Raw genomic sequence first — 72,089 nt, forward strand, 5'->3', positions numbered from 1 at the left:
ATCACGAAACCGAACTGTGGAAAGGAGGCAAAACTTAGAGTTTATTAATTGTAAGTAAAACGCGTCAAACGTGAGAAAACAAACTGTGTCAGAGGTCTGAGCAATCTAATATTTATCTGACACTTTATTCATATTAGTGTTTGAAATTATTTTTTGTCCAATGACATTTCAGTACTTTTCATTTTTTTGGGAAATTTAGTATAAGTTAGTGTTTATTAATGTGTATTTACAGAGTTTAATCAGCTACGAGCGGCCCAAACCTACTTAGTGTTTGAATTTTTGTTTTGTTTCCATATAGATCTAATGTCAGAGTGAATAAAAACAATAACACACCTCTTGTCCCTTCTATACACATGACTAACGTCCGCGTATTGCCAGGGAGAACGTTCCTTAGATAAAGTCTCAGTTGTTCCGTCTGATGAACAGAAAGGCCGGAAGCGAAGCTGATTTTAACGTTAAACGCAACAAAATATATGCAGTTTATAATATAACATTGTTTACAAATGAAAAGGAAATACAATGTAAATATAAGAAATGATTTTTTTCCGAATCTCATTTGGCATGAACTCCGAAAAAAAGCTTCATTTCTTAACTGAACTCTAAAATAATTACATTGTATGTTTAAGTCTTGAGGAACATATTTTAGAAATGTTTATATCCAAACATTATAGTTTCGTCCAAATAAAAGTTAGTACCATTATAGTTATTTATTTATATATTTACATCATTTTTATTAATTTTAAACAACCAACATTGGTAAATTTCGTTTCAAATAAGCTACCCATATCATAACTGTTTTTGTAGCGATAATAGCTATTACTACATTTAGAAATTAAATAGCTCTTTTTCGGCTTAAAAATACAACATCAACATAAAAAATTATAATATTGTCATAAAAATTAAATAAAAAATTCGATAGCATCTTTCTGTAAAGCATGTTATGTAATTCACTATGCACTATTCTACATAAAAATATAAAATAACGGAGAATATACTATTACCTCTTGAGATACCTTAAATAAGATTTTCAAATGATCTATCAAAGTATTAAGTAACTTATATAACATTTTTTCTCAAAGACAGTCAGTTCGAAAACAAAGTAGTTTTTTATTTTTTCAGGCAGAAATATTTTTTTAATCATAGTCAGTTTTTCCGGAACATAAGCGCATTTCCTCAAAAATCTTTCACTGCTAAATAAGTTAGATATTTCCATCAGAATCAGTCCTTTACATTCGTTTCCGACGACCTGGTCCTAATGAACCAAATAAATTGTCCATGGCGACAATATCTTTAGCTATTTGACTTCCGGCTTGTATTCTAGATCCATACCCACTATCAGCTTCAATCTCCCCACTACGAATGTTACGATCTTGCTCAGAACGTTTTCCAGGTCCGTACACTCCAAATACCTTTCCTTTAGCCAATGATTTGGCCAGATTTTCGGCGACTTGTTCTCTGGACCCGTAGCCGAAATCTGAGGAAAAGCGCTTGCCTGGTCCGTATACTCCAAATACTTTTCCTTTTGAAGATGACTTGGCCAAATTTTCGGCGGCTTGTTCTCTAGACCCATAACCGAAATCACTGGAAAACCGCTTACGAAGATATTCCAGTTCCGGCAATCCACTTTCCAGGTAATCAGTTCTGATAATGCTTCTTTTTCCGGGACCGTGAACACCAAATAATCCTCCATGAGACGCAGACTGTGCAACATTTTCAGCGGCCTGCATTCTCGACCCATATCCGTAATCAGAGGTTAAGCGTTTTGAAATGTCATTCTCTGGCACTGCTTTAAGCACAATCAGTTCAGAATTCCGTTTTCCAGGTCCGTATAAACCGTAAAGACCACCGTGTGACAATGAAATTGCGGCATTTTCTGCAGCTTGAGCCCTTGAGCCATATCCAAAGTCAGACGCAATTCGTTTTGCTGTTACAAGATTTGGAATGTAATCAAATTCACTTCTTTTACCTGGTTCCATTACACCAAAAAGTCCATTACGACCCCAGTCCATTGCAACATTCTCGGCAGCTTGAAGACGAGAGCCGTAACCGTAATCAGTATTTATACGTTTATCTTTTATTGTATCTTCAAAATTTGTCATTTCATCACTTCTCTTACCAGGTCCTGCGATACCGAAAAGACCTTGGCGTTCATAGGAATTTGCCATATTTTCCCCGGCTTGTAATCTCGAGCCATAACCGTAGTCCGAGTAAAGCCGTTTCATCCTGTTTTCCATAGTCGAACCTTTCGCAATCCGGAAGCCATATCCATGGTCGGAAAACACTGATCGCTTCGGGCGAATATGATCTCTCAATACGGGTGCATGCTTTTTCTCTGATCTGCGTCCATGAGAATGTTTATATCCATGATGTTTGTCAGTAAATTTTCTTTGATCGCTTTCTTGCTTCTTCTTAATGTCCGTTTCATTGATGATTCTTGTAGCATGTTTTTCAGTTTGCGCAGTCTTCGAGGAGAAAATTTGTTTTTCAGTAATATTAAGATGTGTAGTCCCATTTCCAACAGCAGCCAATGATAAAATAAAAACGGAAATCAACAGGGATGCTATATTAACCGTCCGCATTTTGCTTGAGCTCCCTGTCATCTGATTTGCGTCAGGGACACTCGTATATTTATACAGATGAAAGTGTTGGAAATGTAAAGTGACAATGATATACGTCTGGGCACATTGTAGCTGATGAATGGAGTTGTAAATTTATACGGCAGCGACAGATGATTAGCAGCCCAATCATTAGTTTAATAGACATTCAATATGCTTGCAGATAATGGCACTCCCGGGAAACAAAGCAATAGACAGCATCATCATTGGCTCCTGTGGGAGTTCACTTACTATATTCAATTAAGCAAAGAACTTTGTCTTCATGACCATTCTTGCTCTCTATATAAATTAACCTTGTTTCTGATTTCTATAACATGCAAATGAGCAAGCATTGCTTTGGGTTTTAGAATAAACATTTTTTGTCATGCATTTCTTTTTTAAAACGAATTATTACAGCACAGATATAATGATACCAATTTATTGCAAAATATCTCATTTGCAAAAATATATAAGGGAAGAATAGACGAATGAATAATGAAATATATGGAATGATAATTTATTCAAAGAATATTGTTTTGTCAGACAAGCTGCCCATTTAGGATGGGGTAAAATTACCAGCACTAACAGAATCAGCAAGATGTCTCTGCCGATGAAATTAATTTGCATAAATTGTATGATATCAGGATATGATTAGAAAGGCAGATATTCCATTGCTTGAGAAACCGACATTGTTCAAATGGCAATTAACGTTTATGTTTACATAAAGCATTATTTATAGCTGACGACAGTGCTGAAACCGCGAAGAGTAAAGGAATGAAGATTTTGTTACAAACTATCTTATAAATTCTGAGTTAAAAAGTTAAAATCTGATAATAATTTCCCTATGAATGAATAATTCATTGTATAAATCACGAACTCAATAAATCATGAAAACAGATTGACAGGGACAATGTAAATGCTCTCTTTCAGTATCGAACGCGCGGTCAGATTGCACAAAAAACTATGCAGAAAAACAGTATTAAACACTCATTCAGATATACAAGTACTTTATACAGGAAATACAGTATAGTAAACATTTAATAGAATATACCAGAAATTAATGCAGGAAATCAAAATATTGAACATGCAGGAAGATATACAAGAAGTTTATGCAGGAAAAACATTACCGGATATTTAATAAGATATACTAGTAGTTTACTGAAGAAAGACAATAACGAACACGCTATTAGGCATCGATAAAAGTAATTATCAGAAATACAGGCAAGTTATGTAGCAAAAGCAGTATCGAACACTATCAGGTATACAAGAAAGTTATGCAGCAAAAATAGTTTCGAACACTAGCAGATATACAAGCAAGTTATGAAGCAAAAGCGGTATCGAACACTATTAGACATACAGGCAAGTTATGCAGCGAAAGCAGTATCGAAAACTATTAGACATACAGGCAAGTTATGCAGCCAAATCAGTATCGAACACTATTAGGTATACAGGCAAGTTATGCAGCCAAAGCATTATCGAACACTATTAGGTATACAGGCAAGTAATGCAGCCAAAGCAGTATCGAACACTATCAGGTATACAAGCAAGTTATGCTGCGAAAATAGTATCGACAACTAGCAAATATATAAGCAAGTTTTGCAGCAAAAGCAGTATCGAACACTATCAGAAATATAGGCAAGTTATGCAGCATAAATAGTATCGAACACTATCAGATATACAAGAAAGTTATGCAGCAAAATAGTTTCGTACACTATCAGATATACACGCAAGTTATGCAGCAAAACTTTTATCAAACACTATCAGATATACAAGAAAGTTATGCAGCAAAAGCAGTATCGAACACTATTAGATATACAGGCAAGTTATGCAGCAATAAAAGTATCGAACACTATCAGATATACAGGCAAGTTATGCAGCAAAAATAGTATCGAACACTAGCAGATATACAAGCAAGTTATGTAGCAAAAGCAGTATTGTACACTATCAGATATACAAGTAAGTTATGCAGCAAAAAGAGTATTGAACACTATCAGATTTACAAGCAAGTTATGCAGAAAAAGCAGTATTGTACACTATCAGATATACAAGTAAGTTATGCAGCAAAAAGAGTACTGAACACTATCAGATATAAAAGCAAGTTATGCAGAACAAGCAGTATCGAAAACTATCAGATATACAAGAAGTTAACGCAGGAAAAGAGTATTGAACACGCGATCAGATATACAAGAACGTAATCACGCAGGAAAAATAGTAAAGAATACAAGAAGTTTATACAAGAATCCTAACCGTGACAGTTATCTTACAACTTTGAAAAGAGATAAAAATGGGGGATAACTATAAAGCAATTTCTGTTGCCATCGCTTATGTATGGAAGCCCTGGAGGGACAATTGATTTCCGTACTTCCCACATCTCACTTCTAACTTTTGCACTTCTCACTTCCAACTTCTTGACTTCCTACTTCCTACTTCCTACTTCTAACTTCCGCACTTCTGACTTCCAACTTCCTGACTTTCGACTTCTGATTTCCAACTTCCACACTTCTTACTTCCGACTTCTTGACTTCTTACTTCCTTCTTCTAACTTCCACACTTCTGACTTCTAACTTCCTGACTTTCGACTTCTGATTTCCAACTTCCACAATTCTTACTTCCGACTTTTTTTACTTCTTACTTCCCTCTTCTAACTTTCGCACTTCTGACATCTAACTTCCGCACTTTTGACTTCTAACTTCCTGAATTTCGACTTCTGATTTCCAACTTACACACTTCTTACTTCCGACTTCTTGACTTCTTTCTTCCCTCTTCTAACTTCTGCTCTTCTGACTTCTAACTTCCACACTTCTGACTTCTAACTTCCACACTTCTGACCTCTAACTTCCTGACTTCCGACTTTCGCACTTCTGACTTCCAACTTTCCCTTTTTGGAAGTCGGAAGTAAGAAGTGTGGAAGTTGGAAGTCGGAAGTAAGAAGTCAGGAAGTTGGAAGTCAGAAGTGCGGAAGTTAGAAGTCAGAAGTGCGAATGTTAGAAGAAGGAAGTGTCACAAATTGACATACGGGCCTTATTTTATCTGTAGTGTAAATGCAGGTATTGTATCATCTTTTTGTAAATTTTTGAGTTATTGAGGTAAATGTCAGATTTCACGCATAAAATACCTCTCATGTTTTTCTGTATTTAATAACTTAAAATTTCCATGTAAATTTCATTAAATTCGCTTCAGTAATAAGAAAGTTGATATTTTATAAACTTCAGTAATTTATGTTTTTATCCCCAAAACCACTATAATGGGCCTCAAATTGTCAATTTCAATCCGCGCCAAAGTAGTTAGATTCCCCGGCTATATCGTGAATCCCGTGGAAATACAAATAGTCAAGAGTTTACGCATAGGCCGTGAATCCCATGAAATTTAGTATTTGGCGGGACATTACCCTTTAAATAGACTGGACTAGATATGCCTTGCGCACACCACCTTCCGACATTATAGACGAATCTATGTCTGATTAATTTTTCTTGCTAGAAATTTATGCTCGATCGAGGTAAGAAATTTATTTGTTAGATTTTTGTATGATTTTTGCATTACGATTTTTATTTGGTAAATTTTTGTGCATTCTACAGAACTCTGTAACATTTACTTTTCGGCACATGATTTTGGCTAGTTTCGGTATGTCAGGATAATTTATTAAATTTTTCAGACTTTTGTAAATTATTTAGAAAGAGGAATCTAAAACGTTTCGTTTATATAAGATGTTAGATTTATACTGAAATTTGTATCGTGATAATTGTAAAGCACTGTTTTAAAAAACTTATGTCAAACATTTTGTTAATTATGGAACGCCATTACTGCATTGTATTGTTATGTATAAATCTATATGGCAAGTCTAGCACCATGTATGTAATATATTATTGTAATTTGTAATTGTGTGCCAGTCTATAGCACATCTAATTAATGTCCGTTGTAGTGTATGGCATTAGATATTATATCGATACCAACTATGATATAACGTTTGATTTACATTGAATTTTGTTAATTTGTAGTTGTAAATAATAGCTGCAGTTTATCATTTCCGTATCTATAATGTTTCATCATAAAAGTTTCATATCTTTTTCATACTTCAATTTTAGTCTTTTAAGTAAGTAATTTTTGTAATAATGGAAGTAATTAGTGACGTATTTTAATCACGTGATGTATGAACTTAGTAGCACATATGTTTTGTATATGTAGCACGTATTATTTATGGGAGCCTACGGAGGTATGGTGTACCCAAAGGAGCAGTTTTATGCCCTGACTTATTTGTTTTGCTATGGTGCTTACCATATGTTATATATTTTAGCTCTTTCCGCCAGGCCAGACGATTTTCCTGGTGATGTCATAACCCGGAGGTACAATGCCCGAGGTTCACTTGTCTTCACTCGCCTGGATGTGATATTCCCAGCGCAGAGCTTTCGTCCCATGGTTGTGCCGTAAACCGCAAAGACGCTGATTTTTGTTATCCTCTGAAGTCAGCTCAGGGATGCAATCACCTACCACCATAGGGAGCCAAAACGGAATCAACGTATTCACGGTTTAAAGGGACTTGATTAACAGATACGTTTATATATTGTTTGTGCTACTTAAAGTTCGCAAATTAAATTAAAGACCTGTGTCACGTCACTTTAAAATGGAACTGCAAGAACTTTGTATCTGGTGATACTGAACTTTGATGTTATTTTTCTTTCTTTCTTATAATCAGTTTTTTTTCATATCATCTATTCATTGTTAATAATCATCTTATGTAAATAAATTTGTAAATATTGTAAAGGGTGTTGATTTGTTTTGATGGTTACTGTCGCCGGTACGGCCATTCCTGTCACAATGGTGTCAGAAGTGGGATTGGCCGACCAGACACAGTAGCTATTCGAACATTATTAACACCCATTTAACTGAAGCAATAATTTGTAAAGATTCCTCTTGTTTTGTTCTATTGGTACACATGTAACAATCTTATTCATTTTTCAGAGTGACGTCTTACCTCAGACAAGACAAGACAAGACAGATCCATAGCTTCAGCTAACCAGCTTTAGTGGTCACAGACTGATAGACAGTTGCAAACGACACTTGGATTCTGGGGTGAGTTCGTTCCTTTTATTTTTCTTTTGGGTTTATTTTGTGTCACTCTATGATTAAGCCACCATATATTTGTGCTGAGAGTGACCGCCCTTGACAAGGAGAGTTATCCTACTCACTCTTAATTGTGCGTCGCCCTACTTCTCCCAGTAATCCTATTCTGTATTAGTGTACTGTATACATACCAGATACAGTATTTTTTTTTTAATTTGTGTGTGTTAGCAAGCTTGTTTACTTGCATATACTTTTACCAATTTTTAAGTTTTAGTGCTACACAGTTGTGTTATACCTATACTTTATCTTAGGATAAAGCACTTTGATTTATATTTGTCTTATTTGTTACACTAAAGTGTTAACACCAGTTACAGTTGATTGATATTTGATAAGGCTAGGGTACTGTTACAGCCTACTGTCACTGTACATTGTTGATTGTTGCCTATGCAACATTGATTGACACATAGTACTGTTGCGCAACTTAGTGTATTATTATCTTAGTGAGGACGTTTTGTATAGTATATACTTAGAGTATAGTATTTTGTTTGGCTTCAGTGGTAACTGTAGAGCTTTAGTGTAAACTAGTGTAGTCTAGTATTCCCTCACGATTGTTTAACTAGTGTCTCAGGTTGTTATAGTAGCTGTTGTAATGTAGTGTTATATAGTGTTAACGTAGTGTACTCATTTAAACATGACTAGTGTAGTAGAGTTAACGAAGGTAGGACAGGAGTTAGGTTATGAAGGAGAGGAGTTACGTAATTTTGTTAAGAAAGAGCAGGCTAGGGAACGTGAGGAAAGACATAGTAGATTAGAAGCAGAGAAAGATAGATTAGAAGCAGAGAAATTACGAGTAGAAGCAGGGAAGGAAAGGTTAGAGTTAAAAGCTAGATTGCAGAAAGAAAAAATAGAATATGAAAAACAAAGTAGTTTAGAAGCAGAGAGATTAAGAGTAGAAGCAGAAAAGAATAGATTAGAAGCAGATAGGGAAAGATTAGAGTTAGAAGTTAGGTTGCAGAAGGAAAAGATAGAATAGGAACGACGTAGTAGCTTAGAGGTGAGAAGGAAAGTTAGAGTTAGAACGTAAGTTAGAACTAGATAAGTTAGAATGGAAAAGGAGAAGTTAATGTTAGCTGGAAGTTGGAAACAGAGAAGGAGGAAGCAGAAAGTAGGAAATTAGAAACAGAGCATAAGTTTAAGACAGACTTAGAAAAGATGAGTAAGAAAAAGGTAAAGGTTAAGATGTCTCCCTTTGATGAGAAAATTGATTCCATGGATGCGTACTTGAATGTGTGCGAAACGTACGCTGTTGCGCAGGATTGGGATAAAGAGATATGGTCACTTAACTTACCGTTCCTTCTAAAGGGTACGGCAAGAGAGGTTTTTGATAGGCTTCCGTTGGAAGATAGGAAGGATTATAATAAACTGAAAGCCGCTTTGCTACGTCAGTTCGAACTCACTGACGATGGCTATAAGAAAAAGCTTAGAACTGAAAGGCTTCGGGATAATGAGACCTTTGTGATGTTTCTAGCCAGAATAAGTAGATATTTAGATGGTTGGCTTAGATTGAGTAAGGTAGAGAAAACGTACGAAGGATTATTAGATTTTATACTTAAGGACCAATTCTTAGATGTATGTAATAGAGAAATATACCAGAATTTGAGTAGTAAGAGGTTAGTTAAAGTTAGGGATGTAGCAGAAGATGCAGATTTGTTTGCAAAGACTCGTGGAGGTCCCAAGTATGTCGTGAATCGAACCAATAATGACCGGAGCAATAAACCATATGAAATACCTCAGAGACAGTATCCTAGTAGACGAAATGTAGGCACTAGTAATAGAGGTAGTAGCAATGTTGCTAATAGAGGTAGAGGTTATCAACCCTTTGGTGTACTGAAGTGTACTAATTGTGGTCGTATAGGACATAGCTCATATTACTGTAGGAGTGGAAAGTACGGTAATAGTGCTAATGCAGCAGCAGAGGTAGAGTTAAAGCAGCAGCAGGAAAGTAGTAAAGGGGAGAATAGAAATAGTAAGGAAAATAGAAATAGAGGTAGAGGCCGTGACCGATCTAGGAGCAGAGGTAGAGGAAGAAATAGAGATAGAGATAGGAGTAAGTCAAGTAGGTCAGAGAGTGGAAATAGTATTATAGAACTCAGTGATGTTGAGGAGTTAGGTATGCTTAGTGTAAGTACATGTCCTACAAAACCAGGTACTTGTAATGGTAGGGATGTAATCGCTATGCGAGATACAGGTTGTACATGTGTAATAGTGAAACGGGACTTAGTAGAAGCAAGTCAGTTTTTAGAGAAAACCCGTAGATGTAAGTACATAGATGGGAGTGAACATAGGCTAGATGTAGCTAGAATAGATATTGATTGTCCGTATTTCAAGGGTACAGTAGAGGCGTTGGTTGTAGATAATCCTACCAATGATGTTATATTGGTAATGTAGAGGGAGCTGTAGAACTCAGTTAGTAGTTTAGCGTCAGCAGTAGAAACTAGGGCGCAAGCCAAAGTTAAGAAGCAAGTAAAGCTTAAAGTTCCGTCTCAGATTTTAGATATATCTAGAGAGGAATTCTTAGAAAAGCAACAGAAAGATAGCACTTTAGATTTGTGTAGGAAAGAAGGCTGAGGAAGGTACGATTTAAGCAGTGTAGAGGTAAAGGTTCAGTTAGGTTTGAGATAAGGAATAGATTGTTATATAGAGAGTATATCGCCCAGAATTTAGACAAAAGTAGACAGTTGACTGTACCTAAATGTTTTAGAGAAACTGTGATGAAAGTTGCACATGATTCGTTACTGTCAGGCCATTTAGGTGTAAGGAAAATTAGTGATAGGGTATTAGGCGAATTTTACTGGCCAGGAGTAATGACAGAGGTTAGAAGGTACTGTCAGTCATGTAGTATTTGTCAACGTACTATAGCTAAGGGTAGAGTAAGTAAAGTTCCGTTAGGAAAAATGCCTTTGATTGATACTCCGTTTAAGAGAGTTGCTGTCGACCATTGTTGGTCCGATCGAACCTATGACTGATAGGAAAAACAGATACATTTTTGACTATGGTAGATTATGCTACTAGATATCCAGAAGCTATAGCACTACCTAGTATTGAACTGAGAAGTAGCAGAGGCATTAGTAGATATGTACAGTAGATTAGGAGTGCCAGAGGAAATGCTTACCGATTGTGGATCGCAGTTTACGTCAGACCTTATGGCAGAAGTTAGTAGGTTATTGTCATTAAGGCAGTTAACTACAACACCGTATCACCCTATGTGTAATGGTTTAGTAGAGAAGTTTAACGGTAGTTTGAAGCAAATGTTGAAGCGTATGTGTAGTGAGAGACCTAGAGATTGGGATAGGTATTTGAATGCTATGTCGTTTGCTTACCGTGAAGTTCCGCAAGAAAGTTTGGGATTTTCTCCCTTTAAGTTACTTTACGGTAGAACAATCCGTGGACCGATAACTGTGCTAAGGGTGGGCTGGTAAGACGGAGAATGATGAGGTTAAAACCACTTACCAGTATGTTATGGATTTGCAAGAAAAGTTGGAGGATACATGTAAGATAACTCAGCAACAGTTAGCAAAAAGTAGTGCTAGATACAAGAAGTATTACAATAGGAAGGCTAGAGATAGGAGGTTTAAGGCAGGTAGTAAGGTACCTGTATTGTTACCTACGAAACATAATAAGTTGTTGTTACATTGGAAGGGTCCTTACGTAGTAGTAGAGGTAGTAAATAGACTAGATTACAGAATAGATGTAGACGGAAAGTTGAAAACTTTTCACGCAAACATGCTAAAACGGTACTGTGAAAGGAAGGATGATAGTAAGTCTATACCAGATAAGGGTATATTAAGTAAGGTTGGAGCAGCTATTGTAGAGGATGATCAGAGAGATTATGACAGATTAGATCCGAATGAAAGTAGTGATGAGTTTTCAAGTAGAGTAGAAAAGGATATAGTTTTGTGTCCTATGAAGCAGGGTACAGAAGAAACGTATAAAGATGTAGAGATAAATCCAGAGTTACCAGTAGACTGTAAACAGGAAGTAGTAGACTTGTTAGACAATTTCTCAAATGTATTGACAGATATTTATTTTGTATGTGCATTTTTATTGATATTTTTTAAGTTTATCTCAAATTTCGGCGCCATTGCAGTTCCACTCATAGATTTGACGAAAAAGGGTCAGCCAAATCTTGTAGAGTGGGGTGAAAGTCAAGAAAAGGCTTTCCAGACTTTGAAGGCTAGCTTAATGGGTCCGCCTATTTTGAAGTGGCCAGATTTAGATCAGACTTTTATACTGAGAGTAGATGCTTCAGATGTAGGTTTAGGCTCAGTATTGCTTCAGGAAAGTGATGGAGAGAAATTACCTGTAGCGTATGCTAGTAGGAAATTGCTACCTAGGGAACAAAAGTACTCAGTGATAGAGAAGGAGTGTTTAGCGACAGTATGGGCAGTAGCTAAGTTTCACAGGTATTTGTTCGGTAAAGACTTTGTATTAGAGACAGATCATCAGCCGCTCACTTATTTGAATAAAGCGAAAATTAGCAATTCCAGGCTGATGAGATGGGCATTGGCATTACAGTCATATAGGATCAGTATTAGAGCAATTCCTGGTAGAGAAAATGTAGGCGCAGATTATTAGTGTGGACAGGTGGCTATATTATATGGTGTACTGATAGTGAAATTGTTTTTTTCTTTTTTGTGTTTGTGTGTGTTTGTTATTTTCAGTATGTCATTTTGTTTCATCTAAGAAAATTATAAATTTTCTTTTTAAGGGGGAACGTGTGTCACAAATTGACATACGGGCCTTATTTTATCTGTAGTGTAAATGCAGGTATTGCATCATCTTTTTGTTAATTTTTGAGTTATTGAGGTAAATGTCAGATTTCACGCATAAAATACCTTCATGTTTTTCTGTATTTCATAACTTAAATCTTCCATGTAAGTTCATAAATTCGGTTCAGTAATGAAGAAAAGTTGAATTTTATAAACTTCAGTAATTTTGTTTTTATCCCAAAACCACTATAATGGGCCTCCAAATTGTCAATTTCAATCCGCGCCAAAGTAGTTAGATTCCCCGGCTATATCGTGAATCCGTGGAAATACAAATAGTCAAGAGTTTACGCATAGGCCGTGAATCTCATGAAATTTAGTATTTGGCGGGACATTACCCTTTAAATAGACTGGACTAGATATGCCTTGCGCACACCACCTTCCGACATTATAGATGAATCTATGAATCTATGTCTGATTAATTTTTCTTGCTAGAAATTTATGCTCGATCGAGGTAAGAAATTTATTTGTTAGATTTTTGTATGATTTTTGCATTACGATTTTTATTTGGTAAATTTTTGTGCATTCTACAGAACTCTGTAACATTTACTTTTCGGCACATGATTTTGGCTAGTTTCGGTATGTCAGGATAATTTATTAAATTTTTCAGACTTTTGTAAATTATTTAGAAAGAGGAATCTAAAACGTTTCGTTTATATAAGATGTTAGATTTATACTGAAATTTGTATCGTGAAAATTGTAAAGCACTGTTTCAAAAAACTTACGTCAAACATTTTGTTAATTATGGAACGCCATTACTGCATTGTATTGTTATGTATAAATCTATATGGCAAGTCTAGCACCGTGTATGTAATATATTATTGTAATTTGTAATTGTGTGCTAGTCTATAGCACATCTAATTAATGTCCGTTGTAGTGTATGGCATTAGATATTATATCGATACCAACTATGATATAACGTTTGATTTACATTGAATTTTGTTAATTTGTAGTTGTAAATAATAGCTGCAGTTTATCATTTCCGTATCTATAATGTTTCATCATAAAAGTTTCATATCATTTTCATACTTCAATTTTAGTCTTTTAAGTAAGTAATTTTTGTAATAATGGAAGTAATTAGTGACGTATTTTAATCACGTGACGTATGAACTTAGTAGCACATATGTTTTGTATAAGTAGCACGTATTATTTATGGGAGCCTACGGAGATCTGGTGTACCCAAAGGAGCAGTTTTATGCCCTGACTTATTTGTTTTGCTATGGTGCTTACCATATGTTATATATTTTAGCTTCTTCCGCCAGGCCAGACGATTTTCCTGGTGATGTCATAACCCGGAAGTACAATGCCCGAGGTTCACTTGTCTTCACTCGCCTGGATGTGATATTCCCAGCGCAGAGCTTTCGTCCCATGGTTGTGCCGTAAACCGCAAAGACGCTGATTTTTGTTATCCTCTGAAGTCAGCTCAGGGATGCAATCACCTACCACCATAGGGAGCCAAAACGGAATCAACGTATTCACGGTTTAAAGGGACTTGATTAACAGATACGTTTATATATTGTTTGTGCTACTTAAAGTTCGCAAATTAAATTAAAGACCTGTGTCACGTCACTTTAAAATGGAACTGCAAGAACTTTGTATCTGGTGATACTGAACTTTGAATTTTTTTTCTTTCTTTCTTATAATCAGTTTTTTTTTCATATCATCTATTCATTGTTTATAATCATCTATGTAAATAAATTTGTAAATATTGTTTTGATGGTTACTGTCGCCGGTACGGCCATTCCTGTCACAGGAAGTAAGAAGTCAAGAAGCTGGAAGTAAGAAGTGTGGAAGTTGGGAATCTGAAGTCGAAAGTCAGGAAGCTGGAAGTCAGAGGTGCGGAAGTTAGAAGTCAGAAGTGTGGAAGTTAGAAGTAGGAAGTAGGAAGTCAAGAAGTTGGAAGTGAGAAGTGCAAAAGTTAGAAGTCAGATGTGGGAAGTACGGAATCAATTGTCCATCCAGGGCTTCCATACTTATGTATGTATATGGTGACATTGAAAAAATTTAATCTTCTGTGAATGGGCAGCAATGTAAAACTGCTTTTGTAACCGATTTGAATAATTGATTGAATGGACAAAAGCGCGACCAAGTTGTCTTGTCGTACGATGACTGTTAACGATAATTTTAACCCTTAGCATGCTAGCGGCAAGTAATTCTGCCTTTTCGACCCGTGCAGACCAAGATCAATCTGATCATGGTCCGCACTGTTCGCCATTCAGTCAATAACTTTTTGTTACGCACCCCTTTTAAAAGTTAATGGTACTGTCCTAATTAAAAGACGGACAAGTTCAATATAGAAATTTAGCAGGTTTAAGGCTTAAACACTTCCATTCTGAGAACCAAACGTTTGTATTTAAATGATTTATATGGTAGTATCTTGTGAGTTAATTTTTAAAAATATCTATAATGCATAGATCTATTATTGTTAGTTTTATAAAATGTCATGGCTACTCATTTAATGTCATCATTTCCAATATATGCACTGTGATATATCTTAATAGTATTCTTTGCAAATGTGATATAAATCCGAAATTGTGTTGTTGTTTTTCATTGTTGTGTATTTTATAGGAAAAGTTTATTAGGTACACTGCTCGTTAATAATTCATTCAATTCTTGTATGTCGGTGTATTAAAGATCTGTAATTAGTGTCCTAAGTTGCTGTAGCCATGGTATCATTTTCCTTTTATGATCTTTTAATGATTCCATAAAATGTTTTACAGAAAGACACACAAAACAACGGATATTAATTCACTGTCTTGTCGCATGCAAGTTTGGTACAGGAAATTTTCTGCGAAAATACATGACATACGGAAGTTCATGTAATGATTGGATTGAATATTCTCCTGGAATCTGTGCACGCAACACAATTTTCTGCAAATGCGTTTGGTTTTTTCATTTCATTTTATATGATTATTAATATTTGTGTTTCTAAAAAGTTAGGAATACTTCGATAAGAAGAGTGCAGTTTTTTCCGGATTTTTTTCGGATTTATTTTGATTATGATATAGATTAACAAATGGCTACACAAAATGAGTGTGTCCCTTGGGCTTGTCTGCATATTGAAGAACTAGTCCGTATTTTGGACATTCATAATTCAGAAAGTAAAGAAAGGCGGGAAAAGTTTCAAGAAAAACTTGATTCATTAAAGGAACGCCAGGAAGAGCTACAACAAAGAAGTGTGTCTCGTCTTAGAAATGAGGGTATTCATATTGACTTTGAGTCCGTGAAAAGACGAGCAAAAGCTCCCAGAGGCTCTAAATGGTTCGACAGTGACGTAGCAGGTGAAATTCGAAGAAAAATTATGAAAGACAAATTGAAAGAACTTTTAAAGCCAAGAGATGCAGTAGCCGAAGATGAAACTGACTTTGATTATGAGTCCGAATCAGAATATGACATTGATGCTGAATACGGCGACAGAGTTTCTAGAAGAAAATCACTTTCAAGGGGTCCGTCGAGAGAACCAACAAAATTAGATAAGATAAGTGAAGAAGAGACACTAGCAGTATCTGATGCGGAAAAATCAACGCATGGAAAGGTAAAAACGGTCCAAGTACGAGTCAAAAAGCTTGGATCAAAACGCACAGTTAAAGCTGTCGGACATATTGTTTCGACGACGAAGTTTTTGAGCAAGGTGTCACGTAAAAACGCAAAATCAAATTCGATAGATAACACTAAAAGTGAAGAAAGGATATCATTCGCTAAGAAGAAATCAGTAGACACAGCTTCGACAAGTTCTTTGAAAAATAAATCTGAAATAACAACTCCAAGATATGGTGCCAAGTAACTTTTGTGTAATGATTAAATACCAATTTTTCATTTTCTTCGGATAATGGGGAAAGAAAAACAATGAGCTACATCTGGTTTTCAAGAATTTTAATGGATATTAAATGCATTTGTGTAATCTGTAGCATTATGTAATATATAATGTTCGTTAGCAATACAATATGTTTAAACTAGATTTGCCTTATCATCTCAAAAGATTTTTATCAGGGACACTTACCTATAGCTGAAACACTGGTCTATCTTCTGCCCTAATAAGTTTATAATAGCTATGATGGAAAGAAAAGCGTGTTTTCAGACATAATATCGATTTGTAAAACTATGAAATATCATTTAAAATTTTTCTTCTCCTTACAAATTAAACGTCATTGAGATTAAAGTGACGGAGGGAGTTTAAGGGATAATACAGCCCAGTGTTTTTCCGTTGAATACAATCATTGTCTGGAGTTCAGATGAGATGGAATTATATCACGAGGGTGCAGCCCAAGTGATTTAATAATGCGCATCTAAACGACAAACAATGATTTTATTCACGAGGAAATTACCGTTTGAGATATATTATTTCGATTGTTGGGGTAGGTTTACCCACTACCAGAGTTATAAGTCTACTTCTGATAATCATAGAATCTCTATTTTATTCCATGTCAGATCAAAAAGATGTTCATGCGCTACACAAAATAGTTCCATTCATGAACAGGTCGCGGATGAATTATCAATGACCAAGCAGTCTTAATTTACAACTTGTCTCCATTCACACTGACAATTTAGATTATATAAGATCCATAGATGATAAGTTATTCAAGCCCATCGTTACCTAACTGCATTCTAGTTCACCGTTTAGATAACGTTAATTCCTGTTTCATGTGAGGTCACGTGGAGCTCATCTTAGATCTGAGGCACATTTGCGTTTGTTTCACATACATGTATTTTAATAGATAGCATTATAGAGTGTTGCAAATAGATCAGAACTATATCAATATCGGTTTAAAGTCATATCTGCGCCGGATAAAAAATATATGTCATTTACAATTTACTGTTAGGGATATTCAAATTATGCCTGATAAAGCTAATTGGGCATCTCTGGTAAATGTTTTGTGTAATTTAGGATTTTGCTCAAGGTGTTGCACAGTTAATACTCGTATACCAAAATATAGATATGAATTCACTAGGTTAAGATTGTCTTTTCATAAACTACAAGTGGAAATTACTATGTTGATTTTCTCATGGCGCGGTTCATATCTATAAAGCAAAGGTAGAGAATGTTAACAGTTCATAGTGAATTTCGTTTTCGCTTTGCATGCAAACTTTTTTTAGAATAAAGTTACTAACTGTACAGTGAAATGACAGTTTAATAGGCAAAATGTAAATTCAGGATTTTTTTTCTTTATCTTGTAGGGATAACGCATGTTTGTTTCCGTGTTATAACGTCTGCAGAATCCCGAGGGATTGGTTGGTGCCCGAGCCCGTCAGGGCGAGGGTACCAACGTATCCCGAGGGATTCTGAAGACGTTATAACACGAAATGAGCATGCTTTAACGCTCTTCTAGCATAAAACGTGGAAAAACTAATAAATAGAGGATAATTGTTGGTTTCGGTGTAATATCACGTTATAATTTCACCGAGTGGGCACCAAAAGTGATATTTTCACGAGTGGCGCAGCCACGAGTGAAAATAACAACTTTTGGTGTTCACGAGTGAAATTACCGTGATATTACATCGATACCAACAATTTTTCTGTTTATTTTATGTCTAAAACTCTACTTTTGTTGTGTTTATTTCAATAAAATGTCGAAATTTGCGGGAAATTTTATCAGGAAGCATCGCAAAGATGACGTCATTTTAACGACGTCATCGTCATATTGTTTCCGGCTTTCAGTACGCTCGGTAAACTTTTTGACGTTAATCCGGGTATCAGATTTGATAATTTTCACTGAGTGGCCAGTGAGTTTATCAGGATATAATTCACCGTTATATTTCGATAAACCACCGAAAAACATAAAATAAATGAATATATTCTACCTCAACGTCATAAAATTTCCATGAAATGCGCGGTAAAGTCTACGTTGTTTAGTCACGTCGACGTCATTTCATTTTGAATTATCCGTTTTGAGGCCGTAATGCGTTTACGCTTTGCCACGGAACGCTCATATATAAAAAGGTGTTATAACAGCACGTGAGCGCGAGAATCTCTCTGTTAACACACGTTTTCTCTCCTGTTAAAACACCCCCGAAAAGTGACACTAACAGCAGTTTTATGCTAGAATTAACAAATAATCAAGGCCTTCGCGTTGTTTATCGTCTGATTTACCACGGTTCAGAGTTTAGATGCGTAAGAATTGAACCACGAGGGCGTTAGCCCGAGTGGTTAAATACTGAAGCATCTGAACAATGAACCGTGGTAAATTAGACGATAAATCACAAGAAGGCCTTGATTGTTTTCATTCTGACATGCTCATTGATATATTTTAATACGGGAAAACCGAAGGTTTTTCCGTCTATAGATAATGTGTACGTGTATATATGTCAAAGTAAACCTATATACCGTTCAACTTGGGAATATGTTCTATACCTTCACCGGTTTTGTTGTTGTTGTTCTCCCATAATTCTACCGGACCTGCTGCCGTGCTTGCGCAATAAATAATTTTCAGGACGACATTTGATAAAATAAAATTTCTTATGAACGATCGGGCGCCGCATTATTAAAACAAATTATTCTATCCAGTTGAAAATTCGCGGTATCAACAGAAATCGGTGTTATTCGGGTTTCTTCATGAAACGAGTTTATGGATGATTCAAGCGGCCCGCTTTTTGTTTCCAATAATGAATTATGGTGTAAGCTACATTACTGCACTGTTTGAATAACAAAACCATTGTTTATTTATTTCTTTGAATGTAGGAAAGCCAATAATTTCAAAAATGTCAATGTAAAACGAATATAGACACGCTGTCCTAATAAAATTTATTTATATACATAATTTTATCACATATTTATGTCACAAGTCACTGTGGTCCAGTGGTTAGTGCACATATTTTCCATGCGCGAGGTCCGAGTTCGAATCTCGTAAGGTGCTTGAATTTTTTTTTTTGTTTAGCTTAGGCCCAATTTATTTTTTTTTTCTTTATATTCATCACACTTTTTTCAATTACTGGAACACAAATCAATAATAAGTATAGTAACCAATGTTCTGTCTGTAAATTTTGAACAAAATATTCGAAGGCATGGAAAAGCATATATCGATATTGCTTATCTCCCCTCCCTTCCACAATCTTTCACATACATTGCAACTACTTTCTAAAAGTCAATTCATTGACTAGAGTTTTAGTAAAATTACACTTGGAAAAAAAATGTTGGCTATAAACTTGAGAGGCTCACTACGATCACTATCAAGCTAAGAAATTAACCTTAATCATATTCAGAAAAAGGTACCAGACTGTTAGCAGTTAGGTAAATTAAATTGAATTTCGACCAAGAGTGTTTGTGTTATATATAAAATTCTGGTCAAGAACTTTTTACAATGAATTTGAAATAAGAATTTCACAAGTAAATGGTTGTTTGTCATTCTCACATACACGAGTTTTACCATAGCTGTATTAGTGGAACACAATTTGTCCTAAAAGAGTGTCATTTGACAATAATGGCATTTAAAAGAATTAAAATAGTCCGTGTTTAGGATAGCAGGATTATGTAAGTTCCGGTATCTGTACTACAAAAGAATATCAGAACAAGATGATATTGAATGTGATGTTACGCAGGCATAATGTGTAAATTGTTGTGTTTTATTTTTTGGATTGTTTTGTCGTTTTTAGAAACTATTTGTTTGTAACAAATGAACTGAAAAGAATATGTGCATTTCCGGATTCAGAAATTTGTATTAGAGAAACAAATTGATAGCAAAGGCATGATCGTTGTAAACAGAAACAAAATTGGTAATATTATGTATAAATAAAGGACTTGCATTTATCTGTATATAATAAAATATTTATCCAAAACTACTGAGTAAGAGTGTGTTTTACTCATGCTCACTGACAGCACATAAAGGCCTGATATTGGGTCACTTTTGAATGACTGTTGCACCATATATAATACTATGAGGAAAATTTTGTAAATGACAAAGTGTTCGAATTTATCAATTTTCGTACAGCCCCTTTTACATACCCCTTTCCGGCGCTCACTTCGTGTGAGTTAAAATTTGCTTACTAGATATAAATTTGAATTATGTAAAGTTTTCAGCAAAAGCATTATTTTGATACCAATAAATGATAACAATTTGCAGAAATAAAAAAGTGACATGTCAAAAATCCCCCGTTATCTGTCCGGGTTTATGCAACAGTTTCGTTTTTGTCGTGTTGAGCGACATGTGAAGTTTCCACTTTTCTCTATTTTATCATCAGTACAACTAATGGTGCATTTTGGGACTAGATTCTGTGCACCCAAATATCACTATTATCTTAAACTCATGAACACTATTTTCCATTGTCTGTCTAGTCTTGATACATTTGAAGAAATGATTAGATCTATGTTCATTTAAACAAAACTTTTTAAAACATTTCCCCTTCTTATTTTTATAACAATAGCAAAACCATCAGGCTTACTGTCAAAACTGAAAGCCAAACAGAAAATATCAGAAAGAACAATTTAATGCAGAAAAAAAGAAAGAATCCGTATCACTATCACTAGGTTTTCCCGTCAGATAGGCAGCGCCTAATTTCATATTAAATATTATACTGGACTTCATTTACGCGAGGAGTCATATATCGGACGTCTTGCGGCAATTTGACGTCATAATTGACGTCATAATGCTCTCTTACCGGTCCGTGCGTCAACCGTTGTTTATCGCAGAATATATAGAGCTTGATTTTCTTCTTTGTTTAACTGGAAATCAAATCGAGTCATGTTAGAATAGCTGTTAATGAATGACAGATATTGGAACGGGACTCTGACTCTTAAGTGCAGTTCGATTAGTCTTCGAAGTACGTTCAGACAGCATTTGATTACTTTGAAAATATTTTCATTTTGATATTTCTCAGGTGTTTTCACCTTCCTGTTTAATAAAAATCTGCTTTATAGGACCATATTTTGCCCAAATCACATTTTCAACACCTAATCGAATGCTTTGATCTCGACAATATCCGTTTTGAGGTCACTGTAATTCGTAATGGAATTATACTGATGTATTTTTAATTTCGTTGCAGAAAACAATATAAAAGTAAATATTGTGAAATATTCAATTTTCGTGGAGTTTGTGGTTGCAATATCCCAACGAACAATCAAACATTGATCATTTTATCTTGAAAAGTTGAAATCCAATTCAAGTCCCCATAGAATAACCGTTTTTGACCAAAAACCACAAAATTTCATACCCACAAAAATTAATTGATTTCACAATATTTTAATGTAGCCACTATGGAATATTCTAATTTTGCTAGTCAGAAAATCCAGGCATGGAATACATATATGGGATGCATTCTTTTCTGTTCAATATCATATTACAAAAAAATGTAATTGATACTTTCACTGTAGTTTTTTTTATGTAGAAGATACTTTAATCAATCGTTAATCATACAGGTGTTTTCTCTATATCTGTTTACATGCATAATTAGCAGATATTGGAGCCATATTACCGTAGGATGTGTCGTTGAAGTATCTAATCAGCTGATAGTTGTTTAGATGACTAGTAAATGTGATATTAAAGAGTGATAATATTTGGTAGATTGGGTCGTTGACATTTGATGCATGTTTGTCCGAAATGAAATACCTTATGGTTAGAAGGTACTAAATAACCCTGCTACTATTTTCTTTGTAAAAATAACAATGCATAACATGTTTTATCAGGATTTAAATGCAGGATTTCACTTTTTGCAAAACTACCCTTCTATTGAAGATCTGTCCTTAGGCAATCAAAAAAAGCTCGCCCGCTTAGTTCAATAGGGAGAGCGTTGGCGTACGGATCGCGGGGTCGTGAGTTCGATTCCTTGGCGGGGCGTATGTTCTCCTGGACAATTTGATGTAAGACATTGTGTCTGAAATCATTTGTCTTCCACCTCTGATTCATGTGGGGAAGTTGGCAGTTACTTGTGGAGAACAGGTTTGTACTGGTACAGAATCCAGGAACACTGGTTAGGTTAACTGCCCGCCGTTACATAACTGAAATGCTATTGAAAAAACGGCGTTAAACCCAAAACAAACAAACAAACAAACACAGCAAAAACATGAGGCTAACGATAAGGCATTGAAAGCATGATTACATGAATCAAAATAGCTTGTATTTATTGGGCGGGAAAATGACACTATATACTGATATGGACTACATTCGAGTTGACCACGAAGGTATATCCGGTGAATACTATCTTCATACCTTATCAGTTTCTGACTTGGATCTTTATACCAACTGGTGTTTAGTCAAATGGTGTTGATATCTATTTTCCATTTTATGCTTCAGTAAAATAGTGCCCACTTGTGATGAAATAAGGCACGAAGGGCACCTGGGGTCTTTCTCCACCATCAGAGCTGGAAAGTCGCCATATGACCTATAATGTATCGGTGCGACGTTAAACCCAACAAAATAAATAAATTAAATCTTACAATTATCATTATTCCTGTTGCTGATAATGCCTTTCAGCTTTTGAAGCTTTTTGGAAAACTTGTGATCTCTTTTTTACGTTTGATCCTTTATCAATACAATAAGCCTCTTAGTCGATGCAAACTGATTTTTTCCCTCACTTGTGCCCACCTGCGATGTATGACATAATTCTGCAAGTATTTTAACACCTGTGTTCACATTCCACACATTGCATATCATGCAAACCTGTGTCCACATGCTGTATATTGCCTAACATGCAAGTACATTACACACCTGTCTTTTGTATATTGCATATCATGCAAGCACATTACACGCTTGCGTCCACATGCTATATATTGCATATCATGCAGTTACTTTATATGTCATAAATAAACTCATTCAGGCTGAATGAACATTTCCATTTCATTAGCTCGACCATTTAAAGAATAGGTAGCGCTATTGGATTCACTCATGCGTCGGCGTCGGCGTCTGCGTCGGCATCGGCGTCCAGATTTGGTTAAGTTTTACCGTCCATGAACAGGCTCAATCAAATCGAGCCTGCAACATTTTCGTTTTTGTCGTGTTGAACGACCTGTGAAGTTTCCACTTTTTTCTATTTGTATGTAAGCTGGTATCTCAGTAACTACTAATGGGAATGGATTGAAACTTCACACAGTTATTCACTGTGATAAATTGACTAACATTGCATAGGTTCCATAACTCTATTTCGCTTCTTTTTTTTTCTTACAAAATTATGCCCTTTTTTCGACATAGAATTTTTGGTTAAGGTGTTATATGTAAGCTGGTATCTCAGTACCCACTAATAGGAATGGATTTGAAACATCACACACTTGATCACTGTCATAATCTGATATGCATTGCACAGGCTCCATAACTCAACTTTGCATTTTTACAAAATTATGCCCCTTTTTCTACTTTTTAGGTTAAGTTTTTGTATGTAAGCTGGTATCTCAGTACGCACTAATGGGAATGAATTGAAACTTCATACAATTTGCCATTGTTATGAACTGATGTGCATTTTACAGATTCCATAACCCTGCTTTGCAATTTACAAAATTATTCCCCTTTTTCAACTTTTTTTCATTCAACTGACAAGGCTGTTGAATAGTCGAGCGTTGCTGTCAGCCGACATCTCTTGTTTTGTTAATGTAATGTTTCGTGTACGTGCACAGATCTTTATGGATTTATTTTGAATTTGTCTTCGATATCATATTCAGATATAATATAAAATGAGTCATCATGTCATTTTATACGCTATAATCATTGATTTTTAATGTTGAAAATTAGATTTTATGAATAAATGTTTAGAAATGGAGCTGCTGTTTTAACATTATATATAGAGTACTTTAAAGTTTACGTTTATGCGTCTGTGTGACACAGCCTGTAGATGTATTTATGATTTTAAGTCGTGTTAACGTCGTTGTCTGAGAGGCATGTGATTTGGACACATATCTTGACTCAATTGTATGGCATCACTATTGATAAAGAATCCATTTAAAATATCTATCATTTCTCATTGTAAACTTATCGCTGTTGAAATCTGCCAAAATCTATTACGAAATGTAACGAGATACGATATATCTGTAACATATTAAGAAACACAATTGTATATTTTAGCAAATGAGAAAAAAAAAGTTGACAGATACCAAAGTTGTTTTTGATAAAGCATGATACAATGCAGATACGTCATGTTTTACGCCAAAAGAAAGACTGAAGTTGATGAATGGATTTGAGAATTTATATAGCAGAGACAAACGATAGCAACATTATCATAAGAAGAACAGACTTTTGATATGCATGTACAGAAAATGGCAGTTCTGTCAAACAAAACAATGGACAGCATCATTATAATGCGGGATTCAATAAAACAAACAATCAATACATCACTTCCTTTATAAGCGTTTCTGACGACAGGTATACAATGTTTCAAAGGAAGGTACCTATTTCAAATTCTAATGTGTAAATGAGCAAGCAATGATTCGGTTTTTAGAAGCAATCCCTCTGAAATAAACAAGGTAACAATGGCACAATGCCATTCTAATTACTTACGTATTCCAAATTGTCTCATTTTCAAGAAACAAATACAAAAAGAAGAACAATATAATGCGATTTTAAGTACTTACGTTTCCGAAAAGTGTGTCATTTGCAAAAATAAGTATAGAAAACAGACGAATGAATAATGAAATAAATGGAATTGTAATTCATTGAAATAACTGACCAGCAAACTGTCCATTTTGGATGGGATAAAGTTATCTGCATGATCAGTTTCAAGATTCGCAGTAAAATCACCAGAAAAGATTCCATTAAATAATGTATCTATGAAATGATTTTAAAAAAGTTCAGCCATATCAGGTAGTGGGTTAGAAAGGCGGATATTTTATTTTCAGAGGAAATGAGCTTCAAAAATCAAGTAGAGTGTGCAGAATATTTAATGACAATAATGGTACCGTATTGTAATGCCGAAACCAATGAAGAGTAGAGTTAAATTAGTTGTCCGATAGAATGTACTCCTTAATTATTTTTTTTAATTCTGACGGTTAACATTTATTAAAATTCATGACCTCACCAAGTTCCATACATAAATAGGATACACAAAAAAGTAATTACAGCTCTTATGCTAAAAAAACAATAATCAAAAAGCAGGCGGTATATAATAAAAGTGTCATTATAACAGTAACTCGTTCTTGGATATTGTATTCGGCTCTCGTGGATTTTGCCAGGCCGAATCACACACGGTGCGCTATACGGCACTCGTTTAAATTTCATAACACTTCTAGTATGCCGGGGTATCAAATATTTGTTATTAGTAATATATAAGTGTCATGTGGTGAGGTAGCCATGATATCTTTTATTATCCTTTAATGATTCCATAAAATTTCCTTAAGAGGACACACAACACAGCGGATATTAATCCACTGCCTTGTCGCAGTCAGGTTGGTACATGATATTAGTTCCCGCGAAAATACATATCAGACTAAGATTGATAAGATTCTAATGAATAGACCTACAAAGTCTGTTGAGATATAGAAATCTGTAAAAATGTTTATTTCTTTCTTCATACTCACACTGACATTTCATCAGAAAACAACTTTCTCCCTTGGTTAGAATCAGAGATAAGAGATATTTTATTTGTTCCTTAGAAAGTGCTGTTAAAGAGGATTATATGGCAGAGATATTTATTTTGAAAAAAAAAAAAACCAAAAAAAAAAAAAAAACTGTAACGATCAAATGTACTAGATTTTTTTTAATTGACTTATCTCCAATAAAAGGAATTCATATTCAGTATTCAGTCATCTATGAATAATAAGCGATAAGAAAAGGACTGACTTACTTTGATAGATAAAGACAGCAAGATGACAAGTTACAAAGCTATTCTTGTCTGTTTTCTATGTGTATATTTGCATACTAGCTTTGTGTGTGGATCTAAGAAGAAAGGTGTTGCTGCGTGGGGTTCTGGGTTACTCTGCAATGACTTCCTATCTCTCAATAATTTTAACATTTCTTGGTGGTAAGCATTATATCTTTTCTGTCATTGCATAAAAAAAATATTGGACAAAAAAAAAATGATATTTTCTATTTGAAACAAAACCAGGAAATAATTCCAGTATTTTTATTATAAAGAAAAAATAATTTCTAGCCACTTGTTACAAAAACAACGGTGTCGTATATCATAAAATTACTAAAGATATAGGTAGCAAATACTGATGAATTCAAAAATATTTGTTCAACAGGTATGACTATAAGAACGATCTCTCCACCTACCATAATGCCGTGACAAACGTGTGTCCATCATCCACCCACCACCTTCCTCAATTTGTGCTGCTGATCTGGAAATCGAAATGGAATGGCGCTATACACATGAACGTTTCCAGCAACGCCCCATTTATTTTAGTTCTGAACGAGCCTGACCAGGCAGATCAGACTAATATGACTCCACAAGCTATTGCTGAACTTTGGCCAGAAATTGAAAAACACTCTCATGGGAAACCAATAGTAAGTCCTGCCGCTGCGCATCATAATTTCCAATGGTACGATGAATTCTTCCGGATTTGCAATGGCTGCCGAATAGATTATATCGCTGCGCATGCATATAGCTGTAATGCCAATCATATCATGTCGTATTTGGAAAAAGCTGTACCACAGATACAACAAGCTTATCTGGTTGACGGAGTTTGCGTGTCCACGATCCACAGATGAACATCAGCAATTACATTTGATGAAAACACTGCTACCAAAGCTAGAGGCTGCGAATTACGTATTTAGGTAAACTGTCATAAGTTTAGTTGTTCAACAAAGCATGGTATATTAATATAAGGTCAATACTCTCTTTTGCTAATAGTTTTTATGTCCTAATTTTGTACAGTAATGTGGAATGATACGATAGTGTTGCTTCTTGGGCCTATTCAAGTGATTTAAATATTAAAGGTCAACGACAGACAGATTACTGGTTGAAATTGAATTTGGTAATGAATAAAAGCGGTCTAAATATATCACGATGAATATTTGTTGCTATATAAAATTCAATGTTTTAGATATTCATGGTTTATGGCTAGAGTAAAGCGAATATTCGGTAGTGGATTCATAAATCCGGCTGCTAGTCTTCTTCATAATGACTCATCCACACTGACGACAATCGGACACTTCTACAATAACTTCCACGGCAATGGACATTCTCCGCAAGTTGTGGGATAATTATATTAAAGATAAAGATAAAGACGGTTGAAAACATTTTTGTTCTTCATACTTCTTTAGCAGAAACGGAAAGACAAATAGTTTGAAATTATTGACGTCTTCGACATAGAATAAATTATTACCTTTTTCCAGATATAAAGAGTGATTTCAGGTAAATTCAACTCGAATAACAGCTTAGGTCATGAAATATATTCCCTTGTAGAATGTCATACATGTACCACTTTAAATGAATTTAAGACCTAAACATACTTAAATCGCCTTTTATACAATAAATACACAGTTCGCATTTACTGAACCAGCTTTAATTAAGCTCTATGTTTTTGGCATTGCGATTAGCATGTCTGACTTCTAAACTGGGGGACTTGAGTTCGAATCCCCATCGGGCCTGTCCTGAAATGACCTAATTGAAAATTGTTATAGCAAGATTAATCTAACAGAAATGTACTTATATAATTCTAATCTTTGTCATACAATTTGACCTTTGTCTGGACAGCGTTCATTTCAGTTCATACAACCTGTCTTATCTTACGAATTAATATTCATTAAAGAAAGGTTTCCACGTGTTTTATATTACGGCGCGTTTCAGTTTTATCGAAATCGTATAATGTCATTTGTTACCGGCAAGTACAATTGAACATTCAAGTACATTCAAACAGTGATTCGTCTCTAATAATAATCAACATTTTTCTCAAACTCATTTTACACGTCTATACAGTAGATCCATAATGCATGACCGGATAACGCGCCACTGAAGTATTCAATTCGGTATGCGCCCTTAATGATATTTCTATTGTTGCTTTGCCTTCAGGCATTAAGAATATGTACAGCTCATCTGGGTTTCTTTTTATAATTGTTTACCTTTTAGCACTTTTATAACATATCGTGATTTTTCTTGCCATTGTATCCGCTAGGAATCCATCAGGCGGGATACACTAATCATTTACATTGTGTTGTAACTTTTGAACATAGTGTGGATTAATAGTGAGGCTAGCCTGTTTAGACACCTACTGGTATTTTGAAACGCGGTGTTCTATAGTACTGTATTTGTTTCGCTAACTTTTCAGATATTTTGTGCTTTGTCTATTTATGGCATGTATACATTCTTAAAATGAAACTGGATTGGCTACGGCTCATTTTTCAAATATGATTTAAGAAGTTTCATTCATGAATTTATTCATGATGTATAATGGCGTGCCATTTAAGCAAAGCAAAAGTTCAATTGTTCTAATGACGCTGGCAGTCAGTCATCATTATGAGTTTGGTATTGGAGACTCGAATTCCGCCATCAAACTAAAGTAACTGCTTCAATAAAGATAACAACATCCATCGCTCGTGAAGTCATAAGTCTTTACCTGCTGAATCCATTTTTCCATAAACAGTATATTATGCTCAACCGTCACTCACTTACAACATTCGTTGTGCTGAATCCATCTTTATGCTACATTCGCCCATTGGAGCCGTTACCGTACGATGTTGTGATTGAACTCCCAGTCCAGTACTATGGAAATACTATGTATTCCACATTAATCGACACTGAAAATATAGAAACAAACAAAAAACAGCAGCAACCGGGGAAAAATACCGACCTGGTCATAACATAAATGTTTTTTTTTGTTGTTGTTTTTGTTTTAAATATATATTTACGTAACCTATCTTAATTAAGGCAAGTTACATGAAGCATTAATAAAATTCAGCTAAAATTCTAAATTCAAGCTTAGACATTGCTTATGACTGATATTCACATAGTACATGATTTTCAAGAGAAAACTACAACAGCCAGTGGAGGGTGGGGAGGGTTTTTTTTTGACGGCTGTTTGAACCAAACTCCCTGACGAAAATGTGAAAAAGATGCTTGGCTCACCGAGTGAGTCGATTATACGTTATAGTCGCTGACATCATCAATTACAACTGAAGAAATTCATGACCAAATACGGAGATAAAATTGCCGCAGCCCCAAAAATAACTGGAGCTATTATTTAAAAATAGCTCTGATTATTATTGATGCCTGCAGAGTACCAAAACAAACTTTAACGGAAAATAACCCAGTATATTAGACTGAAGTTCAAGTTCGATCCTGGCTCAGCAAATCACATCAAAATCTCCATCAAGACCATGTGACTTTTTACGTCCAAAATTAAACATTTCATTTCAGCTATAGATCAGTGGTAACTTACTAACTCTTATAACTGGCCATGTGAGCTAACCTTAATGTAACAAGACAGGGTAAAATCATTTAACATTTATTAGCATTTACAAAACAATTTATGTAGCAAATAAAAACACCAAATTAAATAGATCTGTGATTTATAAACTTAATTTTTCAAAATAAAGTTAGTTAAGTTCTGGCATGTGACTGGCCACGGCTCCGTTCTCGTCGGGATACGGAGCCAAGACAAATAGCTGTATAATGGCGTGCCATTTAAGCAAATCAAAAGTTCAATTGTTCTAATGACGCTGGTAGTCAGTCATCATTATGAGTTTGGTATTGGAGACTCGAATTCCGCCACATTTTCGATGAGGTAAGCAGGAACTGCAAAACCGAAATCGAACACCGCCAAAAATACAAATAAAAATTTTGGCAAAAATTCGAGTTTCCAATATGCACGGAGCCTTTACACCAGTTTGTTTTCAACTAAAGCTATTTAATAGCAAGCAAAGAACGAAACACAACTCCTTATGCAGAATCATTTTATTTTTAACTTTCTTTGTTATAAACGACGACATATATCTACCAAAATATACATATTAACTTTAATATTAACTTACTTTACTTATATTTGCGTTTACAAATTTGGGTAGTTCACAACAAGAAATGACACCAATATTAACACAACTAAAATTGAACTTCCACACTAGCCTGGATGTTACAAATCATATTTTTAAGATTTTTTACAAATACACAATTTCCAATGTCTGACAGGTGAACACCATTCTTTTGAAGTAAAACATTTCTGTACATGCAAATATCGTGATAGGATAACCCTTGATGGACAATATATCTCCCACCACTGGCAATAGCAATTCTTGCCCCATGTGTATTCACGCGCCTCCTGGCTTTATCCATAGCTCTGTTTTTTCCTGAATAACGCCAAGAGACGCGAGGTAAAAGTTTGGACATACTATTTTCGTTTTAGGAAAGTTGTCTGAAATGTATTTTGAAACTTCTTCAACCAATCTTAATACGTCAAACAATTTGCAAGCACCTAGGTCATTAGCCCCGCAATGCAAGATTATGAAGTTTGGGTAAGGTCCCGACCATACCTTCTGTAACACTCTCAATTTCCTAGTTACACCGCTAAGGCATAGCCCCCCGTATCCTTGCCACCATATAATTGCACTGTCATCCAGGCCTAGCCTCGCTCCGCCGGGTTGTTTCCGTGCGAACACAAAGGCATTTCTCACAATAAACGACCCCACTATCCACACAACCGTCTTTCCTTATAAATGTAATAAAAACCCGAATGATTGTATATAGCTTGATTACCATTATGCCTTAAACTTGTTGACATAATTGACCAGAATTTATCATAATTGGTCCGCGCAAATACGATTCGATCGCATCCGACTTCCAGCGACCAATCATCTTTATTGTGTCTACCTGAATTCCATTGCAAGCTGCTGAGCTTGCCGCCCCTATCCTGAATGATTGGGCTTTGAATCGTGCCTGATTTGGACCCATTAATGCCAAAGACTTTTTTAATACTGCTGAACATTGATATCTAGTCAGAACTTGTCCATCAAAGTGACAAAAAGTGCTCCCGAAATTCTAGGCCGAACCTCTAAATATTCTAACAGCGATTTACCTGGACATATATTCGAGCCAGTACTGCTTATTTTCAATGTTACACCTTTCTGCAATTGATCAGCCTTTGATTTCCGTATGCGAAGTATTAAAAAATTCTGAGATTCACAAATTTGAACATCTTCAAACGCCAAAATATCGCCTATTGAGTTACCACTGGATTTTGCCAGTTCACCCACGCGCAAAAAAGCAAAGAAATCTAGACTATAAGCACTGGCGAACAGTTTACTCTCAAATTTGTTTGAACACACCACCTCTAAGCGTGATAATATTGTTTTAAGCACGTCCGGAGTAACAGGTAATCGTACTCCAGCTTTAACGTTTTTGCGCTTTAACCCATCAAGCAATTTCCCGATTACAAAGTTATTTGAAACGTCCGGGATATTTTTAATCTTACACATGTAACTTATTCCCGTTACATAAAGTTTGACTGATGCATAAGCCAATTGTTGTAAAGATAAATAAGCAATAAAATGAACTACTTCGTGTTACAATGGTGGCCATGTGTTACTTAGACCATACTGCTGACGGAACTCTTCAAAACGCTTCAGACCCGTAGAATAGGCCGAATGAGTATTGTCAACTTAAGCGTCATTTAATAACCTAGCAGCTTCGGACTCAATATCGTCGACAGTAATCGGTCGGGCTTAGATTGGATTTAGACTGGCATTTGGTGCTACCTTTCGGAATCTGTCCCACTGTTTACGAGAAATAGAATCAACAATTACATTGTGTTCTGACCTTATATAACGAGCTTTAAAAACCATTTCATGTTTCATTGATATTAATACTAGATCCCTAACTAAAATCATCACTCTCTTTGATTTTGAACTTTGCTCATTCAAAATTTCAACAAGGGCCTCATTGTCAATCCATAAAATTATATTCTTCCTAGCAAGATTTTCTGACCATAATATGAAAGCTAGGTAGACTGAAACTAATTCTAGAAATGTCATATCCATCAAAATATCGCTATTAGTCCAGAATTCCGGCCATTGAAAAAATGACCATTTACCTTGAAAATAACAAGCGGCCCCAAGATTACAACTTCCCGTACTATCTGTGTAAAGTGCCAAAGTTTCATTATTGTACCATACTGGCTCAGGAATGTGAACTACACCATTGAATTCATTGAGGAATTAAAGCCAAATTTGCATATCTTCGCGCATGTCCGTAGTTACGCGCTTTAAGAAGTGCGGCTTGCTCAACCCATGCATGGCCTGATAAAAACGCCATAAAAATGCTCTACTACCCTACGACTGAAGAAATTAAGCTTCCCAACCAGAGATTGCAGTTGTAATAATGAAATTTTCTTCTTACATAACAGTTGACGCAACAAATTGGTAAGCTCCTGAATTTTTCCGGCCGGGACCCTTATCGTCATAGCTACCGTATCAATATCAAGTCCTAAAAATGTTAACACTGTAGTAGGACCCACGGACTTCTCATGTGCAATGGGTACACCTAGTTCAGTGTAAACACGTTCAACACAGTCTATAAGTACCATGCAACTGCCTGATGACTTTTCCGACCCAAAAATGAAATCATCAAGATAATGATCAAGTGAGTTGATACCTGTTAAATACTCTATTAGCCAGTGCAAGAAAGAAGAAAATGTTTCAAATAAACTACAAGACCGAGCACAACCTATTGGTAGCATCCTATCAAAATAATAGCTTTTCCCAACCTTCATACCGAGTAAATGGAAATCGTCAGGATGAATGGGCAAGAGGCGAAAAGCCGACTTGATATCACGTTTTGCTATCTGTGCCCCTCTACCTAATGTAAATATCATATTTGCAACTTTGTCAAAAGAGGTATATTTTACTGAACAATATTTATCATCAATACCATCATTTATACTATGGTCTTTCAGGTAAGATAAATGTTGTATTAAACGCCAACCTCCGTCAGATTTAGGGACTAGACCTATAGGTGAAACTTTAAGATTTGGAAAAGGTGGTGAACTGAAAGGACCAGCTATTCTTCCTAAATCTACTTCCTTGTCCATTTTTTTTTTGTAATTCTTCTGGTAAAAGATAAGCCGATTTTAAGTTTTCTGCACGGGAAGGTAATCTAGAACCCGTGTAATTGAGCCGAAAACCTTTAGAAAATCCATTTAATAATAAATTCGCGTCTGCCTTGTTAAGATATTTCGAAACGTATTTGGCTAGAAGTTTAGTGTTTATAGGTGATGGCCCGAGGGCCGTTAAATCTCGGTTGAGCAGTCGGGTTTCTGATTGAAGGCCTTGACTGATGACGGTATGGACTTGTCTGTCCGCGGACTGTAACGATTGGCCACGACATATTGGTAAAACAGAAACGGCTTGGGTGAATCCCGCTACAATTTAAGCATGCGTGAGTATACATACAAAAAGGTCTTACACATGTTTTCAAATTGAAATCGAAGCATTTTCTAAGTACACCTTGATTCTCGTTTGACACTACCGATGCTGAATGACCTACATAAATCAACCACAATTCATAATCAGTATTCGCCCAGGATTAATTAGGATCGAGAGACATTCTAAACCTAAACTGTCCGTCATAACTTTTCCAACCCAAAGCTGAATTTCGTTTTGCAGCGATTCGTATTGTCTGCAAATATTTCAAAAGCTCCTGTGTTTTTTCAGGATACACAGCCAAGAAAATACTCATGAAAACAACAAAAGCATCTGTCCACATCTCTATTGACATTATCTTTTGATTGTTATTTGATTCCCTTTTGAAAATTAATTCTGCTGAATTATTTATAATAAATTTTCCATCCCTTTCAGATTCAAATTTATTGCTCAATAACGATCCTAAATCAACATAGGCTCCAGCAATAATCTTTTCCTTAATATTAGATGGTATCATTGCCCCTAGTTCGGTATGAATACTAATAACTGGGTTAATTATACCTGTCTCGGGAATGCCACTCCACTGCGAATCTTCAGCAGGCACTGTACCAAGCGCTGACCCCGATGACCCCGAAACCGCATATTCAGCAGACGCTGACGTTGATGACCCCGAAACCGCAGCTTCAGCAGACACTGTCCCTAATGCTGACCTTGATGACCCCGCAACCGCATCTACAGCAGGCACTGTCCCCAACGCTGACCTTGATGACCCCGAAAGCGCATCCGGCGCCGTCACTGCTGGCACTTGTACAACTTCGGACCTCACTAGCGCGTCCGACGAAACTGTAACTGCTGGCACGTCCGACACCGACACCAGTGGCACTGATGAAGCTTCTGACTCATGATCCGCCTTCCTTTTCCGTCCTCTTGACCTACGAGACTCTATCATTTTGCTTAGTCTTAATTGCGAAGCCATCAGGACAAAACAACAATTTGTGCTGATGAAACAAAACCACAGAATTTAGTTTACTGACAACTGGTTGTCCCAACACACTCACACGGAAAAAGAATATCCCAACTTTGTGGTGATAAAACGAAACAAATCACTTTTGTAACTTTTTTTTTCTGACGGCTGTTTGAACCAAACTCCCTGACGAAAATGTGAAAAAGATGCTTGGCTCACCGAGTGAGTCGATTATACGTTATAGTCGCTGACATCATCAATTACAACTGAAGAAATTCATGACCAAATACGGAGATGAAATTGCCGTAGCCCCAAAAATAACTGGAGCTATTATTTAAAAATAGCTCTGATTATGCATCAGACACACAGTTTGTACGTCACAATTATTATGTGATAGCGTCAAATGTCAGCGGCGCGCTGATATTTGGTAACTATGATAATGATTCCTTGATAACTTGTTAGAATCGAAATAGTATGTTTCAAACAGTGATTTGTTCATGAATAAAATCATTGTTTGTCGTCCAGATGTAAAGGAATAATGTTGCTTTATTATTATTTATATATTTATTATGATTTAATAATGCGCATCTGAACGACAAACAATGATTTTATTCAACGACAAATCACTAAATGAGATATAGTATTTCCTAAATGATTAGAGATAGGACATGTTCTTGATATCATTGTGTTTATTTGATATGCGTTAGTATAATTCACAGGTTGTTATGCTCTTTCCTGAAACTACCTTCAACTTTGTTATCAGATGTGGAAAGAATTGACTTTAAAGTGAAAATTGTTAAACAATTAAGATCAACACAATCTATTCTATCTGTCTTTTGATTTATAATAACTAATCTACGTTTGCTCTTCAAAACTAAACTTAGCTTTCTCTCTATTCTAAAACGAAAAAAATCATGAAAAATGTCTTGTTATATTTACAAGAAGTGCCGCACGTTATATTCTACACATTCAATGGTAATTGTGTTAGAATGGAGACAACATCTTAGCTTTTTGACTGTCGGTCAGCATTCGTACCTACTGTTAGCTTCAGTGTTGTTGTTTTTTATCACAAATGTTACGTTAAACACTTGACTAGAACGTCTCAATGGGAAATTTATCTTGAAGTTCTAATAAAATTTTCTATCAAACTTTCAATCTCAAACTCAGCCGAGGCCGAAAAATGATTTGTGAACATGGGGCTTTGTCCGCACGCACTAAATAATTGATCTTTTGCCGATGACGTTGCCACATTTTCGGCAGCTTGTGTTCTTTACCCTTTGCCGACACCTGAAGAAAACCGCCTACGAAAATGTTCGGGTGGGAAACCCTGCTTACTTATAATTGCTCCTTTGCATGGCTCTTTTTCCGGGACCATGCACCATAAACATTTCTCCTAGTGACGCAATATTTGCAACATTTTCAGCGGCCTTCAAGGTAAAGGTTAGTGTATTGAACATATGGAAAAAATTAAATAATTCAATATTTCTTGTTCGAGTTTGTATAATTGACATGTGTGTCTCATAATCATGTAGACAATTTAATTTATATTCGACTATGAGATTTTAAGATATTCTAGATTATATCAACTTTTTACATAGATTTGCCATTACAAACACCGCTAGTTGCAATCAAATGGCCCAGTTTTTTTATTGCCTTATCTCCATTAAAAGGAACTCATTATCAGTCATCTGTGAATAATAAGCGATAAGAAAAGGAGTGACCTGTTTTGATAGTTTTTGGTTGTAGAAGCAACCGTAAGCAGCTAAATACAGCAAGATGACATGCTACAAAGCAATACTTGTCTGTTTTCTATGTGTATATTTGCAAACTAGCTTTGTGTGTGGATCTAAGAAGAAAGGTGTGGTTGCGTGGGGTTCTGGGTTACTCTGCGATGAATTCGTATCACTCAATAACATTTCTTGGTGGTAAGCATTAAATCTTTTCTGTCATTGCAAAGATAAATCAATATTGGACAAAAAAATCCATATTTTCTCTTTGAATCAAAACCAGGAAATAATTTGAGTATGTTTAGTATAAAGGAAAAATAATTTCTAGCCACTTGTTATAAAAAATCAACGATGTAGCATGTCACAAAATTACTAAAGATATAGGTAGCAAGTACTGATGAATTCAAATATATTTGTTCAAAAGGTATGACTATAAGAATGATCTCTCCACTTACCATAATGCCGTGACAAACGTGTGTCCAGCATCCACCCACCGCATTCCTCAATTTGTGCCACTTATCTGGAAATCGAAGTGGAACGGTGCCATACACATGAACGTTTCCAGCAACGCCCCATTTATTTCAGGTCTGAACGAGCCGGACCAAGCAGTTCAGACTAATATGACTCCACAAGCTGTTGCTGACCTTTGACCAGAAATTGAAAAACACTCTCATGGGAAACCAATAGTAAGTCCTGCCGCTGCGCATCATAATTTTCAATGGTACGATGAATCTTCCGGATTTGCAATGGCTGCCGAATAGATTATATCGCTGCGCATGCATATAGCTGTAATGCCAATCATATCATGTCGTATTTGGAAAAGCTGTACCACAGATACAACAAGCTTATCTGGTTGACGGAGTTTGCGTGTCCACGATCCGCAGATGAACATCAGCAATTACATTTGATGAAAACACTGCTACCAAAGCTAGAGGCTGCAAATTACGTATTTAGGTAAACTGTCATAAGTTTAGTTGTTGTACAAAACATGGTAATATCGGTATAAGGTCAATACTCTCTTCTGCTAATAGGTTTTATGTCCTAAGTTTGAACAGTACGATAGTGTTGCTTCTTGGGCCTGTTCTAGCAAGTTATTTAAAAGATTAAAGGTTAACGACAGACAGATTACTGGTTGAAATTGAATTTGGTAATGAATTAAAACGGTCTAAATACTTAGAATATATATCCAGATGAATATTAGTTGCTATATAAAATTCACTGTTTTAGATATTCATGGTTTATGGCTAGAGTAAAGCGAATATTCGATAATGGATTCATAAATCCAGCTGCTAGTCTTCTTCATAACGACTCATCTACACTGACGACAATCGGACACTTCTACAATAACTTCCACGGCAATGGACATTCTCCGCAAGTTGTGGGATAATTGTGTAAAAAATAAGAAATAAAGACGGTTGAAAACATTCTTTGTTCTTCATACTACTTTAGCAGTAACAAAAAAATGCAAACAACTAGTTTCAAATTCCTGACGTCTTCGACAAAGATTAAAGTATTATATTTTTTACAAATTTAAAAGTGATTTCGAGTAAATTCAAACTACATGAGCGAACTCAAATAACAGCTTAGGTCATGAAAGTCATGCGCTTGAACAAGTCGAAGGTATCCCTTCATACATTTACCAGTAGAAATGAATTTAAGACTTAGGTAGCATGCATTTCCACTACCGTCCATTAACAGGCTCAAACAAACCGAGCCTGCAAAATTATTTTGTTGTGTTGAGCGACCTATGGAGATTCCATTTTTTCTATTTTAGCCTAACATTTTGAGAAAAAAATCAAACAATACCAGATCATAGAAAGAAAAGGGTGTTTCATGTGAAAATTTAACAGCATATAAAACATGTATATTACTTTATACAACAATTATCAGTTTAATAATATTTATATAGAAAAGCGGAAAGGAGTTGCATAAAGGTGCCACACTTTCGGACAGTTCAGCGCCTTTAGAAACGCACCATTTTCAACGAAATGTTACATATGTTTTCGTTTCGATGCATTGCAATAATGTCCCAGTGCTAAAATTTCACATAACTACGTTGAACGTAGTTTTCTGCTATTGTTTATTTTTATTTCTTTACAAATGGTACTCATTTTTAAAGGGGGACAAAGTTTTGAGAATCGTGCAGGACAGTACGTCATAATATGAAATGGTCAGGTAGATTGTTGGTAATGATGTTGCTCGTTTTTCAAATATTTCTGTGTTTTCAAGATATACTTCTAAACCTTAAGACCAAAACATACCTAAATTACCTTTTTATAATGAATTCACAGTTCGCATTTACTGGACTTCTAAACAGGGAGACTTGATTTTGAATCCCTATCGGACCTGTCCTGGAATGACCTAACTGAAAATTATTATAGTATGATTATTCTATCAGAAATGTACTAAATTTACTGATATTGAAGAACTCAAATCTTTGTCATAAAATTTAACATTGTCAGGACAACATGCATTTCAGTACATACAACCTGTCTTATCTCACGGACTCAAATTTATTAAAAAAGGTTTTCCATCCGTTTACGGCATATTTTAGTTGTATCGAAATCGTAGAGCTGTCAATTGTTACTAGCAAGCACAGTTGAAGATCCAAGTACATCTAAACATTGATTCTAGCATAAAACTACTGTTTTGTCACTTTTCGGGGGTGTTTTAACAGGAGAGAAAACGTGTGTTAACACAGAGATTCTCGCGCTCGCGTGCTGTTATAACACCTTTTTATATATGCGCGTTCCGTGGCAAAGCATAAACGTCATTCGACCCCAAAACGGATAATTCAAAACGAAATGACGTCAACGTTAAAAACAACCTAGACATTCCCGCGCATTTGGTGGAACATTAATGACGTTGAGAGACATTTTATCCATTTATCAGCGGTTTCTACGCGTTTTGTGCTAGAATAGCGTTAGCGCATGTTCATTTCGTGTTATAACATTTACAGAATCCCTCGGGATACGTTGGTACCCTCGCCCTAACGGGCTCGTGTACCAACCAATCCCTCGGGATTCTGCAGACTTTATAACACGAAAAAACATGCGTTATCTCTACATTTGTCTCTAATAATAATTTAGGTTTTTCTCAATCTCATTTTAAACGTATATATAGCGGATTCCCTAATTCACGACCGGATAATGTGCCACTGTTCAAAGTATTTAATTCGGTATTCGTTTGGTTGCTTTCCCTTCCGGCATTAAGTATATGTACGGCTCATCTGGATTTCTTTTATTAATTCTTTACCTTTTAGCACTTTTATAACATATCGTGCTATTTGATGCTTTTCTTTTATTCTAAAAGAAAAAAATGAAACATGTCTTCTAATAGTATTTACAAGAAGTGCCGCATGTTATATTATACACCTTCAATAGTGTTAGAATAATAAATTATGAATGGAGACAACATCGATAGCTATCTGATTGCCGGCCAGCATTCATACCTACTGTTAGCTTCAGTGCTTTTTATTGCAAATTGTTACGTTAAAAATCTTGACTGGAACGTCTCAAGGGGAATTTAATCTTTAAGTTCTAATAAAATTTGCTATCAAAATTTGTAAACATAGGGCCACGCACTAAATAATTCATCTTTTGCTGATGACGTTGCCACATTTTCGGCAGCTAGTTTTCTTGACCCTTCGCCGAAATCTGAAGAAAAATGCTTACGAAATGTTCGCTTTTTTTTGCATAGCTCTTTTTCCGGGACCATGCACTATAAACATTTCTCATAGTGACGTAATAACATTTCCAGCGGCCTGCGTTCTGGAGACATAACCAAAATCTAAAGTTACACGTTTTGCAGTGTTACTCTCTAGTATTTATTGAAGCCGCATGAGTCAAGTGTTCTGCTTTCAAGGTCCATAAACTCTTTAACGACTATCGCGTGATGACGATATTGCGTCAATTTCAGGAGCATGAACTCGTCAGTCGCAATCAACATTTGGAATATCATCAAGATTAGACTGAATAATTCTTTTTCTTGGTCCCACAAATGCTCATATAAGGATTATAAGGATTATTGAGAGGCGAAAAGAAAATCAATACGCGTAAAATTATGACAAGTTGGCAAAAATGCTTAAAAGTACACATTTGTATTAATAAATTAAGTGGCGGCATCAGAGGGAAACATGAAAAAGGACGATTTAGAAAAAAAAGCTATTGTGACATGTAAGCGGTCAAAATATGAACAACCGTTAAAATCAGTGGGATAGATGCTTTTTCAGAAGCAAAGGATGAGCTCTTTTAGCGACAATATTTATTCTTTTTGTTTTCAGCAAGCAGACATGTATTAAAATAATGAACTCGAAACCTTTTTATTCACATCTATTGGGATATTATTATGTTAACTACTAGTATTGTAACACTATTTATATGTTTCAGAATTATATTTCGATGTACTGCGTCTCAGCGATATATGACCTTTTTGTGTCTCTTCACCGTAAAACCAAACTCCCTCGCTCACATGTCAAAACATGACCAGTATCTTATGCTGTCTCTGTTGTACAATTCATTAATTGTATTAGTACAATGATTTTCACGAAGCTGTCACGAATTGAACTTAAAAGCTAATTTTGATATTTTTTTTCTAAATATGGAACTTGATAATCTTTAATTAAACATGAAAGGTCACGAATTCTGTTCTGATAGCAACATAATATGTTAAACAGAACAAAATGACGGGCAACATTACTGTGTTATTGTTTTGCCTTGTAATAAACGTTCACATTTTTGTCAGCGAGGTGCAAGGGTCGCAGAAGAAAGGTGTGGCAGCATGGGGTGAGGTCCTTCTATGCAATGATTTCAAGGTTCTAAGTAATATTTCATGGTGGTAAGATATTTTATTTTACCTATTTTGCATTGTTCACGTCATTTGTTTTAGCAGTAACACCAAGACCAAGCACGCACATGACATGATGTTGCGCTTAAATCAAAGGCATTCTAGACACTATTTAGAGTAACAGATATTAATATGCTGTTTCAACATTCCTGAATGAATGTAGGATTATTAGCTATTTCACGGAAGGCCATAGCTTTCCGACAGTTAATATTTGTTCTTATGTAGACTTAAGTCATATATTACACTATTCAAGCGAATATCAAAAATAGACCTCGGATCATTATTTCTGGCGGTCGAACCCTCGACCTTCTGCAAGGAAGCTCGATAACTCCACAAGTGTTCACAACAGCAGTCTTTAAGTAACAGTGACGTGTGGCGGCTGTAAAAAGTCTCTCTTTACTTAGATTCAGTTATCATTATATTTTCTGGTCCTTTAGGATCACGGAGAACATTCCGTTTCACTTTAATAGATTTTACTCTTAAACCGAAGCTATGGAGCATATTTCATTAGACTCAGTCAAGCTGAGTAAGCTATTATTTTGCTTAGTTGCGTTCCATGCTTCCAGAAGATTTTTTACTAAAATAGACGGATACTGTAGCGATGTAATAAGTAACTGAAATTCATGCCATAGAAATCAATTAGAAAAAAACTCACTGTTTGGTTAATGATTGTATATAATATATAGGTATGACTGGAAGAACAATCTCACATTTTACCATAGAACAGTAACAGCAAATTGTCCAACTCCAGAAAACGCAATGCCAGAGTTTGTGCCGATGGTTTGGAGAAACTGTCTCTAACTGGATGTCATGAGTAATGTATCTTTCGTGTTGGCATTTAACGAGCCAGACCGGCTGGACCAAACATACATGACACCACAGCAAGTGGCTGACCTTTGGCCTCAAATTGAAAAGAACTCCACTTCTTTTCATAATTTTCATTGGTACAACGAATTCTTCAGAATATGCAATAGCTGTCGTACAGACTTTGTTGCCGCACATGCGTATAGTTGCGATGCAAGCCATAATGTCATATTTGCAAAAACTGCACCATAGATGCAAGAAGAAGATTTGGTTGACAGAGTTTGCATGTCCTCATTCGGCGGACGAGAATCACCAACTGCATTTAATGCATACTTTACTAACACAGGTGGCAGCTGCGGATTACGTATTTAGGTATTATTCTTAAAAGAAGTTCTATGCGCATTTCCCTATCTCATTGGTTATGAGCAATTTGTATCATTTCTGGAAATAGTATCAATACACTCTGTGCTGGTAGGAAAGTGAGGCTCAAATATCTTTATATTATCTCTGTAATTTATTTCATAGCCGTGCTTGTGCAAATTTATTTTGTTTCTCGTCCATTAATTTTATTTGTACATTTAACATATTTTCATGCTGATTATGTAAGTGGTGCGGGTACAATTGTTGCTGGGTGGTGTCATCGTGTCGGTGCGAAATCAGTTCCTTGCTTCCCAAAATTAATGTTCAACTTACTGAGTATTAAATTTTACTTTTTATTTCCATTTCCGAAAAATAAATGTGTAACAAATAAATGTAATTATTGTTTCAAGCAAAATAATCAGAATCTTATCACACATGTATATTTCTGATATAGTTTTTGCTTATTTGTTTTTGCACATTGAACACATTGAATAATTTTAAATTTGACTTTGCTTTCCCGGTGTATATATTTTGAAACCTGTTTTAGATATTCCTGGTTCATGGCTAGAGTGAAGCGTGTGTTTGATAATGGATATATTCACCCTGCTGCAAGTCTCCTTCGTAACGAATCCTCAACGCTGACGAAGATTGGCCAGTTCCTCAATGATTGCCATGGCAACGCCAACGTTCCTCAAGTTGTCGGTTGATTTATCGAATAAAATGACAATGTTTGGAAATTGTATGCTTTGTTTTTGTTCGGTTTCAATTTATATCGATTAAGATCATTTTTTTTGTTCTCATTTCTCACTGTTTGACATAAAACCTTAGGCATTAGTTTAGACCTGGGTAAGGGTTGTATCTGATGAAAATTACCAGCGTTTGCAAGCTGGCTAGTGGCAAGGTCTATAAACGTGGTAAAAACTTAAATAGTGGTGGAATAGATTTATTCGTGAATGGAACAGTTTTCAATAGCATAAATTCTAAGTGATTGTAAGGGATCCATGTTATGTCGCAGTGACGACAAGAAGACAACACTATGACATACCGACGACAGTCTATTACCGAATAAATGTGAAACTCATGTTAATTTTAATTTATGATTTCTCCTTATTGTTAGATTCAATATAATACAAGGTAATACTACTTATCCCACTCGACATAAACATCTTACTGATATTTTGTGGCGCCATAAATTATTACTGAACATGTGTTTCATAAAGGGTCTGTTATAGAATCAAGTTCTGTCGCACTAGCACGAGGCTGCAGTCTTGATACAAATACGATTTCACTTGTTTGACCTTTTTCTTTATCGCGATACTGGTGGTTAATTTTTGACAACAAAATCAAATTTACGTTTTCACTATACATAGATTTTGTCCAGATAACATTTATATCGTTATGTTTGGCCAAAAGGGACACATGTCTTTTCTGCAAATATACTAGGACTTAGACATCCAGAAATATTCACAAGACTCCAACTTTTTGACGTTGTCTTTCACATTCAGAAAGTACTGAAAAGGAGTATATATACATACATGTATATTAACATTCGACCTATTATTTTCCATTCGCATGAACACCGAAAAGAATCATTTCAAGAATTGTATTATACACACATATTGAATAGGCTCAATGACCCCAAATAACCAGTAAGAACTGTTATATCGATACATGACGTCCATAAAAGATGAATTCTGTGTCCATTTTATACTTAAGTGTGCGTGCCATATTAATAGATCATATGAAGGTTTCAAATACGTGCCTTTTCGATCATACTTATATCCATCGAAAATAGACTTTATGCATATAACCACCCACTGGGAGCATTTACCGAGTCATTACGTAACCAAATATCATTTCGTTGCTATTTCTGAAACTGTCAATTTTGGTAACTTCATCTGCATCTTAGCAAAACGCCGTTTTGAATAATTCATCATTCCATAATTGTTATACAGCATTCTCTTTTTTCTCCTGAAATTTGGTAAGAAAAAATAAAGGTTTCAGGATGCATTCTATTGTACTGTCCAACTCGCGGGACCCGTGAAATTTCGCGGGGGAGCTCGAGGGGGCTATTGACAGTTCATTGTAACTGAGTTTAAAGAAATGTCATATATAAGTAGGTCGGTCATACCAGATGAACAAGTTTGGATTTTAAGATGTAATGTAAATCGTATTAAGAAATCAATTAAGGAAACTACGAAAACACTATCAAATCTTATTTAATATTGTACAGTTTGGTGTTTTCTTAAAACAGTCACAAGCACATCATCTTTTGTTCGTAAGATGTGATATAATTATGGTATAAAAGCAGTTTTGTTAAGTGTCCAGTTCTGGTATAATTTGTTCATTTTTGAAATCGAGGAATTATCTAAATGCTTGAATCTTTCGTCTGCGTTTTTATATCAAGACGGTTTGTATAATAATTTTAAACGCTGATAAATAAAATACGAAGCAGTACATTGGGCGAATATCGGCAGACGATAGAAATTGATGTATTGTATGGAAATTTTGCTTTGACCGGCGAAGATGGATATTGCATCAATCCGTGTCCGAGCGCATGAAGTTGAACTGAAGTAGATTTGAACACCAATCCCTTTGGTGCATGGATAGACTTAACAAGTGGCAATAATGTTTCCTCTGAATATATTCAATATTGAATATTTTATTAATTCAAAAGTCCATTAAGTAGATTCTTAAAGACGTCAATAATGAAGTTGTCCATTGTTTTGTTTCTCAGGAGTGCCATTAACTGTTGAAGCATATTGAAATTCTATTATACTTACAATGATATTCTAATCATTTGTCATTGTCGTATAAATTTACAACTCAATTCATCAGTTGCAATGACGTATATCATACTCACATTACAATGTTTACACCTTCATTGGTATAAAAATACGCTTGCATCTGAGGCAAATCAGAGAACAAGAAACGCAGCAAAGATGCGGAACGTTAACATCAAAATATTGCTTATTTTTACAACAGTTCTTTCATTGACAATTGCTCAAAATGGTTTCGAAACTAACAAGCTGAGTGATTCGGAATATCATCCTGAGAAACATGCTGCAAGAAATACCAACGAGCAAGGACAACGCAATGATCAAAGTAAATCAACTGGCAAATGGTATATACATCAACACTCAAATAAACGCGGCTCAGGTTTAGATGAACCTTTATTGACGGATCTTACCCGCCACAAGCGATCCGTAATACCCGACTTTGGATATGGGTTACGGCTTCAGACTGGTTTAAATATGGCTGACAGGATGAAACGTATTTTTACCGACTATGGATATGGCTCGAGATTACAAGCTGGGGAAAACGTAGCCCATTCCTATGACCGTGAAGGTCTATTTGGTATCACTGGACCTGGAAAGAGGAGTGCTGAGGTAACAGACTTTATCATACTCAATGAAGGTTTGGATAAAGATAAACGTGTGGCAACTGATTACGGTTATGGTTCCCGTCTTCAAGCTGCTGAGAATGTTGCGATGGATTGGGATCGTAATGGACTTTTTGGTGCAATGGGACCAGGAAAAAGAGACGCTCGTGGTTATATACCAAACTTTAAAACGTCAAAACGAATTTCAGCTGACTTTGGGTACGGCTCAAGAGCTCAGGCTGCCGAAAATGCCGCTATATCTTCATCACACGGCGGGTTGTACGGGCTTTATGGGCCTGGCAAACGAAGTATTGGTCTCTTTCGGCTTCAAGATAAACCAGAGTATGATATTGCAAAACGTTTAACAGACTACGGTTATGGATCTAGAATGAAGGCTGCTGAAAATGCTGCACAGTCTGCGTCAGGAGGAGGGTTGTTTGGTGTGCATGGTCCCGGGAAAAGAAATATTCAACGAATTGATTACATCAGAGACGAATTGCCGGGCCTGGAGTATCACCGTGAGCGTATATTACCAGATTTCGACTACGGCTATAGAGAACTAATTGCCGATTAATGGATGAAGTCATAGACGAAAGGGAAAATATTTAGAGTATACGGACAAGGAAAACATATAAAGCAAGACTTTTAACTGAGATTATTGTGATTATTGAAACCGGCATTGCGTATGGATCGCAGGCTGGTAACCAAATGTTACCTTTGATAATTACCATGGAGAATTCGATCCAGATCATTGAAAATACTGAAAATGTGCATTGGGGTAATGGTGAACTAAATTAACAATGAAGGTATTTAGTAAAACGTGTAACACTTCTTGTAGATACTTGTAGTGCTTCAAGACGTATTCCTCTTGACAAGATGGACTGTCAAAGTTTGTTTTAAGAGCAAACTTAAAAGCGTTATTATAAAATAAAGGACATTTGAGACGGTAGAGTTGATAAACACAACCCTTTTAACTCGCTATTTTACTCATTTTAACTTACGAATTAAAAAAATGATTGTAATTACCTGTGTGATGTTTTTATAATACTGAAGTTTAATTGTATCTTTGATCATAAATCATTGTCAATCTTCATTATAAGGCACCGAACTAAACTGTTTCATTTTTTATCATTAAATTGTCTTTTCTAACAATGGTTTCTTTATTTTGGGACAATGTTGTACACTAATCTGAATAAATAGTTTAAAGTACAATCGGTTTTATGGTCGGGTATTTGTTTTATCTCAGACAAAGTCACACGATTTCCATTATGTATTCAAACCCCTATTTCATCAAAAAATAAATGCCTAACGCAAAATATTTCATAGTTTAACTTATATCTTATGACCCCTTAAGTGTTTTTTTTTAATGTTAAGTTCTTCTTTGTGATTAAGCAATTAAATGCCGATTTATCTGTTTATATACGTGTTTTCAGTGGTTTAAGCTGGCTATACCACTAAATCCTGGTTGTAATTCAAATATTTAATTGAATTTCCCATTGACAAAAAAATGTTTATTCTATTGTACATATACATTTTTTAGTTTACTTTATTTTTTAACGATTTATGATACATAAATGCAACGAGCACAAAGATAAAGGAAATGTAAAACAATGAAGACAAAAAAAGAAAGAATATATAGTGGGGCATGGTCAGTGGCAAAAGCACGAAACCACACTCTTATAATATATATAAGACCTTTTGAAAACATAGCTGCAACCGAAAGAAGTAATCACAGACTTTGTTAACACGGTCTGTTATTCAGTTATCATCAAATAGTACAACACCCTGACGCTTCCTACGCCGGTTTATTTATTTGTTACTGGGTATTAACTTAATACTATTAAGAGTCACACTGACACAATTTAGATAATGTGGCGACTTTCCAGTATATATATTTGATTATGGAGGAGGTCCCTGGGAGCCTATTCGAGCATTGTTTCAGGCAGGGGGTACCAGGATAGATCAACCGACATTCCACAAGCCACCTCTATGGTTTTCTCACATAGAGAATCAACGCTCCAAGCGAGGTTCGAACCCAAATCGGTTTGGGGCAAGTAACTCGAAATCAGCGACCTTAACCGCTCGGCCACAGAGACCCCTAATAGCACCGGCTTAAGTAGAATTCTATATACAGATATTTATGGTCATCAGGACCCCAACCGATAACATGAAACATAACAACATTACAGTCAAACCTGTCTATAAAGACCACCTTTGGGAGAGCTATAATGTTGTCTTTATTGGGAGATGGTCTTTATTCACAGGTTAAAATACACTGTAAATGTTAAAATGGGAAACAAAATCAGTGGTCTTTAGAGCCAGGTAGTCTCTGTTCAGAGGTTGTCTTTAACACAGGTTTGACTGTAATTGCATTTTACGAACACCACGCGCGACACTTAAAAACTGCAGTGTTATAAAAGTGAGAGATTCCTCACGTCCATAAGTACCGGTTTAGGCAATTCTATTACAAGTGCATTGGAAGGACTCCTGGAACAAAAAATATATAAAATTTGTATTGCGTCCGTGTTTAAAAGTTACGGGACAGTGAATAAAAAAGTTTTATTCGTCCAGGTAATCCCAAAGGGACAGTATGTAAATCACAGTTAAATGCTCACGTAACGTTATGCAAATACAACCTAGTGAACTTACACGCATATGCTAAATAATTTTGTACAAGACAGATCAGCAAGAGGCCTAACGAAACGTCGAAATTTCTGCATAAAATGGAAAATAAACGTTTACACCATTTGACTAAAGCAGAAAATGGAAAATAAACATTTACGTCATTTGAATGAGGCATAATATTGAAAATAAATATTAACAGCATAAAATGGAAAAAATATATCAACACCATTTGACTAAACACAAGTTGGTATAAAGATCCAAGTCAGAAACTGATAAGGTATGAAGATAGTATTCGCCGGATATACCTTCGTGGTCAACTTGAATTTGGTCCATATCAGTATATAGTGCCATTTTCCCGTCTAATAAATACAAGCTATTTTGATTCATGTGATCATGCTTGCAATGCCTTATCGTTAGCCTCATATTTTTGCTGTGTTTGTTTGTTTGTCTGTTTGTTTGTTCATTGCCTTATCGCTAGCCTCATATTTTTGCTATTTTTGTTTGTTTGTTTGTTCATTGCCTTATCGCTAGCCTCATATATTTGCTATTTTTGTTTGTTTGTTTGTTTGTTCATTGCCTTATCGTTAGCCTCATACTTTGCTATTTTTGTTTGTTTGTTTGTTTGTTTTGGGTTTAACGCCGTTTTTTTTCAATAGTATTTCAGTTATGTAACGGCGGGCAGTTAACCTAACCAGTGTTCCTGGATTCTGTACCAGTACAAACCTGTTCTCCACAAGTAACTGCCAACTTTCCCACATGAATCAGAGGTGGAAGACAAATGATTTCAGACACAATATTTTTCATCAAATTGTCCAGGAGAACATACGCCCCGCCAAGGAATCGAACTCACGACCCCGCGATCCGTACGCCTACGCTCTCCCTATTGAGCTAAGCGGGCGGGCTTTTTTTTTATTGCCTAAGGACAGATCTTCAAGAGAAGGGTAGTTTCGCAAAAAGTGAAAGCCTGCATTTAATTCCTGATAGAACATGTTATGCATTGTTATTTTTACAAAGAAAATAGTAGCAGGGTTATTTAGTACCTTCTAACCATAAGGTATTTCATTTCGGACAAACATGCATCAAATGTTATCACTCTTTTAATATCACATTTACTAGTCATCTAAACAACTACCGGTATCAGATTAGATACTTCGACACATCCTACGGTAATATGGCTCCAATATCTGCTAATTATGCATATAAACAGATACAGAGAAAACACCTGTATGATTTAACGATTGATAAAAGTATCTTCTACATAAAAAAACTACAGTGAAAGTATCAATTTCATTTTTTTATAATATCATATTGGACAGAAAAGAATTCATCCCATAAATGTATCCCATGCCTGGATTTTCTAACTAGCAAGATGATAATAGTCCATAGTGGCTGCATTAAAATATTGTGAAATCAATTAATTTTTGTGGGCATGAAATTTTGTGATTTTTGGTCAAAAACGGTTATTCTATGGGGACTTGAATTTGATTTCAACTTTTCAAGATAAAATGATCAATGTTTGATTGTTCGTTGGGATTTGATTTCATGGGATATTGCAACCACAATCTCCACGAAAATTGAATATTTCACAATATTTACTTTTATATTGTTTTCTGCAACGAAATTAAAAATACATCAGTATAATTCCTTTACGAATTACAGTGACCTCAAAACCGATCATTGTCGAGATCACAGCATTCGATCAGGTGTTGAAAATGTGATTTGGGCAAAATATGGTCCCATAAAGCAGATTTTTATTAAACAGGAGGGTGAAAACACCTGAGAAATATTAAAATGAAAATATTTTCAAAGCAATCAAATGCTGTCTGAACGTACTTTGAAGACTAATTGAACTACACAAAGCGGGTGTACACATAGGGAACACACACAAGAAAATTACATTTTAGTATACATTGAACAATGAACAATGAATGGCACTTAAGAGGCAGAGTCCTCGTTCCAATATCTGTCATTCATTAACAGCTAAGATAAAGCAAAAATTCCTGAATTTACATTTTGCCTATTAAACTGTCATTTCACTTGTACAATTTGTAACTTTATTTAAAAAAAGTTTGCATGCAAAGCCAACGAAATTCACTGTGAACTATTAACATTCTCTACCTTTGCTTTATAGATATGAGCCGCGCCATGGGAAAACCAACATAGTGACTTTGCGACCAGCATGGATCCGGACCAGCCTGCGCATCTGCGCAGTCTGGTCAGGATCCATGCTGTTCGCTTTCAAAAGCCTATTGTCATTAGAGAAACTGTTAGCGAACAGCATGGATCCTGACCAGACTGCGCGGATGGCAGGCTGGTCTGGATCCATGCTGGTCGCAAACGCACTATGTTGGTTTTCTCATGGCGCGGCTCAATTATCTCACTTACAAACTGAGCTATTAATAATACAGTTTAGTTTAGTTTACTTTATTTCTGTTTGATATACATATAAAGTAGGTCGAAATAACCTATTATCGTATACATTCAACATAATAAGTAGCTATAATACAGTAATGTTGACATATTACTATACGAGTTGTCTCTTTTTGTTCATACTAGATTTGCTGTTTCCACAGGAGAACCTTTTAACTTCCAAATATGAAAAGATGACGTCACTAGAATGCTTATTACATAAATCTGAATTCATCTGGATTAGATGTCATACTGCTTTATTCAATGTGTATTAAAACCATTTTTGCATAAAAACGCGTTCTCGTCATCAGATAGAGTGACGTTCTCATCACCAGTTTTCTCTTTGGTGAAGTTAAAGAAACGAAAAATAATTAATTAATCTTATTTTGATGCAAGAACCTCAACAAAACACTTATTTCATGCGTTAACACCTGCAAAATCCCCCGGACCGCGTTAAAGCTCTCAACTTTTTGATACGAACTTAAATAGTCTTTTGGCCTCCGCAGTTGTCAAAGCACGAAAAGTTATACTAACCTATATTATCTCAAAATTTCAAAATGCGATACGTCAATGAAGGAAGTATCACGAAAAATATAATGACTGACTTTCACAAAGATGTATATGTAATTTTTCAACCAAGTATATCAATTTTTATCATTAAAAACGCTTTAGAGAAGGACCTACCAGTAAATGCAGTTTATATAAACATCAATCACACATGTCTCGACGGCAACTTTGTTGGCCACCTAATACATGTTTGTCTGTAAAACAATATTCTTAAAAACAACAAGATATAACTAAATGCGTCTGTTCCTAAGGTCAAAAGCATGGTAAACATAACTTGCTAAGTCCCTAAGGATTTTTCTATTATTCGACATAAATAAAAGCTGCAAGTTTAGCATATTTGGTTTAATTCTGCATAACGACTGAATATATTTACTTCTCAAGTTTTCATAAACTGGACATTCAAGAATGAAATGAAATTCATCTTCTAATATGTGACAGTATGAATATTTTATGTTGTCAAAAGGGGTATTATTCCAACTACCAATTTCCACTTGTAGTCTATGAAAGGACAATCTTAACCTAGTGAATTCATATCTATATTTTGGTATACGAGTATTAACTGTGCAACACCTTGAGCAAAATCCTAAATTACACAAAACATTTACCAGAGATGCCCAATTAGCTTTATCAGGCATAATTTGAATATCCCTAACAGTAAGTTGTAAATGACATATAATTTTTTATCTGGCGCAGATATGACTTTAAACCAATATTAATATAGTTCTGACCTATTTGCACCACTCTATAATGTCATCTGGCCTAAGACTACAGTTATTTTTACTATATGTTCTATATAGGCACTGGACACTATAGCAATTTTGCATGCATTCCAACCCCCATAAAAATACCTGAACTCAACAGAACTATTCAAGGGAAAATATTCCAGCCACAGTGAACATTAGGTTGACCGGCTCTTTTTTCCACCATTTCGAACCAAATCACATGCGTATGAAGAATACTCTCTAGATGGCCGCAAACAGGCAAAACAGGCCCTATCAAAAAGTCATGTTATGCAGATTCTGACATTTTCATTCTGTCAAATTGTACATGTACCTACTATTTCATATCTCCTCTATTAAATCTTGCCATTTATTGCAGGTCTTTCACTCAAAAATTCACCAATATTCACCATCAAACAGAGGAACTATTTTCGGCGTAACCACTTCCGTATTGTCAACCAAGGGCAAATAACTGTCGTCTTGTGCCATCTATTAAAATACATGTATGTGAAACAAACGCAAATATGCCTCAAATCTAAGATGAGCTCCACGTGACCTCACATGAAACAGGAATTAACGTTATCTAAACGGTGAGCTAGAATGGAGTGAGGTAACGATGGGCTTGAATAACTTATCATCTATGGATCTTATATAATCTAAATTGTCAGTGTGAATGGAGACAAGTTGTAAATTAAGGCTGCTTGTCATTGATAATTCATCAGCGACCAGTTCATGAATGGAACTATTTTGTGTAGCGCATGAATATCTTTTTGATCTGACATGGAATAAAATAGAGATTCTATGATTTTCAGAAGTGCACTTATAACTCTGGTAGTGGGTAAACCTAAAACAACAATCGAAATAATATATCTCAAACGGTAATTTGCTCGTGAATAAAATCATTGTTTGTCGTTTAGATGTGTTTAGATGCGTTTAGATGCGCATTATTGAATCACTCGGGCTGCACCCTCGTGATATAATTCCATGATTGTATTCAACGGAAAAACACTGTTTGGGCTGTATTATCCCTTAAACTCTTACACTGTCTTGCCTTCCGTCACTTTAATTTCAATGTCGTTTAATTTGTAAGGAGAAGAAAAATTTCGGATGATATTTCATAGTTTTACAAATCGGTATTATGTCGGAAAACACGTTTTTCTTTCCATCATAGTTATTATAAACTTATCAGGGCAGAATAGAGACCAGTGTTTCAGCTATAGGTAAGTGTCCTTGATAAAAAAAACTTTTGAGATGATAAGGCAAATCTAGTGTAAACATATTGTATTGCTAACGAACATTATATATTACATAATACTACATATAAAATTCTTGAAAACCAGATGTAGCTCATTATTGTTTTTTCCTATTATCCGAAGAAAATGAAAAATTGGTATCTAATCATAACACAAAAGTTATTTGGTACCATATCTTGGAGTTGTTATTTCAGGTTTATTTTTCAAGGAACTTGTCGAAGCTGTGTCTACTGATTTCTTTTTAGCGAATGATATCCTTTTTTCACTTTTAGTGTTATCTATCGAATTTGATTTTGCGTTTTTACGTGACACCTTGCTCAAAAACTTTGTCGTCGAAACAATATGTCCGACAGCTTTAACTGTGCGTTTTGATCCATGCTTTTTGACTCGTACTTGGACCGTTTTTACCTTTCCATGCGTTGATTTTTCCGCATCAGATACTGCTGGTGTCTCTTCTTCGCTTATCTTATCTAATTTTGTTGGTTCTCTCGACGGACCCCTTGAAAGTGATTTTCTTCTAGAAACTCTGTCGCCGTATTCAGCATCAATGTCATATTCTGATTCGGACTCATAATCAAAGTCAGTTTCATCTTCGGCTACTGCATCTCTTGGCTTTAAAAGTTCTTTCAATTTGTCTTTCATAATTTTTCTTCGAATTTCACCTTCTACGTCACTGTCGAACCATCTAGAGCCTCTGGGAGCTTTTGCTCGTCTTTTCACGGACTCAAAGTCAATATGAATACCCTCATTTCTAAGACGAGACACACGTCTTTGTTGTAGCTCTTCCTGGCGTTCCTTTAATGAATCAAGTTTTTCTTGAAACTTTTCCCGCCTCTCATTACTTTCTGAATTATGAATGTCCAAAATACGGACTAGTTCTTCAATACGCAGACAAGCCCAAGGGACACACTCATTTTGTGTAGCCATTTGTTAATCTATATCATAATAAAAATAAATCCAAAAAAAATCCGGAAAAAACTGCACTCTTCTTATCGAAATATTCCTAACTTTTTAGAAACACAAATATTAATAATCATATAAAATGAAATGAAAAAACCATACGCATTTGCAGAAAATTGTGTTGCGTGCACAGATTCCAGGAGAATATTCTATTCAATCATTACATGAACTTCCGTATGCCATGTATTTTCGCAGAAAATTTCCTGTACCAAACTTGCATGCGACAAGACAGTGAAATAATATCCGTTGTTTTGTGTGTCTTTCTGTAAAACATTTTATGGAATCATTAAAAGATCATAAAAGGCAAATGATACCATGGCTACAGCAACTAAGGACACTAATTACAGATCTTTAATACACCGGCATACAAGAATTGAATGAATTATTAACGAGCAGTGTACCTAATAAACTTTTCCTATGAAATACACAACAATGAAAAACAACAACACAATTTCGGATTTATATCACATTTGCAAAGAATACTATTAAGATATATCACAGTGCATATATTGGAAATGATGACATTAAATGAGTAGCCATGACATAAAACTAACAATAATAGATCTATGCATTATAGATATTTCTAAAAATTAGCTCACAAGATACTACCATATAAATCAATTTAAATACAAACGTTTGATTCTCAGAATGGAAGTGTTTAAACCTTTATCCTGCTAAATTTCTATATTGAACTTGTCCGTCTTTCAATTAGGACAGTACCATTAACTGTTAAAAGGGGTGCGTAACAAAAAGTTATTGACTGAATGGCGAACAGTGCGGACCATGATCAGACTGCACGGACTGATCTTGGTCTGCACGGGTCGAAAAGGCAGACTTACTTGCCGCCAGCATGCTAAGGGTTAAAATTATCGTTAACAGTCATCGTACAGCAAGACAACTTGGTCGCGCTTTTGTCCATTCAATCAATTATTCATCTTAAGCAAATCGGTTACAAAAGCAGTTTTACATTGCTGCCCATTCATAGAAGATTAAATGTTTTCAATGTCACCATATACATACATAACTATTGAAGCCCTGGAGGGACAATTGATTTCCGTACTTCCCACATCTGACTTCTAACTTCTGCACTTCTCACTTATTGACTTCCTACTTCCTACTTCTAACTTCCACACTTCTGACTTCTAACTTCCGCACCTCTGACTTCCAGCTTCCTGACTTTCGACTTCTGATTTCCAACTTCCACACTTCTTACTTCCGGCTTCTTGACTTCATACTTCCTTCTTCTAACATTCGCACTTTTGACTTCTAACTTCCGCACTTCTGACTTCCAACTTCTTGACTTCTTACTTCCGGCTTCCAACTTCCACACTTCTTACTTCCGACTTCCAAAGAGGGAAAGTTGGAAGTCAGAGGTGCGGAAGTTCGAAGTCGGAAGTCAGGAAGTTAGAAGTCAGAAGTGTGGAAGTTAGAAGCCAGAAGAGCAGAAGTTAGAAGAGGGAAGTAAGAAGGCAAGAAGTCGGAATTAAGAAGTGTGTAAGTTGGAAATCAGAAGTCGAAAGTCAGGAAGTTAGAAGTCAGAAGTGCGGAAGTTAGAAGTCAGAAGTGCGAAAGTTAGAAGAGGGAAGTAAGAAGTCAAAAAGTCGGAAGTAAGAAGTGTGGAAGTTGGAAATCAGAAGTCGAAAGTCAGGAAGTTAGAAGTCAGAAGTGTGGAAGTTAGAAGAAGGAAGTAAGAAGTCAAGAAGTCGGAAGTAAGAAGTGTGGAAGTTGGAAATCAGAAGTCGAAAGTCAGGAAGTTGGAAGTCAGAAGTGCGGAAGTTAGAAGTAGAAAGTAGGAAGTCAAGAAGTTGGAAGTGAGAAGGGCAAACGTTAGAAGTCAGATGTGGGAAGTACGGAAATCAATTGTCCCTCAAGGGCTTCCATACATAAGCGATGGCAACAGAAGTTGCTTTTTACTCACGCTAAAGCTGTGAGTAAATCAATTATTCTCTAATCTCAATTACCTTCAACAAGACAAAAAAGAAACAATAAAGTAGGAATAAGGTATATAATTGGCAGCATATAAGAGTAAAATTGTTCGCGAAGTAAATTCATATTTCAACAATCGATTTAATGTTCTTCGTATGGTTCCAAGCGATCTAGTATCCGGGTAAATTTGAACTGAAACGAGACTAAAAGTAAATTTAATCATGTTGTTAAGATAAATGTTTCACGTTTGCGTAAAACACAGGCGTGAATAATTAATAAAATCTCTAATTTTATCTGGTGTTTAAGATTTTACTAGAAAAGACATCACCAGAACCAAACAGATACAACCAAAATTGTAGCTTTACAACTAACAATCGGAGTGATTTACTTAGAAAAAAGAAACACACATTATATATATTCAAAACTTAACATAACCTGCGTAGAATAGTAAACATAAAACAAAAACAACATTTATTTTATAATAAAATAAACTAATATTCTAGACAAGCGATTTTCATGCCAGTTTGTTTCGTTGAAGCAAGCTACAACTAAAATACAAGCACAACATACATCATGGGAGGGAGGGCGGGTACAGACTGTTTGCTGCCAATCATAAACCTCGAGTGGTGAGAACAATATCAGTTCACACTTATATACGCCGAAATATTTCACGAAATTCACGTGACAAAGAGCGCCCAAATATACTAACATAAACTTCAGTCCAAACTAGTACTGGGATAAACTACCAAGAAAAGTAATTTCGAAACGCGAATAGTTTTATTTACTCACGCTACAGCTGTGAGTAAATCAATTATTCTCTAATCTCAATTACCTTCAACAGGACAAAAAAAAAAGAAACAATAAAGTAGGAATAAGGTATATAATTGGCAGCATATCGAGATAACAAAAAGAGAAAATGTCTTCCGTATCAAAATTATTGACGCAGTAAACGGAAAACGGAAAAAAGAAATACTTACTAACGATACTTAATTACCGTGGTTACCTTGTACATTAATATCCCACTTCTATGAAGGACCATCAGATCACCAAAGCCCAATCGTCTCAAACCCATTTCAGCAGGAATACATTGCTTGAAGAAAAAACCATGCAGCATTCCGCTGCTTGCAGAGCACATAACGCAGCATTCCGCTGCTTGCAGATTACTTAATGCAGCATTCCGCTGCTTTCAGAGCACATAACGCAGCATTCCGCTGCTTGCAGAGCACATAACGCAGCATTCCACTGCTTGCAGATTACTTAATGCAGCATTCCGCTGCTTGCAGAGCACATAACGCAGCATTCTGCTGCTCGCAGAGCACATAACGCAGCATTCCGCTGCTTGCAGATTACTTAATGCAGCATTCCGCTGATGGAGAGCACATAAAGCAACATTACGCAGCATTCCGCTGCTTACAAAAAACATAACGCAGCATTCCACTGCTTGCAGATAACCTAACGCAGCCTTACATTGCAAGAAAACATATAACGCAGCATTCCGCTGCATGCAAATAACCTAACGCAGCATTAATAACACATAACGCAGCATTCCACTGCTTGAAGATAACAAATCACAGCATTTCGCTGCTTGCAGATAACATAACGCAGCATTCCACTCCAGGAAGAGCACAAAAATCAGCATACCACTTCTTAAAATTCCACTGCAAGAAGACCACCTAACTCAGCATTCCGCTGCTTGCAGATAACCTAACGCAGCATTTCACTGCAGGAGGAGCACATAAAGCAGCATTCCACTGCTTGCAAATAATCTAACGCAGCATTCCGCTCCAGGAAGAACACATTACGAAACATTCCTCTGCTTGAAAATAACATAAGGCAGCATTCCACTGCTTGAAAGTAACATAACGCAGCATTCCACTGCAAGAAGAACACATAACACAGCATTCCACTGCTTGAAAATAACCTAACGCAGCATTACACTACAAGAAGAACACATAATGCAGCATTCCACTGCTTGCAAATAATCTAGATCAGCATTCCGCTGCAAGAAGAACACATTACGCAGCATTCCTCTGCTTGAAAATAACATAAGGCAGCATTCCACTGCTTGAAAGTAACATAACGCAGCATTCCACTGCAAGAAGAACACATAACGCAGCATTCCACTGCTTGAAAATAACCTAACGCAGCATTACACTACAAGAAGAACACATAATGCAGCATTCCACTGCTTGAAAATAGCCTAACGGAGTATTCCACTGCAAGAAGAACACATAACACAGCATACCGCTGCTTGCAGATAAACAAACACAGCATTCTACTGCAAAAACAGCACATAACGCAGTAATCCGCTGCTTGCAGGTAACATAACGCAGCATTCCACTGCAAGAACAGCACATAACGCAGCATTCCACTGCAAGAAGAACACATAACTCAGCAATCCGCTGGCTGAAGATAACCTATCGCAGTATTCCACTGCAAGAAAAGCACAAAACGCAGCATTCTGCTGCTTGCACATAATCTAACGCGGCATTCCTCATCTGAACATAATCTTAGGCAGCATACCACTGTAAGAAGAGCACATAACGCAGCCTTCCACGGTTTGCAGATAACCTAATGCAGCATTCCGCTTCTTGAAAATAACCTAACGTAGCATACTATTGTAAGAACAGAACATAACACAGCATTCAGCTGCTTGTAATGCATACATTGTTCCGTTACCAGCAACTGTAATTTAAACAATATAGATAATTCTGTTAAATGTAAAACACTAAGTACAGTATTCCGATGTAAATAAAACCCAGTGTGACATTACCATATTTATTTAACCTCAAGTTATTAGTCTCAAGCACCTTTTAAGAGTGTAACATATAAAAATATAAAATGCACGCAATAAATTCAACATGATATGTTTAAAAGTCTTAATTATGAGAGACAAAAAGACGATCTTTCAAAGAGTCTTTCACATAGCCATCTCTTGATGACACATTTCCACCTGCCATGCCTCCGCCACAACCTCGCACAAGTACTTCTGTTAGCAACCATAGCATCAGCCCCCGACCGAAAAGAATGAAGTCCAGACATCTAACTGAAGTTTTTGTTTTAAACCAAGGTGAACAGAAGAATAAGAAAGCGTCTGTCTGAATCACTTCGCAAAACATACGTTTATTAAGCTTTTTCTTGAAAATGTCTGAACGAAAAATATATTCTGAAGAAAATGATATAAGTGGTTTTCGTATATATCTTTCTAAGATAGCGACAAAACAGGAGGAATGTCCTATATACGTTTCAGTCCCTACTGCGTCTGACATTCAATAACTATATCTAACAATGAAATTCTGAAATCTTGAAATCCTTAGTGATTCATTAATTCTTAAAATTCCGGCAAATGAAAAAAATATATATAAATAAATAAACAATATAATCTTAAATCAGATAGGGAACTGCTCTCAGAAGGGAAATGTTCAATAAACTGTTTCATAATATTAGAATTCTTTACCACCGGTCTGGCAGTTATTCTTTTACAGTCATTCAAACAGTTTCAAACAATCATCGCTACAAGGATTTTGTACATTTGACAGAACGTATGACCAATTAACAGAGTAGAAGACCATGTTTAACTTTGACTTACTGCGACAGCTATCACTTATCGACACCAAGTACAATGCCACAGGGAATGGCGAACCAGGTAACGTCACTTTCTCACACCAGTCACGGAACTTCTTAAATTCAAGAGATGTAAACGGCTCTTTGCCTCCAACAAGCAAACAGTTACGGTGAAATCATATCTGCTCATCTTTTAACAGTTTCTCATCTTCTGTGTGTATTAAACAAATCTGCAAACAAATGGCATTATTTCAATAAGATATACACTGTCACAGACACAGACAACTGAAACTAAATTGTCACTCTTTATAATGATGTTTATTATATACCTATATAAATTCTGTAAAAAATCTGCTTGTATTTCACAATTAAATATGAACAGACAGACAAAAATTCCGTATTGTACCTTTAAATTCCGTATTGTACCTTTCGTATTGTATGCTGCCGGACTATTTTCATTAATATGCATTACCGGACACATTTCTATAAAATGCGCACATAAAAAACTTCACTATGTTCCATTTAATATCGATAAACATTGAAGATTTCGTTCAAGAACGTAACAAGAATCAAAATGGTAAAAGTATATAATAAAAGGGTCATTATAACAGTAGCTAGATCTGGGACTTTGTATTCGGCTCTCGTGGATTTTGCAAGGTCGGATCTCACGAGGCGCGCAAATCCACTCGAGCCGAATACTGCATCCCAGATCAAGCTACTCTTATAATAACCCTATTTTATTTAACTGTAAAAACTGCATGCCACTAGTGATACACCTGTACAAATGGATTAATCTGTTATCAACAGCGGGTAAATATTGCATGTAATGTAAGAATCACACATAGATCTACTGTCTCTTTAAATCAAATCTATAATTTGAAACAGACTTTATAACACGTTTAATATAAATGTTCAATAACGTCTCTATATACACACCAATAGTATTTCAACCATTGTTTACAAAAGGATGATTCATAAATTTTAATTGGTATTACATCTGCTAAAATGAAATCATCTAAAATTCCCACGGTACTTAACAAGGGGGAGATCTCAAACTAGACTTTAACTGTCAAACTGTCAAAAATCCTTGCCACAGTTTTAAACTTTATTGTACCAAATATAGAATTCTTGTAATACCCATGTATATATATATGTTTCTGGTTAATCAAAGATTAAAACCTTTTGAAAACAAAAAAGTGCGCAAAACGCAAGTGGGGTTGGGGGGGGGGGGGGGGGGGGGGGGGGGGAGATGGCCGGTAAGGACCCACCAATATACCTCTAGCTTTACAAAACAAGAAGAAATTTAAACACTTGAGTATAAGAAATACCGGCGGAACTAACCAATCGTTTTCAATTTTCAAAGAAACGGAACAAGCGTCGAAAGCCTCCGTGTCTGAGGTCCTAAATCATGAATTGTATAGAGGCAACTTTTTATTGTACTCACTAGTAAAACGGTCCATACAATTCACTAACATTATTAAAATACACTAAACTTTTCTTTTAAGATGAATCTCCACCGACAAAGGACTCGCATTTTAAGGTCTTTTTGACAAAATCTTTAACAGCAAAAAAAATAAAATCACTAAATTTTCTAGATCAGACCTATTATTCTTTAAAAACAAATGACGGCGGTTTTTTTGATAAAAAGAGTAACATATCCATAGTGAATTACAGAAAGGATATCTGTATCAGCATTAATTCCAAAATGTGAAATACTATTTGTTGTATTCGTATAGCATCTGTGATATTCATGATTAGTCTCTTATAACTCATTAATGAGTGGCATCTGTGTACTATGTTATATAATGTGTATGTAAATATATACATGTATGTTTTTGTTTTATGTAATGATGAACATGATGACGAGACTGAAATAAATTATCTTATCTTATCTTATCTACTATTTTCAGTCTGCTTTTCACTGAGTTTTCTGCTACGGAAACACAAAGTTAGATTTGCAGAAATTCTCTTGGCATTTAACGTCTGCATAATATGAATAAAAGCAATACTTTTCATCTTCTCAATGATGCTGACTTTCGTCAGTGGTTTTGCTACTGTGGATTCTGGCTTGTCGAGCGAATCGTCCCACGTTACCACACGTATACGTGACGATATATCTAGTTCCGGTTTGTAATCCCGCCATTGGAGCTCTGGCTGCACCTGTGCACCGAAAGCTTCGAAAAGACTAAGAGAACATTCCAGTTAACATTTTAAACTTATATGAACACAACAAACCCTATATTAAAAGACTAAATACTTATTTTAGTCCATTATCATGAGTATGTGATAAATCCGCCGTAACATAGGCTTATTTGTTTACGATTAATAACAAATTGCATCATCTCTGCTCTAAACTATAAACCTGTGTAATAAATGTTTTCATGAATTTAACGTGCAGATTAACGGACTTGTGTTTATCAGGTCGGAGGAGAGACATTCTCTCGATCTAAACATTGTCTCTCGTTCGGAAGACAAAATGTCTTTCGATGGAAAGACTCAAATTAGCTTAATCAATGAAAATTATTGAAAGAGTAATTAAAACTCTTTTTAGAATGCGCAAATTTATTTCAGATATAGAAAATTATCTTTCTTTTATCAAATTTTCAAAATCAAAATTATTTTGGGAAATTTGTTTAAGCATTGTAATGCTCAGTCCAGGGGAAGTCTCCGACCTGTTTATATAACATCGATGGCAAAGCATACATTGTGGTAATCTAAGGGGCGATTTTAACATTATGAAAATAAAATTCAAATGACTTACAGCGATGTCCAATGGTCCAAAACTACTGACAGACGACTGTGTCTGATTTTTTCAAAACTTCTCGAGCCTACCCTAACTCTTTCTTCAGCTCCTTGGATCTTTCATCGAAATCGCCAGCAACCTTCCTCTTTCCTGTCGTTTACTGCAGTTCACTCTGTGAATCTTCTCTAAAATCCCACTTCTCATGTTTCTATTCATACAATTATTCATCGAAGAAGTCATTCAGGTCCCATAACGAATCCTTGTTTGTATTTTCTGAATCGTTCATACTGAATTACAGACTGTTTGCTGCCAATCATAAACCTCGAGTGGTGAGAACAATACCAGTTCACACTTATATACGCCGAAATATTTCACGAAATTCACGTTACAAAGTGCGCCCAAATATACTAGCATAAACTTCAGACCAAACTAGTACTGGGATAAACTACCAAGAAAAGTAATTTCGAAACGAGAATAATTTTATATAGTTATCCCCCATTTTTATCTCTTTTCAAAGTTGTAAGATAACTGTCACGGTTAGGATTCTTGTATAAACTTCTTGTATTCTTTTCTATTTTTCCTGCATTACCTTCTTGTATATCTGATTGCGTGTTCAATACTCTTTTCCTGCGTTAACTTCTTGTACATCTGATAGTTTTCGATACCGCTTTTTCTGCATAACTTGCTTTTATATCTGATAGTGTTCAGTACTCTTTTTGCTGCATAACCTACTTGTATATCTGATAGTGTACAATACTGCTTTTTCGGCATAACTTGCTTGTATATCTGATAGTGTTCAATACTCTTTTTGCTGCATAACTTACTTGTATATCTGATAGGTATATACTCCTTTTCAATACTTTCTGAATGTGAAAGACAATGTCAAAAAGTTTGAGTCTTGTGAATATTTCTGGATGTCTAAGTCCTAGTATATTTGCAGAAAAAGACATCTGTCCCTTTTGGCCAAACATAACGACATAAATGTTATCTGGACAAAATCTATGTATAGTGAAAACGTAAATTTGATTTTGTTGTCAAAATTAACCACCAGTAAAGAAAAAGGTCAAACAAGTGAAATCGTATTTGTATCAAGACTGCAGCCTCGTGCTAGTGCGACAGAACTTGATTCTATAACAGACCCTTTATGAAACACATGTTCAGTAATAATTTATGACGCCACCAAAATATCAGTAAGATGTTTATGTCGGGTGGGATAAGTAGTATTACCTTGTATTATATTGAATCTAACAATAAGAAGAAATCATAAATTAAAATTAACATGAGTTTCACATTTATCCGGTAATAGACTGTCGTCGGCATGTCATAGTGTTGTCTTCTTGTCATTACTGCGACATAACTTGGATCCCTTACAATCACTTAGAACTTATGCTATTGAAAACTGTTCCATTCACGAATAAATCTATTCCACCACTATGTAGTATTTAAGTTTTTACCACGTTTTTAGACCTTGCCACTAGCCAGCTTGCAAACGCTGGTAATTTTCATCAGATACAACCCTTACCCTGGTCTAAACTAATGCCTAAGGTTTTATGTCAAACAGTGAGAAATGAGAACAAAGAAATGATCTTAGTCGATATAAATTGAAACCGAACAAAAACAAAGCATACAATTTCCAAACATTGTCATTTTATTCGACAAATCAACCGACAACTTGAGGAACGTTGGCGTTGCCATGGAAATCATTGTAGAACTGGCCAGTCTTCGTCAGCGTTGAGGATTCGTTACGAAAGAGACTTGCAGCAGGGTGAATATATCCATTATCAAACACACGCTTCACTCTAGCCATGAACCAGGAATATCTAAAACAGGTTTCAAAATATATACACCGGGAAAGCAAAGTCAAATTTAAAATTATTCAATGTGTTCAATGTGCAAAAACAAATAAGCAAAAACTATATCAGAAATATACATGTGTGATAAGATTCTGAATATTTTGCTTGAAACAATAATTACATTTATTTGTTACACATTTATTTTTCGGAAATGGAAATAAAAACTAAATTTTAGTACTCAGTGAGTTGAACATTAATTTTGGGAAGCAAGGAACTGATTTCGCACCGACACGATGACACCACTTACATAATCAGCATTAAAATATGTTAAATGTACAAATAAAATTAATGGACGAGAAACAAAATAAATTAGCACAAGCACGGCTATGAAATAAATTACAGAGATAATATAAAGATATTTGAGCCTCACTTTCCTACCAGCACAGAGTGTATTGATACTATTTCCAGAAATGATACAAATTGCTCATAACCAATGAGGCAGGGAAATGCGCATAGAACTTCTTTTAAGAATCATACCAAAATACGTTATCCGCAGCTTCCAGCTGTGGTAGTAAAGTCTGCATTAAATGCAGTTGCTGATTCTCGTCCGTCGAATGAGGTCATGCAAACTCTGTCAACCAAATCTTCTTCTTGTATCTATGGTGCAGTTTTTGCAAATATGACATTATATGGCTTGCATCGCAACTATACGCAAGTGCGGCAACGAAGTCTGCATATTCTGAAGAATTCGTTGTACCAATGAAAATTATGAAAAGAAGTGGACGGGCTTACTATTGGTTTCCCATTAGAGTTCTTTTCAATTTGAGGCCAAAGGTCAGCCATTTGCTGCGGTGTCATGTTTGTTTGGTCCGGCCGGTCTGGCTCGGTAAAGATACATTACTCATGACATCCAGTTTGAGATGATGGTTGTGTTTGTTTCTCCAAACCATCGGCACAAACTCTTGCATTGCGTGGTCCGTAGTTGGACAATTTGCTGTTACTGTTCTATGGTAAAGTGAAAGATTGTTCTTCCAGTCATACCTATATATTATATACAATCATTAACCAAAAAGTGAGTTTTTCTAATTGATTTCTATGGCATGAATTTCAGTTACTTATTACATCGCTACAGTATCCGTCTATTTTAGTAAAAAAATCTTCTGGAAGCATAGAACGCAAATAAGCAAAATAATAGCTTACTCAGATTGACTGAGTCTAATGAAATGTGCTCCATAGCTTCGGCTTAAGGGTAAAGCCTATTAAAGTGAAATGGAATGTTCTCCGTGATCCTAAAGGACCAGAAAATATAACTGATAACTGAATCTAAGTAAGGGGAGACTTTTTACAGCCGCCACACGTCACTGTTACTTAAAGGCTGCTGTTGTGAACACCTATGGAGTTATCGAGCTTCCTTGCAGAAGATAGAGGGTTCTACCCCCAGAAATAATGTTCCGAGGTCTTATTTTTTTTATATTCGCTTGAATAGTGTAATATATGACTTAAGTCTACAAAAGAACAAATATTAACTGCCGAAAAGCTATGGCCTTCCGTGAAATAGCTAATAATCCTACATGCACTCAGGAATGTTGAAACAGCATATTAATATCTGTTACTGTAAATAGTGTCTAAAATGCCTTTGATTTATGTCATGTGCGTGCTTGGTCTTGGTGTTACTGCTAAAACAAATGACGTGAGCAAGGCAAAATAGGTAAAATAAAATATCTTACCACCATGAAATATTACTTAGAACCTTGAAATCATTGCATTGAAGGTCCCCACCCCATGCTGCCACTCCTTTCTTCTGCGACCCTTGCACCTCGCTGACAAAAATGTGAACGTTTATCACAAGGCAAAACAATAACACAGTAAAGTTGCCCGTCATTTTGTTCTGTTTAACATATTATGTCGCTATCAGAACAAAATCGTGATCTTTCATGTTTAATTAATGATTATCAAGTTCCATATTTAGAAGAAAATTCAAAATTAACTTTTAAGTTCAATTCGTGACAGCTTCGTGAAAATCATTGTACTAATACAATAAATAAACTGTACAACAGAGATAGCATAAGATACTGGTCATGTTTTGACATGTGAGTGAGGGAGTTTGGTTTTACGGTGAAGCGACACAAAAAGGTCATATATCGCTGAGACGCAGTACATCGAAATATAATTCTAAAACATATAAATAGTGTTACAATACTAGTAGTTAACATAATATATCCCAAAAGATATGAATAAAAAGGTTTCAAGTTCATTATTTTAATACATGCCTGCTTGCTGAAAACAAAAAGAAGAAAGAATAAATATTGTCGCTAAAAGAGCTCATCGTTTGCTTCTGAAAAAGCATCTGTCCCACTGATTTTAACGGTTGTTCATATTTTGACCGCTTACATGTCAGAATACTAGTTGCTTTTTTTCTACATCGTCCTTTTTCATGTTTCCCTCTGATGCCGCCACTTAATTTATTAATACAAATGTATACTTTTAAGCATTTTTGCCAACTTGTCTTACGCGTCTTGATTTTCTTTTCGCCTATCAATAATCCTTATAATCCTTATATGAGCATTTGTGAGACCAAGAAAAAGAATTATTCAGTCTAATCTTGATGATATTCTAAATGTTGATTGCGACTGACGAGTTCATGCTCCTGAAAATGATGCAATATCGTCATCGCGCGATAGTCGTTACAAAGTTTATGGACCTTGAAAGCGGAACACTTGACTCATGCGGCTTCGATAAATACTAGAGAGTAACACTGCAAAACGTGTAGCACTAGATTATGGTTATATCTCCAGAACGCAGGCCGCTGAAAATGTTATTGCGTCACTATGAGAAGTGTATATAGTGCATGGTCCCGGAAAAAGAGCTATGCAAAAAAGCGAACATTTCGTAAGCATTTTTCTTCAGATTACGGCGAAGGGTCAAGAAAACTAGCTGCCGAAAATGTGGCAACGTCATCAGCAAAAGATAAATTATTTAGTGCGTGGCACTATGTTTACAAATTTTGATAGCAAATTTTATTAGAACTTGAAGATTAAATTCCCATTGAGACGTTCCAGTCAAGATTTTTAACGTAACAATTTGCGATAAAAAGCACTGAAGCTAACAGTAGGTACGAATGCTGGCCGGCAGTCAAATAGGTATCGATGTTGTCTCCATTCATAATTTATTATTCTAACACAATTACCATTGAAGGTGTATAATATAACATGCGGCACTTCTTGTAAATACTATTAGACGACATGTTTCATGATTTTGCTTTCTTTTAGAATAAAGGAAAAGCATCAAAAAGTACGATATGTTATAAAAATGCTGAAAGACAAAGAATTAATAAAAGAAATCCAGATGAGCCGTACATATACTTAATGCCGGAAGAGAAAGCAACAAAACGAATACCGAATTAAATACTTTGAACAGTGGCACATTATCCGGTCGTGAATTAGGGAATCCGCTATATATACGTTTAAAATGAGATTGAGAAAAACCTAAATTATTAATAGAGACAAATCAATGTTTAAATGTACTTGGATCTTCAATTGTGCTTGCTAGTAACAATTGACAGCTCTACGATTTCGATACAACTGAAATATGCCGTAAACATATGGAAAACCTTCTTTAATAAATTTGAGTCCGTGAGATAAGACAGGTTGTATGTACTAAAATGAATGTTGTCCTGACAATGTCAAATTGTATGGCAAAGATTTGAGTTCTTCAATATCATTAAATTTACTACATTTCTGATAGAATAATCTTACTATAATAATTTTCAGTTAGGTCATTCCAGGACAGGTCCGATAGGGATTCAAAATCAAGTCTCCCTGTTTAGAAGTCCAGTAAATGCGAACTGTGAATTCATTATAAAAAGGTAATTTAGGTATGTTTTGGTCTTAATGTTTAAAAGTATATCTTCGAAACACCGAAATATTTGAAAAACGAGCAACATCATTACCAACAATCTACCTGACCATTACATATTATGACGTACTGTCCTGTACGATTCTCAAAACTGTGTCCCCCTTTAGAAATGAGTACCATTTGTAAAGAAATAAAAATAAGCAATAGCAGAAAACTACGTTCAACGCAGTTATGTGAAATTTTAGCTCTGGGACATTATTGCAAATGCACCGAAACGAAAACATATGTAACATTTCGTTGAAAATGGTGAGTTTCTAAAGGCGCTGAACTGTCCGAAAGTGTGGCCCCTTTATGCAGCTCCTTTCCGGTTTTCTATATAAATATTATTAAACTGACAATTGTTGTGTAGAGTAATATACATGTTTTATATGCTGTTAAATTTTCACATGAAACAACCTTTTCTTTCTATGATCTGGTATTGTTTGATTTTTTTTTCTCAAAATGTTAGGCTAAAATATAAAAAATGGAATCTCCACAGGTCGCTCAACAATACAAAAACGAAAATGTTTCAGGCTCGGTTTGATTGAGTCTGTTTATGAACGGTAGTGGAAATGCATGCTACCTAAGTCTTAAATTCATTTCTACTGGTAAATGTATTAAGGGATACCTTCGACTTCTACAAGCGCATGTCTTTCATGACCTAAGCTGTTATTTGAGTTCGCTCCTGTAGTTTGAATTTACTCGAAATCACTTTTAAATTTGTCAAAAAAATAATACTTTAATCTTTGTCGAAGACGTCAGGAATTTGAAACTAGTTGTTTGCATTGTTTTGTTACTGCTAAAGTAGTATGAAGAACAAACAATGTTTTCAACCGTCTTTATTTCTTATTTTTTTACACAATTATCCCACAACTTGCGGAGAATGTCCATTGCCGTGGAAATTATTGTAGAAGTGTCCGATTGTCGTCAGTGTAGATGAGTCGTTATGAAGAAGACTAGCAGCTGGATTTATGAATCCATTATCGAATATTCGCTTTACTCTAGCCATAAACCATGAATATCTAAAACAGTGAATTTTATATAGCAACAAATATTCATCTGGATATATTTAGACCGCTTTTATTCATTACCAAATTCAATTTCAACCAGTAATCTGTCTGTCGTTGACCTTTAATCTTTTAAATAACTTGCTAGAACAGGCCCAAGAAGCAACACTATCGTACTGTACAAAATTAGGACATAAAACCTATTAGCAGAAGAGAGTATTGACCTTATACCGATATTACCATGTTTTGTACAACAACTAAAATATGACAGTTTACCTAAATACGTAATTTGCAGCCTCTAGCTTTGGTAGCAGTGTTTTCATCAAATGTAATTGTTGATGTTCATCTGTGGATCGTGGACACGCAAACTCCGTCAACCAGATAAGCTTGTTGTATTTGTGGTACAGCTTTTCCAAATACGACATGATATGATTGGCATTACAGCTATATGCATGCGCAGCAACATAGTCTATTCGGCAGCCATTGCAAATCCGGAAGAATTCATCGTACCATTGGAAATTATGATGCGCAGCGGCAGGACTTACTATTGGTTTCCCATGAGAGTGCTTTTCAATTTCTGGCCAAAGGTCAGCAACAGCTTGTGGAGTCATATTAGTCTGAACTGCTTGTTTCGGCTCGTTCAGAACTAAAATAAATGGGGCGTTGCTGGAAACGTTCATGTGTATGGCACCGTTCTACTTCGATTTCCAGATAAGTGGCACAAATTGAGGAATGTGGTGGGTGGATGCTGGGCACACGTTTGTCACGGCATTATGGTAAGTGGAGAGATCGTTCTTATAGTCATACCTTTTGAACAAATATATTTGAATTCATCAGTACTTGCTACCTATATATTTAGTAATTTTGTGACATGCTACATCGTTGATTTTTTTTAAGTGGCTAGAAATTATTTTTCCTTTATACTAAACATACTTAAATTATTTTCTGGTTTTGTTTCAAATAGAAAATATCAATTTTTTTGTCCAATATTTTTTTTATGCAATGACAGAAAAGATATAATGCTTACCACCAAGAAATGTTATTGAGAGATAGGAAGTCATTGCAGAGTAACCCAGAACCCCACGCAGCAACACCTTTCTTCTTAGATCCACACACAAAGCTAGTATGCAAATATACACATAGAAAACAGACAAGAATAGCTTTGTAACTTGTCATCTTGCTGTCTCTATCTATCGAAGTAAGTCAGTTCTTTCCTTATCGCTTATTATTCATAGATGACTGAATACTAAATATGAATTCCTTTTAATGGAGATAAGTCAATTAAAAAAAATTCTAGTACATTTGATTGCATCTAGGCAAACGTACCTAAAAACTGGATATATTCTTGAATGTCTTAAAATCTCATAGTCGAATATAAATTAAATTGTCTACATGATTATGAGACACACAAGTCAATTATACAAATTCCGACATGAAATATTGGAATGATTTTTTTCTTTCCATATTTTTGAGACACTAAGCAGGGTTTTCTGGTGAATTTTCTACATGTTGAAAAGGGACATGTTTCACAAAAGTTCGTTAGTTGCATTCTAATTTCTGACCTAAGTATGGACTTTTGGAAAGCATTATAACATGTATCATTTCAAATACGCAATTTTATGACAGATCTAACATAATTTTGGTCGGCTTAGATTCTAAGAATATCAGAATAGTTAAAATGATTTTTCTTAAAATGATGTTCGTGAAACATCTTGCTCTTAAAAAAGATAAAAGGTAAGGTTAGATTTCTCGGAAGAACAAGCACCCCAAACACAGTCATAAAGTCATGCAATTTAGGCCCACAACAAAAGTTCTAACTCTGTCCAAGTAATGTTCGTGAAACGGGTCCGATGCACAGTAAAGCTAAACAGAGAAGTCGAAATCAGACACATATATTTAGCACATGCAAAATATGTATACGGTTGTACAGAAGTCTTATTATTTTTTTTCTGTTTTTTTCTTTTTTATTACCGCCAGTATCAAATACCGTATTGCTTAATTTGAAGCTTTGAAAATAAATGCTCCTTTTTCATGTGATTTTAAGTGCAACAGTTTAACGCATAATGTTGAAATATTTTGAACATATATATTTATAACACAGAAACATATCAAGGAAAGATCAAAACGCGTGTTTCGTATTGTAAGATATATAGGCCCGAACACTAGAAAATATAGTCCTGTTATCCTGATTGAAAAGGTTTTGGCCGTAAAACGTGCACTGCCTACATCTCAATTGAAGCTCTGCAAATCATACAGAAATACATTACGGCAATTACTCGATATAATTCAGTCAATTATGTTCGATATATTCTAATTTGCATACTAGTAAGTGTCTCGGAGATATCTTAGGAAAGAGATAATTCTGTGGGCTATTTTCGTGCCGAGTCGATAACGGATCACCCAAAGAATGTCACGTAATAATAAATTTGACGCTTAAGTTAAAATTGCTTTTCTATGAATGATAAATTTACCAAAGGTGGAACGTATTCAAGGACAAGACCTTCACAAAATGGTGCCATGTACGTCCGAGTTTTAGATCAGAGAATGAGGAAGTAAAAATTAAGACAAAATGTGTGTCTATGAGGGATTTGACCATGATGTGACCTTGAACTTTGACCTTCCATCCAAAACCATGTGTCCTGCAAAATCGTCTTATCGGTATCTACCTATATGCCAAGTTTAAAGTCAATACCTTGAACGGTTACGACACGTAATAGACGAACAGCTTTTGACCTTTGAGCTCAGTTTGTGTTATTGACCTTTGACTTACAAAAACGGTTCATGCACTCTTCACAGCATCTATCACAACCTACCTATATGCTAAATTTAAGGTCAATACCTTGAATGGTTGTTAAGTAATGTTGCGGACACG

General features: G+C 35.5%; 3 protein-coding genes and 2 long non-coding RNA genes across 5 annotated transcripts; 3 read left to right on the forward strand and 2 right to left on the reverse strand.

Moving 5' to 3' along the window:
* The first annotated feature begins 26,171 nt into the window (after window positions 1–26,171).
* LOC123562618 (uncharacterized) lies at window positions 26,172–27,687 on the forward strand. Its single transcript, XM_053523119.1, has 3 exons — window positions 26,172–26,347; window positions 26,571–27,102; window positions 27,372–27,687. The coding sequence occupies exons 1-2, from the start codon at window positions 26,193–26,195 to the stop codon at window positions 27,034–27,036; spliced, it is 621 nt and encodes a 206-aa protein (XP_053379094.1). The 5' UTR covers window positions 26,172–26,192; the 3' UTR covers window positions 27,037–27,102; window positions 27,372–27,687.
* A 4,850-nt stretch (window positions 27,688–32,537) lies between these two features.
* Window positions 32,538–33,344, reverse strand: LOC128548992 (uncharacterized). The gene has a single exon (XM_053524871.1). It carries the CDS (start codon window positions 33,342–33,344, stop codon window positions 32,538–32,540), a length of 807 nt encoding a protein of 268 aa, XP_053380846.1.
* Window positions 33,345–36,370: 3,026 nt separating this feature from the next.
* On the forward strand, window positions 36,371–37,785 carry LOC128548421 (uncharacterized). The gene is made up of 3 exons (XR_008367030.1): window positions 36,371–36,564; window positions 36,791–37,320; window positions 37,594–37,785. It is a non-coding gene; the product is annotated as an uncharacterized LOC128548421 (long non-coding RNA).
* Window positions 37,786–37,790: 5 nt separating this feature from the next.
* On the forward strand, window positions 37,791–43,120 carry LOC123562619 (uncharacterized). Its single transcript, XR_006688589.2, has 3 exons — window positions 37,791–41,202; window positions 41,898–42,387; window positions 42,923–43,120. It is a non-coding gene; the product is annotated as an uncharacterized LOC123562619 (long non-coding RNA).
* A 25,948-nt stretch (window positions 43,121–69,068) lies between these two features.
* LOC123562620 (uncharacterized) lies at window positions 69,069–70,419 on the reverse strand. The gene is made up of 3 exons (XM_045355243.2): window positions 70,245–70,419; window positions 69,494–70,024; window positions 69,069–69,232 (listed from the first exon to the last, which is right to left on the reverse strand). The coding sequence occupies exons 2-3, from the start codon at window positions 69,895–69,897 to the stop codon at window positions 69,073–69,075; spliced, it is 564 nt and encodes a 187-aa protein (XP_045211178.1). The 5' UTR covers window positions 69,898–70,024; window positions 70,245–70,419; the 3' UTR covers window positions 69,069–69,072.
* Window positions 70,420–72,089: the final 1,670 nt, after the last annotated feature.

Source organism: Mercenaria mercenaria, chromosome 2, assembly GCF_021730395.1.
Source record: "Mercenaria mercenaria strain notata chromosome 2, MADL_Memer_1, whole genome shotgun sequence".
NCBI lineage: Eukaryota > Metazoa > Mollusca > Bivalvia > Venerida > Veneridae > Mercenaria > Mercenaria mercenaria.

Excerpts from the sequence above, each read along its gene's own strand:
- LOC123562618 (XM_053523119.1), top strand. The coding sequence starts at position 26,193 with ATGACAAGTTACAAAGCTATTCTTGTCTGTTTTCTATGTGTATATTTG. Across the intron at positions 26,348-26,570 it reads AATTTTAACATTTCTTGGTG|GTATGACTATAAGAACGATC; the intron begins GTAAGCATTATA and ends TTTGTTCAACAG.
- LOC128548992 (XM_053524871.1), bottom strand. The coding sequence starts at position 33,344 with ATGGACAAGGAAGTAGATTTAGGAAGAATAGCTGGTCCTTTCAGTTCA.
- LOC123562620 (XM_045355243.2), bottom strand. The coding sequence starts at position 69,897 with ATGAACGTTTCCAGCAACGCCCCATTTATTTTAGTTCTGAACGAGCCG. Across the intron at positions 69,233-69,493 it reads GCTGCAAATTACGTATTTAG|ATATTCATGGTTTATGGCTA; the intron begins GTAAACTGTCAT and ends TCACTGTTTTAG.